The 57,101-nt window shown below is 35.4% G+C and overlaps 7 protein-coding genes and 2 non-coding genes across 14 annotated transcripts; 4 read left to right on the top strand and 5 right to left on the bottom strand.

Annotated features, from left to right (window-relative positions):
* The first annotated feature begins 5,138 nt into the window (after positions 1 to 5,138).
* On the top strand, positions 5,139 to 28,973 carry LOC120127362 (ABC transporter B family member 4-like). 5 transcript variants are annotated; one of them, XM_039145276.1, is made up of 13 exons: positions 5,139 to 5,751; positions 5,843 to 5,897; positions 5,979 to 6,154; positions 6,237 to 6,458; positions 6,551 to 6,789; positions 6,876 to 7,401; positions 7,492 to 7,765; positions 7,870 to 8,747; positions 8,838 to 9,078; positions 16,833 to 16,858; positions 16,928 to 17,191; positions 17,276 to 17,569; positions 17,648 to 18,019. In XM_039145276.1, exons 1-13 carry the CDS (start codon positions 5,422 to 5,424, stop codon positions 18,002 to 18,004), a joined length of 3,882 nt encoding a protein of 1,293 aa, XP_039001207.1. In that variant the 5' UTR covers positions 5,139 to 5,421; the 3' UTR covers positions 18,005 to 18,019. The 5 variants fall into 5 exon arrangements, with proteins under 5 accessions (XP_039001207.1, XP_039001206.1, XP_039001204.1 ...); XM_039145273.1 differs by lacking the exons at positions 16,833 to 16,858; positions 16,928 to 17,191; positions 17,276 to 17,569; positions 17,648 to 18,019 and adding exons at positions 9,176 to 9,439; positions 9,524 to 9,818; positions 9,897 to 10,270; positions 28,957 to 28,973 and having other exon boundaries at positions 5,242 to 5,751; positions 8,838 to 9,104; XM_039145274.1 differs by lacking the exons at positions 16,833 to 16,858; positions 16,928 to 17,191; positions 17,276 to 17,569; positions 17,648 to 18,019 and adding exons at positions 9,176 to 9,439; positions 9,524 to 9,818; positions 9,897 to 10,263; positions 28,950 to 28,970 and having other exon boundaries at positions 5,243 to 5,751; positions 8,838 to 9,104.
* Positions 11,597 to 13,068, top strand: LOC120127367. The gene is made up of 2 exons (XM_039145282.1): positions 11,597 to 12,168; positions 12,989 to 13,068. Exons 1-2 carry the CDS (start codon positions 11,851 to 11,853, stop codon positions 13,043 to 13,045), a joined length of 375 nt encoding a protein of 124 aa, XP_039001213.1. The 5' UTR covers positions 11,597 to 11,850; the 3' UTR covers positions 13,046 to 13,068.
* LOC120127365 (U3 small nucleolar RNA-associated protein 14-like) lies at positions 19,870 to 21,390 on the top strand. The gene is made up of 5 exons (XM_039145280.1): positions 19,870 to 20,068; positions 20,155 to 20,238; positions 20,330 to 20,700; positions 20,899 to 21,030; positions 21,262 to 21,390. The coding sequence occupies exons 1-4, from the start codon at positions 19,994 to 19,996 to the stop codon at positions 21,017 to 21,019; spliced, it is 651 nt and encodes a 216-aa protein (XP_039001211.1). The 5' UTR covers positions 19,870 to 19,993; the 3' UTR covers positions 21,020 to 21,030; positions 21,262 to 21,390.
* On the bottom strand, positions 22,421 to 24,427 carry LOC120127363 (putative S-adenosyl-L-methionine-dependent methyltransferase MMAR_0539). Of its 2 annotated transcripts, none has more exons than XM_039145278.1 (7): positions 24,094 to 24,427; positions 23,857 to 24,008; positions 23,662 to 23,782; positions 23,335 to 23,459; positions 23,112 to 23,240; positions 22,852 to 23,016; positions 22,421 to 22,676 (listed from the first exon to the last, which is right to left on the bottom strand). In XM_039145278.1, exons 1-7 carry the CDS (start codon positions 24,293 to 24,295, stop codon positions 22,566 to 22,568), a joined length of 1,005 nt encoding a protein of 334 aa, XP_039001209.1. In that variant the 5' UTR covers positions 24,296 to 24,427; the 3' UTR covers positions 22,421 to 22,565. The 2 variants fall into 2 exon arrangements, with proteins under 2 accessions (XP_039001209.1, XP_039001210.1); XM_039145279.1 differs by having other exon boundaries at positions 22,421 to 22,637; positions 24,094 to 24,425.
* LOC120127366 (60S ribosomal protein L22-2-like) lies at positions 25,485 to 26,936 on the bottom strand. Its single transcript, XM_039145281.1, has 3 exons — positions 26,822 to 26,936; positions 26,502 to 26,746; positions 25,485 to 25,825 (listed from the first exon to the last, which is right to left on the bottom strand). Exons 2-3 carry the CDS (start codon positions 26,729 to 26,731, stop codon positions 25,681 to 25,683), a joined length of 375 nt encoding a protein of 124 aa, XP_039001212.1. The 5' UTR covers positions 26,732 to 26,746; positions 26,822 to 26,936; the 3' UTR covers positions 25,485 to 25,680.
* LOC120127479 lies at positions 25,922 to 26,045 on the bottom strand. The gene has a single exon (XR_005516543.1). It is a non-coding gene; the product is annotated as a small nucleolar RNA SNORD14 (small nucleolar RNA).
* LOC120127488 lies at positions 26,241 to 26,364 on the bottom strand. The gene has a single exon (XR_005516551.1). It is a non-coding gene; the product is annotated as a small nucleolar RNA SNORD14 (small nucleolar RNA).
* Positions 28,974 to 52,229: 23,256 nt separating the features above from the next.
* LOC120127450 (outer envelope pore protein 16-4, chloroplastic-like) lies at positions 52,230 to 53,703 on the top strand. Its single transcript, XM_039145367.1, has 6 exons — positions 52,230 to 52,428; positions 52,569 to 52,620; positions 52,707 to 52,738; positions 52,890 to 52,923; positions 53,014 to 53,078; positions 53,394 to 53,703. Exons 1-6 carry the CDS (start codon positions 52,363 to 52,365, stop codon positions 53,514 to 53,516), a joined length of 372 nt encoding a protein of 123 aa, XP_039001298.1. The 5' UTR covers positions 52,230 to 52,362; the 3' UTR covers positions 53,517 to 53,703.
* Positions 53,652 to 56,469, bottom strand: LOC120127449 (UDP-glucuronic acid decarboxylase 2-like). Its single transcript, XM_039145366.1, has 7 exons — positions 55,712 to 56,469; positions 55,479 to 55,626; positions 54,895 to 54,974; positions 54,727 to 54,810; positions 54,572 to 54,646; positions 54,134 to 54,226; positions 53,652 to 54,020 (listed from the first exon to the last, which is right to left on the bottom strand). Exons 1-7 carry the CDS (start codon positions 56,324 to 56,326, stop codon positions 53,790 to 53,792), a joined length of 1,326 nt encoding a protein of 441 aa, XP_039001297.1. The 5' UTR covers positions 56,327 to 56,469; the 3' UTR covers positions 53,652 to 53,789.
* Between the last annotated feature and the right edge of the window lie 632 nt (positions 56,470 to 57,101).

Raw genomic sequence — 57,101 nt, 5'->3', positions numbered from 1 at the left:
AGGCTTTAAAATATTAATAGGTTTAAGGTTAAAGTTTATCATGTCATAATATTTTAAAAAGATTTAAAGATTGTGTTGAATATAAACAAACAAATATATATAAATATATTATCTAACGTTCACGAACGTAAATGAATAAACATAAATAAATGAACGAGATTTTTATTTAAATTAATTTATTTAATAAATAAACAAACATAAAATAATTTCTCGTTGCACAATTATCAAACGATTCATTTACAGGCCTATTGATTTACGCCCCCATGCACCTACACACATTCAATAACCACCAAATTGATTCATGATTATAAAATACCTTTCAAACTCTCCTAAGTTTTCCATACAGGGTGAAAGTGTATTAAGCGCTAAAATTTCCTCAACTTTGATTATCAATTTCTAATTCATCTCTTAACCGTTTCGAGCATATTATATATTATTTTAAAGGTTTTATGGAATAAAATATAAATCAATAATTTAAATATATAATTTTATTAATAAAATAATATACTTCAAAATTCAAAAATTTCAATTATTTTCCAATAGTTTTAACAATCTTCCTATAATATTATCATCATATCTATGATTTTGTTTGTCAAAAAATTTTGGAGCTAGATTTGTATGTCTATTTTCCTTTTCTTTTAATTTACTATTGATTAATTGTCTTATCAAAGTTAATTAAATTTCAATCTTTCTTAAGTTTTTTTTATAATTTAATTAATTTTAAAACTTAATGAGTTTTAAAATTAATTAAATTAGAAAAACTTAAATATGAGTTTTAAAATTAATAATGATCTTAATTTTTTTTAATTTAATTATTTTTAAGATCTTTCAATTTCAAAATTAGTGAAATTAAGTTACCAACTCTTTTAGTTTTCATGGTTTAGTTATGTCTTAAGACCCAAATAATTTGTTTCAATACTGAGCAACTTAGCCCCTCATAATTCAATATTACCTTTGTCCTTATTAGACATATGCGACTAACGAAACGCATCTTTCTTGAGTTTTAAGCCATACACGATTCGTCAAAAACCAAAATAAAGAAAAGGGTTAGTAATGAAGATGAAATGAACAAATTTTTTCTTGAATCTGTGAGTACAGATTCTCCATGCGTGGTAAGCTAATCTAAAGCAGGTTGATATGTGTACATATGTATACATAGTTATCTGATTGTATATATCTTGTTTAGCAACATTCGCACTTCTTTAAAGATTTTAGGTTCAAATAATTATTTTTATATGATATATGCATATTCATTATCAATTAACTAAAAAACATGAATAAATATTATCTTATAATTAAGGCGAAAGATATTAAAACCATGGGAATTTGGGGCAAAGGTCTCCACTGTGACTGGCATTGCCAAAATACCTAACCGATGAAATGAAATTCCCAAGCACCGTGAAGCGTTAATAGGATCAATTAACATGCTTTACACAAAGTCTAAATGTGGAGCGTTGCTGGGAAACATGATGATTGTATCCTTTGGAAGTTTGGGATATAGCACACAATTTGCTTTCCGGGTATCATTCATTCAACAGTTTGTTTTTCCTCCACTCCTGATAACAGATGATTTTCACGAACATGCTTTGTCATTGGATATTAGATTTGACTATTGTGAAATTTACTTACACCCGCTCCAAACACTCATCCATTACCAAATGTCGAAAGAAATTTAGTTAGCGCTTCTCCATTTATTTACTTTTTTTTCTTTTTTTACCTAAGAAAAAAGAGAGAGAATATTTCGATTTTATCCGAAAATGATTAAAATAAATATTATAGGTGTTTATAAGTCATGTCAAATTTGATTGAATTTACATACGACACTAAAGATATATATAATTGTCTCCAGGGGTGAATCTACATTGTAGTTGGGATGGACAATTACCCCTTCCAAACTTTGAAGGTTTATTTAGTTTTAGATCACTAATATTTTTGAAATCATACAATTAAGTCTTTGTTCCCCTTAAAATTTGTTGGTTAACTATTTTTAAGACCTTTTCAGTTTTAAAATAAAATTATGTCTTAGACTTCTAATTTTTCTGGTTTAATTTTTAATTTTAAAATTATTGAAAATAAACCATATTTTCTTTAATTTTTATGATTTATTTCATTTTACATACCTTATTTGTTTCATAATTAAACAACTTATCCCCTCATAGTTCAATCTTAACTCTATCCCTGAGTGTCATAATCTAAATCGACTCTAATACGAATTTCAGATATAGTTTAAGTCGGTCTATGTTTATAAATGAATCATTTTTAAATATTTTGACAGGGGTTATAATAATAATGTTCCAAGTTGTTTGGTTCCGTTGTTGCTTTTATTGATTATCACGGATTACCATATGTACAACTTTGAAATCTCAGGACATTATATAACTAAATAAAAGGGAAAATGTAGCCATTAGTTTAGGGTCAAAGCTCAAACAAGTTGGTTTGAATTTCGTTAAAGCAGAAATCGTGGAAAAAAGGCGAGGAATATATGTGTTATCGCTTTAAAGAATTGGAGTTTGTGTTTGAGTTTCATATGCAATGACATAATATCATGAAGTCAACGAATATGGCATGAATGCTTGTGTTTAGTTCAACAACATATGTGTGTAAATATATATATATATATGCTATGTTCATTCTACTGTTTGTCTTTTGATGCGTAATTGTTTCTTTTAAGAATGTTATTTCTATGTTTAAATTTATTTTTTTATTGAAATATAAGATTAAGAATGGATATTGGATTTGCATAAGATGGATTCTGACCCCACTTGATTTTAAACAGCTGATTTTTTTTTAAAAAAATATTATTTCAAGTTGAGTTTGAGTTTAGAGTGAAAAATACATCATCTAGTTTGATCTATAAATAATATTACAATCAACCTTCATATTTTTAAATTAGGTTCGTATTTTACCTAATAAAAATGAAAAATATATATATATATATTTGTGTATGTGTGCATGTGCGTGTGTAGGGGGCAAGTGTTGCTCTAAAAGTTCGGTCGAGTGAAATCCTTCTAAATTCGAATGGAGTCAGGTGATAGGTGGAGGGGTATAATACTCGACTCAGATTCGCGTTGATCAAATTTTAGTTCAATCCGATCCATACCCATCTCTATATAAGACACCTATATTTAGTTAATGATTTATAATATAATATCAATTATTATTTGATCTATCGAAATGAAATATTAAATACCTTGATTAAGATTAAATGTTTAAATCTCAACATTATAAATAGATAAAAATAAATTGAAAGAGTCATTATCTTTATAATAAAATTTATAATATTCAGATTATTCGATCTATAAATTAAATATTAACAATTATCTATATTACGGATATATGAGTTTGAATTTACTACTAAAAAAGGGAAATTAAAGAAAGGCGTCTAGAAGTGCATCAAATGGGAAGCATCACGTGAATATAATATTGAATATGGTGGAAAAAGTTGGCCAATCCAGAAGGAGACTAAAGAAAAGTCAAAGACGTGAAAATTTGACATTTACGGTCCAATAATTTTTCAACGAATAATCCTAAGATATTGCTATTATTCTTAATTTCTTATTAGTTTTAACTTTAGCAATGTGTAGTTGATATATTTTATTATTTAATATATTGTTTGTAAAAAGAATGTATTTACAAGTGATCTTACAAGAATGGTAAGTGTTAAATTTACTTTAGCTTGGTCCAAGGCTTCGAGCGAATCTTGGTTCAAACTGATAACAGCGAAGGGTATCATCTCCTGCTCCATGCTTCGGTGGACTCTCCCTTTGGACAAGCTCGTCAGGTGTCGTCTTTGTTATACCCGTCTTGACATGTTAATTTTAGTCTGATCAAGCGATAGCCTAACCGTGCAGCAGACTTCATGGCAAAGTTCACTGTTAGACTTTGGCTCTCTTCAGTACCCCTCCGGACAGGGTCGATTCCATCCTTCGTCAGGACATTCATGGTCCTTTATTAAAGACTTCATTGATATATTTTTTCTTTAGCTTTTACTTCATTCAAAAAAATATTAATACACAATTCTTTTAAAAGGAATTATTATACACTTAAAACACATATTAAAAAATACAAATTTATATTACCTTCGACTGAATTACTAATAACTAATTTAAGCGTAATATCAATCAATAATACAATATAAATTTTTAACCTAATTTTTATAATTAAAAAAATATTATTATCCTCAACTGAGTTATAGCTAAAATGATACTATAGTGATTGTATTAAATAATTATATAGTGGGAGATTATCCTTCAAATAATAAATAAATAAAGTAGGAGCTTTCATCATGGCTAAGTGTCTCGATGAACTACCATGGGAGTTCTTTATGTGTTACACGTTACTTTTTTTGACTGGATTAATATTATTAATTTGGTTTAATGATATTGTTGATCCTTAAACTTTTTGAAAAAAATATTTTTAGCCCTTAATTATTTTTCCCATTTTAATTTTTTAATATTTACGTTTTTTTTAAAGTTAAAGCAATTGACGGAAAAAAAACTCAAATGAACAAAACATAGAGGTTAAAGGGTTAATATCCGAGGTTGTAATTTTCCAGTATATAGCGTAGGCCATAATAAATGAAAATATATACGTACGTATGAATAGAATATATATAATATTATTGCTTCGGCAGAGGGAATAGAATAACTGAGATATTGTTTTCAGATTTGAAAAGCTCGCAAAAAACAATTTGACTCTGTTTCCTGGGTTGCCAAACAGGGTTTATAAATTGCAAAAATATTGAAAGACTTTTTTTACAAGGCGAGATACTTGCTGTTCAAGAAACAGCTCTAACTTAAACAGGCCACCCGGCAACAAAGTTGGAGAAATAAGTGGATAAAAACACTGAGAGTTTTTCATCTCAACTACCCTTTTGAAAATTTGGTAGGTATATGCTTCTCAATGACTCTTTTTTCATTAATCTGTTCTTATATGTGTGTATATAGATATATGCATACTTTTGTTTTTTGTGTGATTTCTGGGTATTTGAGATTTGAGTTTTGCTCAGATGATGGCGAAGCGCCGTTTGAAGAACTTCAGCTTCTACAAAATTTATGTATTCCAGGGATTTAAACAACGATATTGATGGTGTATATGCCTGGTTTTCCAGGACCTTTTAAAAAATTATTCCTTTATTTTAATCCTGATGTTGATGTTGGAACAATGATCTTGATGTTTGTTGAGATCACATGATCTCTAATTCTTTTGAGTTGCTTATAGAATCAGAAATCTACTTGAATCACCAAATGTTTACCTTAAACAATTACTTTCCAAGTTGATTTCAGATCCTTGGACAAACTTTTCGTAGCATTCAAATTGTTGTGTTTCTTTTTCTGGTTTCACATACGATTGGTTTGACCAACTTGGATTTATTGCTGCAGTTGCAGTATAAATTCTGAAGTTGTTGAGGGAACCACAACAATGGCGGATGAGAATGGCTTGAATGGTGATACCAACACGCATGAGGTCAGCACATCTAAAAGCCAGGAAGAACCGGAGAAAATCTCTAGCGTGAATGGAGAAAATCAAGGCTCCGAAAGCAGCAAAGGAGATGAGAAAACCAACTCTGTTCCTCTTTACAAGCTGTTTGCATTTGCCGATTCAAGGGATACGGTTTTAATGATCGTCGGCACGATCGGTGCTGTCGGGAACGGTTTATGTATGCCCCTAATGACAATCCTGTTCGGAGATCTTATCAATGCTTTCGGACAAAACCAGAGCGACGACAGAGTGGTTGACGTGGTCTCCAAGGTAAGAGTTATAACTTATTAACAACCTGTATTTGTTTTTGAGATTCTGAAATGAAGGCAGAATTAACTAGATTTTTGTTACAAAATCTCAGGTTGCTTTGAGATTCGTCTACCTCGCGGCCGGGGCCGGGGTGGCGGCGTTTCTACGTAAGTAAAGTTCTCATTTTAGGTACTTTATGTCTCATTTTAACCAGAGACTGACGAAGTTTGGATTTGTTATTGTTTCAGAGGTGAGTTGCTGGATGGTCACAGGTGAGCGACAAGCTGCAAGAATAAGAGGCTTGTACTTGAAAACCATATTAAGACAAGATGTTGCTTTCTTCGATGTCGAAACCAGCACGGGAGAGGTCGTTGGACGAATGTCTGGTGACACAGTTCTCATACAGGATGCCATGGGCGAGAAGGTATGTATCAAATCGACTAAAAAGTCTGATGGGAATCGTCATATAGACGAAATCATCGAAATATTAACCTATTTTTTTGCAGGTCGGGAAGTTTATACAGTTGGTGTCCACATTCCTTGGAGGTTTCGTTATAGCATTTATCCGAGGATGGCTTCTTACCCTTGTCATGTTGTCTGCAATCCCTCTCCTTGTGATATCTGGTGGAACAATGGCTATGATTATATCTAAGATGGCATCTCGTGGACAATCCGCTTATGCTAAAGCTGCCACTGTCGTCGAACAGACAATCGGTTCGATTAGAACAGTATGTTCTACGTAAACATAGTTGTTGTTGTTGTTGTCGTCGTTATTTTCTTTATGTGAAAATATATGACCGATAATATACTCTGATTACAGGTTGCATCATTTACTGGTGAGAAGCAAGCCGTAAGCAATTACAACAAATTTCTTGTTACTGCTTACAAATCAGGTGTTAATGAGGGCACGGCTGCTGGACTCGGTCTCGGCGTTCTCATGATGATCATATTCTGCAGTTATGCTTTGGCCGTATGGTTTGGTGGGAGGATGATTTTGGAGAGAGGGTACTCCGGCGGTCAAGTAATTAATGTGATTATGGCTGTATTGACCGGTTCCATGTAAGTTAAAATTCGAGTTTTAACTTAATCAAGATGCATTCTTCATAGCTCACAGACTGAATTTGTGGTGGTTACGGATGTTTTAGGTCCCTAGGGCAGGCATCGCCATGCATGAGTGCATTCGCAGCCGGTCAAGCTGCAGCGTTTAAGATGTTTGAGACTATCAAAAGGAAGCCGGAGATTGACCCGTATGACATGAGGGGGAAAGCATTGGAGGACATTCGCGGGGATATTGAGCTGAAGGATGTGTATTTCAGTTACCCTGCAAGACAAGAAGAGCAAATTTTCAGTGGATTCTCTCTTTTGATTTCGAGTGGCACAACAGTTGCTTTGGTTGGACAAAGTGGAAGCGGGAAATCAACTGTAATAAGTCTGATAGAGAGGTTTTATGATCCACAAGCTGGTGAAGTCCTTATCGATGGCATCAATCTCAAAGAGTTTCAACTTAGATGGATCAGAGGAAAGATTGGTCTTGTTAGCCAAGAACCGGTGTTGTTTACATCAAGCATTAGGGATAATATTGCATACGGAAAGGAAGATTCAACCATCGAAGAGATACGTGCCGCTGCTGAACTTGCAAATGCTTCTAAGTTCATCGACAAATTACCTCAGGTTCGAATCTCGCCCCCGAAAACATGTTTAATTATCGTTTTGTATCACAAATTTGATAAAAGATATGAAAGCTTGGAACTTCATATGTAGGGGCTAGATACCATGGTTGGAGAGCATGGAACTCAGCTTTCTGGTGGACAAAAGCAAAGAGTGGCAATAGCAAGAGCAATTCTAAAGGACCCCCGGATTTTGCTTTTAGATGAAGCTACAAGTGCGTTAGATGCCGAATCGGAAAGAGTAGTGCAAGAGGCGTTGGACCGAATAATGGGAAATAGGACTACGGTTGTCGTTGCTCATCGTTTGAGTACAGTGAGAAATGCAGATACAATTGCCGTCATTCATCGAGGAAAGATGGTTGAAAAAGGTAGGTTAAAAGTATTGTTAGTAGAGCTTTATTCTTTTGTGCATTTGCCTAAGCACATTATCATATATTTTGTCATTGTTGACAATGTTTTGTGTATCGAGCAGGGTCACATTCAGAACTACTCAAGGATCCCGAGGGAGCGTACTCTCAGCTTATTCGACTACAAGAAATAAGCAGAGGGTCGGAAAAGGTTACGGATGTATCAGACATTACTCTGGAATCGTTTAGACAATCAAGCCTGAAAAGATCGTTGAAGCGATCGATCAGTAGGGGATCATCTATGGGAAATAGTGGCCATCATTCTTTCTCTGTATCCTTTGGTTTGCCTATTGGAATGAATGTCAATGATTCAACAATGGTAGATACCGAAGACCACCATTCCGAACGACCATTGAAGCAGCCTCCAGAGGTGTCCATTCGTCGACTTGCTTACCTCAACAAGCCAGAGCTTCCTGTGATTGTACTCGGAACTATAGCTGCGGCAGCCAATGGTGTCATACTTCCAACTTATGGTATCCTAATCTCTCGTGTGATCAATACGTTCTTTAAACCACCCGATCAATTGAGAGATGATTCGAGATTTTGGTCACTGATATTTATGACCCTTGGCCTGGCATCATTATTGACAAGTCCAGCACGAACATACTTCTTTTCCATCGCTGGGTGTAAACTGATACAACGAATCAGATCGATGTGTTTTGAGAAAGTGGTCCGAATGGAAGTTGGTTGGTTTGATGAACCAGATAATTCAAGTGGTTCAATTGGTGCAAGGCTATCAGCCGATGCAGCCACAATACGCGGCCTGGTTGGAGATGCACTTTCTCAAATGGTCTCAAACCTTGCATCAGCCATTGCTGGTTTGGTCATTGCTTTTGTCGCAAGTTGGCAGTTGGCATTTATAATCGTTGGACTAATACCTCTGATAGGGGTCAATGGATATGTTCAAGTAAGATTCATGAGGGGGTTTAGTGCTGATGCAAAGGTATGTTCAAAACTTACGACTTCGATATCTTAAAAAGAAGTATGTTTTTTACACATATAATTCATTTATGTGTTATATAAATGGTTACAGATGATGTATGAAGAAGCAAGCCAAGTCGCTAACGATGCCGTCGGGAGCATACGAACAGTGGCTTCATTTTGTGCTGAGGAAAAAGTGATGCAGCTCTATAGAAAGAAATGTGAGGGTCCATTGCGAACAGGGATAAGGCAAGGTTTGATTAGTGGAGCAGGATTTGGAATTTCATTCTTCTTGCTGTTTAATGTTTATGCAACCACTTTCTATGTCGGATCTCAGCTTGTCGAGCACGGTGATGCAACATTCACTGATGTTTTTCAGGTGAGTCCAATTATAAGACCTCCTTTTCGCTATATGTCTATATGATACTGAGACCGAAATTGATTCCTCAGGTTTTCTTTGCTTTGACAATGGCAACTGTTGGAATTTCTCAATCAAGCTCCTTAGCTCCTGATACTAGCAAAGCCAAGTCAGCTGCTGCCTCCATATTCGCAATTATTGACCGCGAGTCTAAGATAGACCCGAGCGACGAATCTGGGACAACACTAGAAAACGTTAAGGGAGATATCGAGCTTCGTCACGTCAGTTTCAAGTATCCGTTAAGGCCAGACATTCAAATTTTCCGAGACTTGAGTTTGTCCATCCATGCTGGCAAGGTAACAACATTACCATTTCAAACTCATTTATTAGCAGAAGACTGAATCATATGTAGTACTAATGTGTCAACCTTTTTCTTTCAGACTGTTGCCTTGGTTGGGGAAAGTGGGAGTGGCAAATCCACAGTGATTTCGTTATTGCAAAGATTTTACGATCCCGATTCGGGACTTATCACTCTCGACGGAGTCGAAATCAAAACGCTCCAACTGAAGTGGTTGAGGCAACAGATGGGTCTAGTGAGCCAAGAACCTGTTTTGTTCAATGACACAATCCGTGCCAACATTGCATACGGAAAAGGAGGAAATGCAACCGAGGCCGAAATTTTAGCTGCATCAGAGTTGGCCAATGCTCACAAGTTCATCAGCTCATTACAAAAGGTTAGGCATAACTGATTAAATCCGGGTTTAATTCAGTTCGTTCATACAGTCATTCTTAATCGAACTTTATTTCATTCAGGGTACGATACCGTAGTAGGCGAGCGAGGGGTTCAATTGTCAGGAGGACAAAAGCAAAGGGTAGCCATTGCAAGAGCCATAGTCAAAAGTCCGAAGATACTACTATTAGACGAGGCAACGAGTGCATTGGACGCAGAATCGGAGAGGGTGGTTCAGGATGCACTGGATAGAGTCATGGTGAACCGCACGACAGTGGTGGTGGCTCACAGGCTGTCGACGATAAAGAATGCAGATGTTATTGCGGTGGTTAAAAATGGTGTCATCGTAGAGAAAGGGAAACACGACACCCTGATAAACATCAAAGATGGTTTCTATGCTTCTTTGGTTGCACTTCACATGAGTGCTTCCACTGCTTAATTTTGTTTTTGTAGTAATAAATATTTTTTCTTTGATAGGAAGTATTTTATTATAAATTTATATGATAGAATCTGGATTTAATATTCATATTTAAAGTTCAACCCAACAGACAACACGATCTATCTGTTGTCGGGTAAAACGTCATGGATGATGACACAAATGAAATCCATGTTCCTTTGTTTAATAGAAAGACAGACTTATTATATACTAATATTTATCATAATAAAGAATTAGCATCTTCTAGAAAAGGAATAACTTGGAAACAAATTAGCATCTTCAACCACATATTTAATTAGCATCTCTCACCTTAAAATCTCGTTCCGCTCGACCAATCTCTCCATACATTTTGCCTTCACCTCAAAACCAAAATAAATTTGATCGAAATCCTTAAAAGTGTCACCGACAACCCTTTTCAACGGCCACCGATTTTACTCCACAAAATCTTGCACATAACATCTGTCTCGACTACGTACTGAAAATCAACTACAACGGGACCCTCACAATGAACTAATAGCCATGAATGGCAATAGACTACAGTTCTACATAGTTTTCCAACAAAGCACGATCCTAGAGACACATATATTTAGAAAGTTATCTCTTAAACGATGATGATCGAGTATTCTTTTTGATGATCTGAACAATAAAACAGTAAAAACCGACACAAGGGACATCTTACTCGAAGGCCACCCATATCGACCGATAGGAGGTGGCCAAACAAAGGTAGGGGACCAAAGAGTTCAAATCTAGATGTACATTGTTATGACATTTTTGTGACGAAGCTGATTTCGAATTCAAAATCAAAAAGTGAAGGAGTCATTTGATAAAATTTGGACATGAACGACAATCGTCGACGACAAACAAATATGATTTTGATCCTAATGTTAAATGCAAATCAAGTTTGAAGATACTCAGTTGTACTTAACTTAAAATATTTAATGATTATGATAATTTTTTTAAAGAATAATTATATTCAGATTAACATAAAATAATTTTGAAAAAAATATGAAAATGAAATGAAAGCGAATATTTGTTTAATTTGCTCGAAATAAAAATTAAAAATGATAACATTAATGATTAATTTATGATTTTTATTTAATTAATAATTAAAATGTAAATTTATTAATAGTTGAGTGATCCGATTTAGACAAAACGGGTGGGTACCAAAGGAACACTGGGCTAATGAGCTTCGTCTTTGGGACTTGCTTTGCCAAACATAGAGCAACGAACAGTGAGTTCGATTAAAAATAGTGGAAAGATTATTCTGGTTCCAAGTCTATGATAACTCAAACAAAAGATTCTCCTGTCTTCCTCATTTCTCATATATCTGGTTTGAAATTTCCTTAATTTATTTATGTTATATGCATAACGACCCTGGATTTAATTCATGGTTTTTAATAGATTTTAGAAGAAGGGGTTGTATTGAAGATTGAATTGAGGTGAAGTAGAGAGCTAAGTGATTGAAGTGTGGTGACCTTACGTGTGGGGATTCTTAAATATTGATTGATTTCTTCCATTTGCTTTGAATTGCGTTACTTGTTTTGGTCCCATCGTTTCACTGTTATCGTTATTCAATCAAGGAAAGCTTTGGATTCATTGCAATGGCTACTCCACCACAAGCTTCTCCTTCACCTAATCCTGCTAAACGTCCAATTACCGCTGCTCCGACAACCTCACCTGGATATGAGCGCTACCCCGGCCCTCCTGTATTTCTATCGACAATCCGGCCTGCTGCCATGCCTTTCCGAGCCTCTCATTCAGCTCCTCAGCCACTGGCTTTCTCATCAGGTTCGTGTTTGCCCACATCCTCCCCCCCCGGTTTTTCAAATGGATCAGTTGAACTTCACCAGCAACTTTCCAGTGCAATGGACGAATCGATGCCCGCTGGAGTCACCATGCGTTTATTCTCAGTTCATAAGGTATCTTTTTTATTCTGTTCTTATCCTTTTTTATTTTCTCCTTTTTTTGGGTGATTTAGGGGTATTTGGAATTTGGGTTTGCTCAAATATGTTTTCCCATGTTATAGTGAAGACGAAGCTTCATTTTAAGGAATTCAGCTTCTGCAAATTTTGTTTTGTTTTGTTTAAGTTTTGCAGTCAAAAACAGGGGATGCGTCTTATGTCATTTTGTTACTCTTCCATCTTTTAATATATGAATCAATACTACCCCAGCTGAGATTTTCAATTTTGCGGCATTTCAGTAATAAATAAACCATCTTCTCTTTTCTCTTCATCTTCCTTGGGATCTTTGTTGTCTGTTTTTTGGCTCATGGAAAAACTTAATCAAGGTGCTAAATTTATTCGTCCTCATCAGTTTTTTTCTAAAATATTATTACTGTGCATTGATGTCTTACAAGAGTAGACCTGTCCAAGATGGCAGAGTTTTTTTTCATTAAAACAATGATCTTGATTGTGTATCTGCCTTGTTTTCATGGACGTTGTAAAAAATTACTCTATGTTCTTTTTAATATGCTTCCACTTTCTTTTCTGTACTCATTCACACCTTTGCATGTTGAAATCTAAATCTGTGGAATTGGAAAACTGAGGTTTTGAGTTACATCAAACGGTCTCAAATTCTTTTTAGTTGCTTATAGAATTAGAAATCTCATTGAATCCTCAAATGTACCATAAACAATTATTTTCCCTACGGATTTCAGATCCTTAGACAAACTTTTCGTAGCAATTAAGGTTATGTTTATTCTGGTTTCACATACAGTTTGTTTGACCATTTTGGATTCAGTGCTGCTGTCGCAGTATAAATTCTGAAGCTGTTGGAGCAGTAATCAAACTTTTATAGCTCGAGGAACTTTAACAATGGCCAATGAGAATGGCTTTAATGATGATACCGACTTGCATGGGGCCAGCTCATCGAAAAGCCAGGAAGAACCAGAGAAAATATCTGGCGTGAGTGGAGAAAATCAATATTCAGAAAACAGCAAAGGAGATAAGAAAACCAACTCTGTTCCGTTATACAAGCTGTTTGCATTTTCTGATTCGAGGGATATCATGTTAATGATCATTGGCACCATCAGTGCCATCGGGAATGGTTTATGTATGCCCATTGTGACAATCCTGTTCGGTGATCTTGCTGACGCATTTGGAAAAAACCAGAGTAACAACAAAGTGGTTGATGTGGTCTCCAAGGTAGAGTTTTAACTTATTAATAATCTATATTTGTTTTTGAGTTTCTGAAATGAAGCCTTCGTTAACTAGATTCTTGCAAAATCTTAGGTTGCTTTGAGATTAGTCTACCTCGCTGTGGGAGCTGGGGTGGCAGCATTTCTACGTAAGTAATTCTCTCATTTTAAATATTTTTGTCTTATTTTAAGCAGAGACTGAGAAAGCTAGGATTTGTTATTTTTTCAGAGGTCAGTTGCGGATGGTCACTGGTGAGAGACAAGCTGCAAGAATAAGGGGCTTGTACTTGGAAACCATATTGAGACAAGATATTGCTTTCTTTGATATTGAAACCAACACAGGAGCGGTCATTGGACGAATGTCCGGTGACACAGTTCTCATACAAGATGCCATGGGAGAGAAGGTATACATCAAATTGATTAGAAAGTCCAACAGAAATCATCATATAGATGCAATCATCAAAATATCTGCCTACTTTTTTCTCAGGTCGGGAAGGTGTTACAGTTGGTGTCCACATTTTTGGTGGTTTTATTGTAGCATTCATCCGAGGATGGCTTCTTACTCTTGTTATGTTGTCCACAATCCCTCTACTTGTAATATCTGGTGGAACAATGGCTGTGATAATATCTAAGATGGCATCTCGTGGACAATCTGCTTATGCTAAAGCTGCCACTGTTGTGGAACAGACAATTCATTCAATTAGAACTGTATGTTCTACATAAAACATAGTTATTGTTTTCTTTAAGTGAAATGACATGACCAATTATTTGATCTGATTCCAGGTTGCATCATTTACTGGAGAGAAGCAAGCCATAAGCAATTACAACAAATTTCTTGTAGCTGCATATAAATCAGGCGTTAATGAGGGTACTGTTGCTGGACTCGGTCTCGGTGTAGTTATGTTGATCATGTTCTGCAGTTATGCTCTGGCTGTATGGTTTGGCGGGAGGATGATTTTGGAGAGAGGGTATACTGGTGGTGAAGTACTTAATGTGATTCTCGCTGTAATGACGGGGTCCATGTAAGTGAGAACTTGAGTTTTTGTTTTGACTTGATTATGCTGAAGTACTTAATGTGATTCTCGCTTTAATGACGGGGTCCATGGATGTTTAAGGTCCCTGGGGCAGGCATCACCATGCTTAAGTGCATTTGCCGCTGGTCAAGCTGCAGCATATAAGATGTTTGAGACCATCAAAAGGAAGCCAGCGATTGATCCGTACGACACAAAGGGGAAAGTATTGGAGGACATTCGTGGGGATATCGAGCTGAGGGATGTTTGTTTCAGTTACCCTGCCAGACCAGAAGAGCAAATTTTCAGTGGATTCTCTCTTTCTATTTCAAGTGGCACAACAACTGCTTTGGTTGGACAGAGTGGAAGTGGGAAATCAACTGTAATTAGTCTTATAGAGAGGTTTTATGATCCACAAGTTGGCGAAGTCCTTATTGATGGCATCAGTCTCAAAGATTTCCAACTTAGATGGATCAGAGGAAAGATTGGTCTTGTTAGCCAAGAACCTGTGCTGTTTACGTCAAGCATTAGGGATAATATTGCATATGGAAAGGAAGATGCGACCTTAGAAGAGATACATGTCGCTGCTGAACTTGCAAATGCTTCTAAGTTCATCGACAAACTACCTCAGGTTCTAATCCCTTGTCCGAAAAATATGATTATTTCTTGTTTTGCATCACAGATCATATAAAAGATGTGAAAACTTTGATTTTCATATGTAGGGACTAGATACCATGGTAGGAGAGCTTGGAACTCAGCTTTCTGGTGGACAAAAGCAAAGAGTGGCAATAGCAAGAGCAATTCTAAAGGACCCCCGGATTTTACTTTTAGACGAAGCTACAAGTGCATTAGATGCAGAATCAGAAAGAGTAGTGCAAGAGGCGTTGGACCAGATAATGGGCAATAGGACTATGATCATTGTTGCTCATCGTTTGAGTACCGTGAGAAATGCAGATATGATTGCTGTCATTCTTGGGGGAAAGATGGTTGAAAAAGGTGGGTTAAAAGCAAGTTTGTAAAACACTGAACTTATTGTTAATAGCGCTTTATGATCTCACGCATTTGCATAAGCACTGTCATATACCTTCTCATTGTCAATAACATTTTGTGCATCAAGCAGGGTCACATTCAAAACTAGTCGAGTATTGTTAGTAGTGCTTTATTCTTTTGTACATTTGCCTAACCATTATCATATACTTTCTCGTTGTTGACAATATTTGCGTATCAAGCAGGGTCACATTCAGAACTACTCAAGGATCCCGAGGGAGCGTACTCTCAGCTTATTCGACTACAAGAAATAAACAAAGGTTCGGAAAAGGTAGCAGATGTATCAGACATTACTCCAGAACTGTTTAGACAATCAAGCCTGAAAAGATCATTGAAGCGATCTATCAGTAGGGAATCATCTATGGGAAATAGTGGCCATCATTCTTTCTCTGTATCCTTTGGTTTGCCTGCTGGAATGAATGTCAATGATTCAGCAATGGTCGATACCAAAGACCATTCTGAACAACCATTGAAGCAGCCTCCAGATGTTTCCATCCTCCGGCTTGCTTACCTCAACAAGCCAGAGATTCCTGTGATCCTATTCGGAATTATATCCGCTGCTGCCAATGGTGTCATACTTCCAATTTTTGGTATCCTAATTTCCCGTATGATCAATATGTTTTATAAACCGCCTAATGTATTGAAAAAGGATTCAAGATTCTGGGCACTGATATTTATGACCCTTGGCCTGGCATCATTTTTGTCAATTCTAGCACGAACATACTTCTTTTCCGTCGCTGGATGTAAACTTATCCAACGAATTAGATCGATTTGTTTTGAGAAAGTAGTTCACATGGAAGTTGGCTGGTTTGATGAACCAGATAATTCAAGTGGTGCAATTGGTGCGAGGCTATCGACCGATGCAGCCACAATACGTGGTCTTGTTGGAGATGCACTAGCTCAGATGGTCTCTAACATTGCATCAGCAATTGCTGGTTTGGTCATAGCTTATGTTGCATGTTGGCAGTTAGCATTTATAGTCCTAGGACTAATCCCTCTGATAGGGGTCAGTGGATATGTTGAAGTAAAATCCATGAAGGGATTCAGTGCAGATGCAAAGGTATGCTCGAAACTAATGACTTTGATAGCTTAAAAACCAATATGTTTTTAATCATGTAATTCATTTTGATGTTATTTAAATGGTTGCAGATGATGTATGAGGAAGCAAGCCAAGTTGCTAATGATGCAGTTGGGAGCATAAGAACAGTGGCTTCATTTTGTGCAGAGGAAAAAGTGATGCAGATCTATAGCAAGAAATGTGAGGGTCCATTGAAAGCGGGTTTAAGGCAAGGGTTAATTAGTGGAGTAGGATTTGGACTTTCATTCTTCTTTATGTTTAATGTTTATGCAACCAGTTTCTATGCTGGAGCTCAGCTTGTCAAGCGTGGCAACGCGACATTCTCCGATGTTTTACAAGTGAGTCCATTTTTAAGACCTTTCGCATTGTATGTCTCTATGATACTGAGACAAATATCGATTCCTCAGGTTTTCTTCGCTTTGACAATGGCAACTATTGGAATTTCTCAATCAAGCTCCTTAGCTCCTGATACTAGCAAAGCCAAATCAGCTGCTGCCTCCATATTCACAATTATTGACCGCGAGTCTAAGATAGATCCAAGCGACGAATACGGGACAACACTAGAAAACGTTAAGGGAGATATCGAGCTTCGTCACGTCAGTTTCAAGTATCCGTTAAGGCCGGACATTCAAATTTTCCGAGACTTGAGTTTATCCATCCATGCTGGCAAGGTAACAGCATGACCATTTCAAACTCTTTTATCAGCAGAAGACTGAATCATATGTAGTACTAATGTGTCAACCTTTGTCTTTCAGATTGTTGCCTTGGTTGGAGAAAGTGGGAGTGGCAAATCCACGGTGATTTCATTATTGCAAAGATTTTACGATCCCGATTTGGGACTTATCACTCTCGACGGAGTCGAAATCAAAAAGCTCCAATTGAAGTGGTTGAGGCAACAGATTGGTCTAGTGAGCCAAGAACCTGTTTTGTTCAATGAGACAATCCGTGCCAACATTGCATATGGAAAAGGAGGAAATGCAACTGAGGCCGAAATTTTAGCTGCATCTGAGTTGGCCAATGCTCACAAGTTCATCAGCTCATTACAACAGGTTAGGCATCACTGATCAAATCCGGTTTAATTCAGTTCGTTCATACAATCATTTTTAATCGAACTTTGATTCATTCAGGGTTACGACACCGTAGTAGGTGAGCGAGGGGTTCAATTGTCAGGAGGACAAAAGCAAAGGGTAGCCATTGCACGAGCCATAGTCAAAAGTCCGAAGATACTGCTGTTAGATGAGGCAACGAGCGCATTGGATGCTGAATCAGAGAGGGTGGTTCAGGATGCACTCGATAGAGTCATAGTAAACCGCACGACTGTGATGGTGGCTCATAGGCTGTCAACGATAAAGAATGCCAATGTTATTGCGGTGGTTAAAAATGGTGTCATCGTAGAGAAAGGGAAACACGACACTCTGATAAACATCGAAGATGGTTTCTATGCTTCTTTGGTTGCACTTCACATGAGTGCTTCCACTGCATAAAATACTTTCTTAATTCTTTTTCTGTATATATATAAACAGAAAAGAACATGATAGGCATTACTTATTTTATTTCTGTAGTTAGAAATAAAGAATATGGAGATTTGGTTCTTGGCATGGAACAAGAGTAAAACTAAAATCAATTATAGCCTGTATATTTAATAATAATGTCACACGTCAACCAGTTTGTTCTGTAGCTGTTCGTCTGTTTAAGCAAGTCAAATATATGCATCGATGCATGGTGGACTTTGTAGGCTTTTAACTTGTTCGAGCTTGAAACCATCATTAAGTTTGAAAACAATGGATGAAAGAACCCAACTTTAAAAATCTTAAAGATTTTGAGTTCCAACAACTGCATTTATAGGATGTGTTTATGTTTTTAGAATCTAAGAAACAATTTGAACTATTTAATAATTTAACAATGTTAGACGTATGTTTATAACAATAATGTTGTTATCCCTAAAATTGTTCTTATAACAAACCATATTAGACGTATGTTTTTTATTTTAATGAGAAAAATGATTTTTTATAATAATATTTTCATTAATTAAATTATAATTTTTAGAAACTATTAGCCGTTCGTAACCGAACTGATAATTAAAAATTTTAGTGTACTTCATTAAAAAGAACGAATGTTGAAGGGAATGATTCCAGGGTAACTGCTGAACAGATAGGAAAATCACGGTTTGATATCCTCAATACACTGGGAAATGAGGAAGTGGCTGTGGATGAGAATCAAACTAGTGGGGAATTAGAGTCGGTGCTTCCTACTGGTTCTATGGATGTAAACCGAAACAAAGGCAAGTCAGTGGCAACTATGGAGGGAGCTCCGACAGGTACTGGCAAACAACGTGAAACTCATAAAAAAGGTGGTCTGACCATTAATGAACCAAGGCCTAGCTGATAATTAAAAAAGGTGCTCCTCACGGAACACTTCATGTTCCATCTATACCTATAGGTAATCACGCAGCTGTTTCAATATTGAACCAGGGAAAGGGAAGCAAAATTCAATTCGGAACCGAACTGACTCCGGAAAATTGGGTCAACGCAAAGGGAGTCGGGAAGATGCCGTGAAAGGATTACGTGTTAAAAAACAGATTAACTATAAAACTCCAGGTCGACCATTTTTGAATGATTGGGTTCAATCAGCAACAGCCAAAATAGATTCTCAAATGCGAGACTCTATGATTGGAGAACAAAGTGGATATAACCGTATAGCAGATTCTCAATTGGAAGGCGTTGGTGCTCGATTAAATAGCGCTTCACAGGCCGAGGATGGCCAACAAGCTAAAGTTTGTCTTAATGATTGATTGCTTGTTTTGGAACAGTCAGGGTGTTGTTAGCCCGTCTTATCGTCGAGATTTCAAGAGATTAATGCAGAAGTATAGTCCAAATTTTGTGGCATTGATGGAAACTCGAGTGAGTGGGATTCGAGTTGATGGAGTGATACGACGGCTTGGTTTTTCAAGCTCTTTTCGGGACGAAGCGCAAGGATTTAGCGGAGGGATTTGGCTTCTTTGGAATAATGAGGTCAATGTTACTGTTCTTTATACCTCGAATTTATCCATTCTATGGTGCAGGTTGTGGGGGATGACAGACCAGTTTTTATCACTGCTGTTTATGCAAGTACTAACATTTCGATCCGGAATTATCTTTGGGAAAGGTTGGAAAAGCTGAATCCGGTTGATGATAAACCATGGTTAAATGGTGGGGATTTTAATGCTATTTTGAGATCAAATGAAAGGCAAGGAGGTGCTACTAACCGGGATGGGGTGAGTAGGGGTTTCTCAAATTTCGTCTTTGATGCTGCGTCGATGGAAGTTACTTTTCAAGGTCCAAAATTTACTTGGGCGCGTGGTTCAAAAGAAGCAGCCGATGTTTCTGTATTCAAGGTAATAGTGATTCTGATATTCTTGCAGCCTTCTCTTTTTCTTTTCTTTTAGTCTGCAAGGGTAATAGAATATTGTACTGTTTTTGGATCACAGAATTTTGATGATGTTGTTGGAGAACCCGATTCAAAAAACAACATATGAAGCTGCTATTTTTGCTTCTGACTCGTGGAGAAAGGTTATTATCCCTTTCTATCACTTCAAATATTCTTTAATCCAGAGTAAGCTGGGTTTCCATCCTAACTGGTCTGTATGCAATCACAGACGAAAAGTGGGAATGGAATTGATCCAAATGTCAAAAAGTTGCAAGAAGTCAGTGAACCCACTGCGCATAATCAAGACATTGAGGTTCGATCTCTCTGATACTTTAAATTTTGCTCTACTTTGTGTGTTCTGGCAGCTCCTTATTGTTCTGTTCCTTTTCTTGGAAACTCTGAAGGAGGGAGAAGAGGAAAGTGATTCAGATAGCCGACAACAAATGGTGGATGGTATTTTTTCCTCCGGCCCTAAGGAATCATATGAGCTCCCTTCTCCAGTAGAGCTCATTCAACTTGCTTTTGCTGGGGATGATGTAGCAGAAGAATTTGAAAAGGATAAACAGGAGATCTTGAATGAGGGAAACCCCGAACCAGATAAACCTGTTTTGCTCCCTGGTTGGGGCCAATGGACTGATGTACAGGAAAAAAAAAAAGATTTGCCTTCATGGATGCTTAAAGAACATGAAGATGCTAAGCGGAAGAGGGAAGAAATACTTAAAAGAAGGATGCACATCTTAATCATGTCATTATCTCCGAAAAGGTGGATAAAAAGGTAAGTGGTCTAGTTTTGTTCTTCCATTTTTCATTTAAAATACATATTTGGTTGTGTCAAATGAGCCAATTCTTTATCTATCTGTGTTCATTAATATTCGTCACAAGATCTGCAAATTTCATTCATACTGATAGGATGGTTTAATTGCACTCTTTGCGGTTGTAAAATGGTCGAGTTCTCTAAATTTATATTTTGCAGGCTGAGAAGTTGCAAACAAAAACTTTGCCCTACCCCTTCACATCCAAGGAACTTTTTGAACAAAGTACGCGCATGCCAGTTGGATCTGAATGAAACCCAGAGACTGCAGTTAGAAGTCTGAATAGTCCTGAAGTAAGTTCATTTTTTTCAGAACTGTAATCCTCGGAACTTAATATATTTCGTTGGAGAATTGGAGTGCTTGTTCAGTTATTTTACGCGGTGGACATAGAAGATATTTGTAAACTATGGAGTCGACTTAGGAAGCTATTTCTGATATTCCTCTTTTTCCCATTTAAATCTCCTATATGTTCATTTCATGCAGTATTAATTGTATCTACCCGCCTGCTTGTTTTTCATACACAGGTGGTGAAGAAACCTGGGGTAATTATAAAACCGATCAAGTTCGAGGAGGTGCATCGTCACGAGAATTCCGAGGATAACAAGCGGAGAGGGCAAAGACAGAAGAAAAATAGTAGCAAAGGTGCTACTGGCAAGAAATAGAAGACACACACGGCAACTGGATCTCATCTGGTCCACACACACTTTGAATTATTAAGGCTGAAGAGTTATGTCTTTAGGTAAAGCTAAGATCGTCAAGTGATTTAAGATGCGCGGGAGAATGATTATATATTAATTTGAGAGTTTCATTTATTATTCTCTGAAAATTTTGTAGTATTAATTATTTCTTAATCTACACCAATTAAGAAAGGCTCAATCGCTTTTAGATTTGATGTTACAAGTTTGAATATTCGTGTCATTATCCATAATTTAGCACATGAATTACATCTATGTTCTTTTTTTCTTTTTCTTTTTTTTAAATTTATCTTCTTTGATATTGAAATTATCATTGTCTTAAAAAGTTGATTCACTCGTCTAATTAAATTAGTGCAATGTTCTGATCGGGAGAGATTATTCAACGAAATTAAGGGAAAGAATTTGAGTTTACAGATATAGTTTTATCATTTAAGTTTTATTTATTTATTTTAATTAAGTTTGTAAAATTTGAGTTTAGTTAAATTGAATATATTTGTTGAGATGTTATTTAAATCTGAGTGTAATAATTAAATATAATGTTATGATATTGATTGTTTTCAACTTAAAAATAATAATTTAAAAGAATTATAGTAAGAAGATCAAATTAAATTAAAGAAAAAAAACCTTTGTTGTGAGAAAAATTGAAGTAACACGTTAATATTATAAAGGGGTTGAAGACGTGCAGTTTAAATTTAGTAATAATGGACTTAAAATTAATGAGAAATTGAAAAAATAATGAAATAAAAGATTACATAATAACCAAATTAATTAAAGATTAAAGCAATGTTATTTTAATTTTCAACTCAAAATTCAAAAAATCAAGTAAAAATGTAAATTAACTCAAGTAATTCAATAATTTATCTCTAATAATTCAACATTGTAAAAAAAAATACTTTCTAAGTCGAATCAATACATATGCACACACAAACTGCTAACAAAAATTAATTTCCAGATGGTGGAGACTGAGAACAGAAGACTTTTATGTATTCCAAAAAGAAAAAATATATATATTCTCAAGACTTCTTATGTACATGTAAATGGGAAAATTAGCAAGAAATAACAGAACAGAAAGGAGAATTTCATTGCAGGCTCTAACCAGAAAACAAACCCCCCAAAAAAAAACATATTTACATTTAGAGCTCCTCAAACCCTTCCTCATCGCCATCTTCCTCCACCCTTTGAAGCTCTCTCCTCCAAGTTTCCATCTTTTCCAAAAATGCAAATACGTCATTAGTTACACGCCACTTAAACTCACACCATCAACGAATGAGACGGTTATTATGTACAACACAAAAGCAAGCAACAAAAGGAAATGTGAGAAACAATATGAGCTGAATTAGTTGTAATGACACCTTCATCTGTAACTTAATGCACTCTCGTGCTTCACAATTTGAACAGGAAAAAAAGAATCAATTGTACCTGATCATCCGAACACCGCAATTGCTCTGCAACAAATAGTATGTTCTCAGAATCACCCGGTTTCACTACCTTACCTAAACGTTTAGCTACTTCATCGTAGCTAATCATTTCCACCTTGAAACCGTTGCTCATGAAAAGATTGTCCATCCATTTCTGGGTACTGGACTGCAACAACACAAAAACCAGACATGGGAGTGTGTTTCCTAAATAAAAGCAATATAAGTAAAGAACAGATACAAGCTATGAAAAACACAACAGACCTTGTTACCAAATTCGGTCTCTGCCAACCATGCAGGCAACTCTCCCAAGAAGAGGCAACCCTTCATGGCCATTCCACTGGCTGTTAATAATATCTCTTCAAAACTTGCCAAAGTCATCACAGGCAGTCCCTACAAAGTCAAAAAATGAAAAAAAAAAAGTTTTTCTAGGTAAAGTTAATCCTTAGAAGTTTCGGCTGCCAAGCATTGTAGAAGCCATTTTCACCTGTATAGCCCATATGCTCGGACGGTTACCATTAAACCCTTTCATAACCAAAGTTTCTTGAATATTAGGTGATTCCAATGGAACATGAAGAAGCAAACATCTTCTCGGGATCTTCGCACCGATACCTAATTTTGTTCAAGAACATTCTCTCAGAACATGAACTACTTATCCAACCCAAAAACCAACCATATATGCAATAAAAATATCAGATTGTCATAATTCCCGACATACACAGAAAACATACTAAAGGAATTGCTTGTTTCTCTAAAATATATATCATACCATAAATAAACTAAGCAGAATTAAGTTCAAGAGTCAGGCACCCACCATTCAGCTTTTCAGTGGCCTTTTGGAATACCCTTTTAGGGGATATATCGAATATGATGGTTGAGCTTGGCCAGTTAAGCCTGTATGGCCGAGTATCCATTCCATCTGATAAAAGAACAACCTGCAATTTTCACAGTGAAAAGTTAAATTTCTACTGCAAAGAGTTCGATTCAAGCTCGAGCTTAGTCAAATCACCTGTTTAAGCCCATCTATGTGGTTTACAGTACGAAGCAGTTTGTCATCTATGAATTTGGTCGCAATGCAATACTGTTTCGATTTGTTTTCCAAATCCATCCTAGTGTGGGGCAAAACAAAACACCCGGCATATGGGTCAACAAAAAGAGGGTCTGCATGTAAAATACATATTATTCTTAACCTTAGTCGAAAAGAAGGTAATACGTTGAGTGAATTGGGGGGATTTTTTTTGCTTGCCTGGTCGTCGGGTCTCCTGAAAACGAAGAGAAGCTGAATTGATGGCCGACTGGAGCAATGGGTCATTGTCATCGCTGAGTTGAGCTCTGATTGAGCATGCATTTCTCTGCTTCTTCTTCCTCTGGGTGTTGGAGAGGAATAGTACTGCGACTGAAGTCGATGGCCGTGACGCCGTCGCGCACGCAAATCGGAGTAATTCCATATTGTCTTTGGATGGATGTGATTCGTTTCACTTTATGGATTTGGAGTTTGAACGGCAGAGTTTTGATGAATTTTTCATCATATTTGGTGGTGAGCGTATCGTAAGGAGCGTAAAACGGGGGCAGTTGCAGAGCATCTCTTTACTCACTATCATATTATTTTAGGGTAAATTACTTATCTAATCATCTGACTATTAGTAATATTTTAATTGGGTCAAACGATTATAAAATTCATAATTCCTTCACTCAAATACAAAAAGTTAAAATGATCCATTTCCCCCTGAAATTTCATTAACAGATAGCTATAGTTAGGGATGCAAGCCATATATATATTATGTACACTTACAAGTCATTAAAGTTTAATTTAATTTTTAATAAAATTCAATATAATAACACCACCATTAAATTAAATACTATTATATAAGCTTAATAATTTTAATCTATTGCAAAAGTATATTTAAATTAATAAAGATTAATAATTATGTAATAAAAAAACATATTCAAAAGATACATATCGAATTATCAGTCGATCTACGTCGATTTCATATACAAAATTTATAAAATGATATGCACATAAGTTAAAATTATTAACTTCCACCCACTCATCAGCCACCACTTTCTTCTTTCCCTGAATCTTCCTCTCTTTCTGTATTTTATTTTTATTTCCTTAATTCTAGGTTTGAAACGATTAAGTAAATAAACCAATTACCACTAGAAGGGGGGGAAACAATGTGTTAAATATTTTTATTATTTGAGTATTTAAATTTTTAATCAAAATAAATAATTAACATTTTATTCTATAATCTTTTTCAAATTATCCGTTAAAAAATATTATTCTTCACCGATGAATTCTTCAATTCTTACCACTTCAGTTACTCAACTAAGTGGTCCGACATTTACTCCAACTACGTATTCTGCAACTGACCATTTAGAATTGAAATTCTGATTTCGCTTTCGAATAAATGAGATTTTAAAAACAAAGTAATTTTTAACAAACTTTTAGGGCGTATGGCATTTGATTTTGCAAAACGAAGTATAGATCGAAGTTGATATAGTGGGAGTAAAGGAGTTCTCAACATACTGATTCGATCCGATTTCAACCACAGCAGTTACATGAAAGATGCTGGCACAAATTGGCAGCCATCAAAACGTATTTACTACCAAGCTGCTGGAAAGTAGAAATAGGTTAGGTTGAAGATCAATTACGAGCTTACTAATTAACTCATTAAAGAAAACTGCATGGTTTTGCTATCGGCAACCAAAATTTCTTTGAAAATTGTGTAAGGTTTGAAGAACAACAAGATGACACCTGAAACAGATATAAAGGAGGTCCCTAAGCAAAATAATAAACATTAAGGTGGCTGGAGAAAACACTAGATCGATTTTTTCATTCTTCCTCTTCCCCTTCGTTCTCGGCAATATTGAAGTAGCGGAGTTCATAAACGGAACGATCCTTGTTGGAGGCAATCACCCGAAGCCAATCACGAACATTGTGCTTCTTCAAATACTTCTTAGTCAAGTACTTGAGGTACCTTGAAACCAAACAGAAATCTCAGAGATCAGTCAACTGAAACTCATATGTCAAAAATAAAAAGCTGGTTCTTTTCTTTCACAAACAACCCAATAAAGGTCTCAGACATCCAAGGAAGGATTAAAGCAGCAGTAGCTCTCAAGCCTGGCGAAGGCGAAAGCTCTCAGGCGGCCACTGCGAATGTTTTGAGAAACAAGCCTTAAGGATTGTCATCATCGACCTTAACATTAATCCTATTCTATCCGTAACAATAAGCAGCTAAAGTTATCTAAAATATTAACATGATATACAAAATCTTACCTTAAAAACTCAAATTCAAGTTACGTAGCAAACAAAAACCCATTTTGTAACAAGGTTCAATTCAATTTCTAAGCAAAAATGCAACCAAAAAGGGAAATTCAAGGCAATAGTGTCAAGGTCTCAGACATCCAAGGAAGGATTAAAACAGCAGTAGCTCTCAAGCCCGGCGAAGGCGAAAGCTCTCAGGCGGCCACTGCGAATGTTTTGAGAAACAAGCCTTCAGGATTGTCATCATTGACTTAATCATGAATCAAAAAGAGTTAAACCATCTCTGTCTAAGATTCAAAGCCATTTTCAAAATTTAAAATTCAGAGATGCGGCACACGTGCTTTATCCATATTACATCTAAAGGATGAAAAGAGAAATGGGGAAAGTACCGCTTGGAAAAGTTGGAATCCGACACGATGGCAATTCTGGTCTTTTCGCTGGTGATAGTGACGGTATCACCGAGTGCACCGGCTTTGCCACCGACCTTGATCCGATCCTGGAGGAACTTCTCGAGTGAGGCAATGTCCATGATCTTATCTTCAACCGGCTTAGAACAGTCGATGGTGAAGGTCGCTCCCTTCCTCTTCCCCTTGGGTCCGGCTGCTGCCCCACGACTCATCTTTGCACCAACTCACTGCATTTCGATTGAGTCAAATCAATTAAAAAGGAAGATAAACAATAAAGAGGAAGGAAGGTTTAGAGAGAATACCGTAGCTGCCACTGCGTATTCTGAAGATAAAACGGCGGCGAAGTTGCAAATGCCGGTAGCAGAGTGTATATATGGATTTTCGAGTCTAGGGTATAGCAGGATTCTCATTTTGTTTCTAATTTTTGGGCTGGAAATGCTAAATGGAATCAAATGAACAACAAAAAATCATATGTTGTTTGATCCAACCCAATTTAATTTTAGCACAGCCCAAATTTTATGTTGGTATATTAGGATTCATTATTAATTCTTATATTATATATAAATTAAGGATTTAATTTTGTATTTTAAATTTTCAAACATTTAAAATTTTAATCACAGTCCATAAGATAACTGTTAAATAAAATTTTGTTATTAATTATATCATTATGCATCACATAATTTAATTTAATACGTATTAATAAATTCAAAACATAAGTGATTGAAATTTTATGTCAGTATATTGAGTTTATGATCAGTTTTGATAGTATACATAAATTACAAATTTAATCAATATATTTTATTTTAATTTTTATTCTTAGAGATCTCAAGTTCAAGCATCAGAGATTGTAAGGGTGTTTGAACTTTTCATTATCAAATGATTGTGAATCTTTAGAACATATGCTACCTTATAATCACTTATATTAATAAAAAAATTAATTATTATCTAAACAACAATAATTAAGTAAAACTATTCTATTAATCATGTCATGTATTTATATAAATTATATAATTAAATTTTATTTTTCAATTTACTTATTTTCTTAATTTAATTATATTATTAAATTAAGAATTAAAAAAATACAAGTAATCAAATGGATTAGATTAAAATATAGGATAAACTATTTGAATAATTCCCTTTATTTTTAGTCTGACCGACTTTGATCACATGTAATCACCATTTTTACCTCTCCATTCCAACAGCCCCTCCACGTTGCACATTCCAGCACCTTCCAGCAGCAGCCACGAAGCTACCCTCTTCGAAGACTCCAGAAACACCACGCCGGCCGTCCACGTCGCAGCTATGGGGTGAGTCACCACATAGTTTGGTGACTCACCAGATAAAACCCTTTGGACTGGTCCGATGAGAGACTCGTCGAGGCTTATAAAAGCCATGGAGAACCTGCAAAAGAAAAAGGGAGGAGACAGAGAGGGCACCCAAAAAAAAACAGAAACGAAGAACCCGAGAGAAAGGGGACACCAACAGAGGGGAAAAAGAGGAGACCAACAACCAGCAAACCAAGAAACGGAAAATAAACGAGAGAACGAGAAGAGACTTACCAACATCGTCGAAGCCTCCACTCGCCACCATACGCCTCTAAAGCACTCGAAAACCGGAGGTATAAACTGTAGATTTGCTCCGATTAGGAGCTTTTTAAAGAAAACAGAGATTGTATTCGGCCTTAGGAGGTCGAGATTTGTAATCTAGGATAATTTGGGAATTTTCGGCCACCGGCGGTGGAGCTCGTGGCAGCGTATGGCTGCCGGCGGCTCCCAGAATTCCCTCAGACGAGGGAAATATAGAGAGAGATGAGAGAATTCTCTCATAAGAGAGAGAATTAGAAAGAAAGAAAAAGAGAGAAATGGCATTTGAAGGTCGGTTTTAGGAAAGGCTGGTTTTAGGGTATTTGTACCCTCATCGAAATGACACCGTTTTGATGAGGGGCCTGGGCGTAATTTCACTAATGGCTAAACCACACGCGCAGTCATCCTAGTTTGTAATCTTTTCAATTTAGTCACCAGAATCATTCTTCTGAACATTTTAATTTGGGCTTCTAATTTTATTCTATTATATTTTAGTCATTACCAGCTTATATTTATATTTAAGGTAAAATAACCTTTTTAGCCCATATTAATTTTAAATTTTAATTTTTATCCATTATAATTAAATAGGTTAAATTATACTATTATACATAGTAGTTTATTAATTCGAATTATGCCCTTTAATTTTGATATTTTATTTTATTTAGTCACCAATTTTTTGTTTCTTTTCATTTTGATCCTGATTGTTTTTATACATTTTGCAATTTAATATTATTACTTTTAAATTTATTTTAAATATTATTTATTTATAATATTAATTTGTTATTACTTTTATATTATTATTTTTTTCATATTAATCACATAAATAAATATATAAATATATATATATATATATTTATATATATATTTTTTAAATAATAATGTTTATTTATTTTCAATATCAAAGAAAAAGGCAGTCTTAATATAACTGGATGTCCTATTCTGGTATTTTAAAATTAAATATTATAAAAAAAATTAATTATTATAATATATATCGAAGAAAAGAGCTGTCTTAAGGTACCTAGAAGTCCTTTACTGATATATTTTTAAATAAATAAATATTTTATTTATAAATATATAAATTAATATTTTTTTATAATTATAATTTCGAAATAATAAGATTATAAATTAAATATATTTTGAATTTTTAAATTTATAATAATAGAGACAATTTATAATTAAAAAGTATCAATTTTGGGCGTTGTAGGGGTGCTAATCATTCTCTAAACGTAACCGACCACAAATCCCTTTTTATTATTAAAAAGAAAGAATTTTTGGTTATAAACGCAGATCAGTTCATCTTTTAACTGATGTTTTCTTAAAAACTTTGTTAAAAGATAATTTTTAGGTATTCGACCTACCTGACCCAAAAGGCCGATGGTGACTCCCAAATTATTTTTCAAAACCATTTATTCACATCAATTTTCCCGTAAAGTAAAAAAATTCATGCCCGGACGAAAACCGGTTACGACAGCTTGGCGACTCCGCTGGGTACGATGTCAAACTTTAAAATTAATTATAAATTGTCTCTATTAATTAGAAATTAAAAATTTATTTATTTAATTTTTAATTCTTTTCTTTCAAATTCTTTATTACTTATTATTTTTATATATTATTATTTTTTATTTTATTATATTCAAGAATTAATTATTTTATTTTTTTTGTTAGAGGTTTTAACATTTCTCCTCACACATAACACTTGCATTGCATAACATAAAGCTCTATAATTGAGTTTGTCCCTTTTAAGTGGGAGTGAAAGCGACGTCTTCGTGAGAATTTATTCTCCGTGTCAGACCTAGCAAGTAACTTTCGGGATTCATATGCTCTATGTCTTCGTGAGAATTTATTCTCCGTGTTAGTCATAGAGAAATGTGTCCCCTCGAATTGAACTCGATCCGCTTAAGTCTGTAATGGACCAGGATTGAGGGTTTGACAGCCCAAGGGGGCATCAACAAGGACAATTCGAGTACCTTTACTCCTAGAACTGAAACTCTGCATATAATAAACCCTAGAAACTCTCTCGATCTGAAACCATGCCAGTAGGTATACACAAAGGAGAAATAAGCTCTAGCTTTTAATTTATTTTATTTTATTTCCTTTTCTTTTTCCTGAATAAATGTATGCGAACTAGAAATCATGCGGTTAGGTTAAATTTTCCAAACAAACCATGGAACTAGAAAGCATGAGGTTAAGATTTATACCTTGATAGATATATTTTTCATTAGTTAGGTACTAATTATTCTATTTTTGTTTTCTTATTTTTCCATGCATGTTACATTGCTCTAATTTGTTTATATTCTTTTGTCTGCATTACATGATCATGGCATAACCAAAAGGTGTTGACTTGAAAGACTGTTCATCAAATTGGAAAGAAATCGTAAATGGACAAAAAGTCTTATGATCAAACAAAATATGATGCGGCCAAGGAAAAACATCCTGAAGAAACTACGAGGATCGAGGGAAGTTCTGCACACAGAGATCCAGTTATATTAATACCAAAAGTATTACACAAAGATACTACCAGATTGATACCAAAAGCAGTCTACAGTAAGAGTATCAGTCGGGATATTCAGAGTAGTGGAGGTTCTTATGAAGCTCAAGCATGTTATTTGAAGGACTTGAATGACCAAAACAAGAAATTGAGCACAGAAATGAAAACCATGCATGAAGATTTTCAGAAGATCAGTCAAACCTTTCAAAACGCTGGCCTAGGAAGTACCCCAGAAGAGTGGATCACAGGGGTCACCAAGCTAAAAAAGAGCTGCAACATATATGAAGATCTTGTTCAAGAACTTCTAGGACAGAAAGGTTCTCTTACAAGGGAAAATGAGCAACTCCGAGAAGTGACACAGAAGATAAAGGAGAATGTCATGGAAGAAGTTGCAGTCCAGACAAGCAATATGTCCCTTAAGCTGATAGACTAATTTGGCTTTGGAGAAATTAGGAATAAAATATATCCCTATATGTAAAGTTTTGTTTGATGTACCGAAACTTTTGCGTTCAATGAAATTTGTTCTAAGATGATCACTCTTGAGTAACACCTTTTCATACATGCATTTGTATTTTTCATTTGTACATTTTTACGTTTGTATTTACATTTACATTTTTAAATTTACATCATGCATTAAAACATATTTAATTAAATAATAATGTTTATTTATTTTCAATATCAAAGAAAAGGGCAGTCTTAATATAACTGGATGTCCTATTCTGGTATTTTAAATAATTTACATTTACATTTTTACAATTGCATATTTACATTTGGCATATTTGCATTTGTATTTTTATGTTTGCTTTTGTATTGCACAATTTGTATTCTTATTATTACATTCACATATTTACATTTGCCTTTGGAATCTTTGCATTTTTTTATGTCATAATACATTAAAACATTCATTAAAATAAGGATTTCAAATGAAGTGATCTTGGTTTTTCCTTGAAGCAAGAACGCTTAGCACGACACAAGAAAAATGTCTAAAGAAACTGAGGATAGGCTATCCAAATTAAAGATAGAGCAAAAAGAGATACAGGAAGAATTGAGGAGCAAGTAGGCACAAATCGAAGCTAATTCTCAGATCGATCTACTGAACAATATGAAAGAAATGATTGAGAAGCATTTGACTGCTAGAAAGAATCTTGTTGAAAACTCCACAAATCCTCTGGGTATTACGCCTGCTCATATTCCTGAGCACACCTCTGTACGTCAGGAAATCCAATCACCAGTTCACTTCACTATTAAGAAACAACAATATCAGGCTGGAGTTTCGTTCCCCACTGACTGTCTTACTGCTTCTGGGTTAAAGCCAAATGAATTCTGTAATACTTCTAGAGAGACGATTGAGTCATTTTATGAGTTTGACGCCAAAGAACTGAACTTGGTCCCCGACTTAATTCTCCCACCAAATTTTCAAATTCCAGATTTTGAGAAGTATAATGGGACCACATATCCTAAATATCATATCACTATGTACTGTCGTCGTATGACTGGCTATGTAGAGAATGGAAAATTGTTGATCCACTGTTTCCAAGACAGTTTATCCGGGTCTGCATCCAAATGGTATAATCAGCTAAAACGTACTCAAATACGTTCTTGGAGGGATTTAGCTCAAGCTTTTTTGGGTCAATACAAGCACATGACTGATATGGCCCCTGATCGAACAATGTTGCAAAGCATGAATATGAAGTACAATGAAAGCTTTCGACAATATTCACAACGATGGAAAGACGTTGCTTCTCAAGTACATCCACCATTGACTGAAAAAGAGTTCACTACTTTGTTCATCAGCACATTAAAATTTCCTTATGTTAATCACATGATAGGGGTTGTCCCTAATAATTTCTATGAAATCATCATAAGTGGAGAAATCATCGAAATGGCTATCAAGAATGGCAAGATAAGAGGCTTTGACAATACTAAAGTTAAGAAAGAAGTTGGGGTTAAAACAGTGAGGTCTTATTCAGTTAAACATGGTGCCAAACCTTATAGAGTGATCAAGAAGAAAAAGAATGTGCAGGGATTTCAATTTCCTCCCTTCCACTGTTCGAGTGAAAAATTGCATCCAAATATGCTCTCAGCCAGATCAATTACTCCATAACTTGATCAATCACAGTGGCCTCCAAATGAGAATTGGACCTATAAGGAAGTTCCTTGGATAAATCAGACTGGAATTCCAAATTGTTCAGCTAAGGTTCCTGGTAACCTTAAGGGAAATTTCCAAGACCCTTTAGAGCAAGCGATTCAAAAATACAAGATAAAAGAAGGGTTTAAGGTTCAATGTTCAAAAACCGTTGTTGCAACAGAAACTAATGTAACCAAATCCTACGAAGAATATTGGGCACAAGAAAATGGGAAAAGAAATCAAAAGGCTCCCATGGATGTAAATCGAGATTGGCCTATAGGTCTAAGAAAGAATGAGGCAGATATAACCCAGAAGACACCTCAGATACATGTATCAGATTTTCTGAAAACCAGTAAGGCAAAGGACAACTTAAGAAATCTGGTTAATATTACCCCAGTTATAGCTGAAATGAGCATTCAGAACCCCCTCGATAACATGAGAGCATTCATTCGTTCAGAACGATCAGAGAAAGTGATAGCCTCGCGAGCGAGAAAAACTCTGAAGGTGTTTCAAGAATCTATCTCAGACCTGTACCCTCATTTGGTTAAAGGTCAATACATTACACCAAGATTGGTGAAGCTGTCACCAAAGCCTTATGCCCATTGCTATGATCAAAATAGCTTCTGTAATTTTCACTTGGGAGTATCTGGACATTCAACAGGGAATTGTTGGTCACTGTTAAAGGAAATAGAGACACTCGTTAACAAGGGAGTCTTGACATAAGAAACGATCAAGAAATGGGGGGCAAATAAGGATAAAAATCCTGGGCCAAGTACACACCCAACATTAGAGGAGTAATGATGCAGAAACAAGTGGAAGTGTTATCTACCACTGTAGTACTCTCTATTTTCAGCATCTTGTTTGAATATGTTTTTTGTTCATTTCTCCGCCTTTTGGGCAATAAATAAATATGTGTTTCTTTTATGGTTATGAGCAATGAGTCAAATTTTAATCTTGAGATTATTAAGTATCAAGTAGATTAAATATTCTTTTAATTTTTCAAGAGTTATAGATCTATTGGCAAGTGGTAAAATTATATCTTCAATTTCCCATCCAATGCCAATTACTCGACCCTTACCAAAACCAAATCCTGACACTACATTTATATGAGATTCTGAAGAAATATCTCTACTTGTTTTTGAGACATCAACTCTAGATGTTTACCTTCTCGGATAGAGTTGGTTGGTTTATGATATTATCCCTTCCACCATATACATGACTTTAAAAGTCACACATTTGTCCTTCCAAACACAAAACCATCATAAACCAAAAGACCTCAAAAGAACCAAACTTTCAATTATTCGTGAATTTTACTGCAAGAAGAGACAAGATGAGGCATCATTGTAACATCCCAAAATACGGGTTAGTGACCAAAATTGTAAAATTTCATAATATGGTGATTAAATTATAATAGTTTAATAGTTTAATGATTTGTTCGGAAATATTTCCTAAAAGTTTATAGTAATTATCTAAGGAATTAAAGGGCAAAATAGTCATTAGACTTGAAAATTATAATTAAATGATATATATATATGGATAAGGATGGGAGATTTTCCAGAAATCTCTTCTCTCTTTTCTTCTTCATTTCCTCTTCTTCACGTGTGAAGCCAAGCAAAGGTGAGTTTTCTCTTGAGCTGATTATGTGCTGAAATTTAAGTTTAGTTTTGATTATTAGATGCTAAGTAAGATTAAGGAAAGATTAATTTGCTTTAAAACAACAAAATGAAGAGTTTATGAGGATTTAAAGATTTGAAGTTTTTGAATGAAATATCGAAATAAAGTTTATATTGAGAATTGGAAGTTGAATTTGACTTGTCATCAAGTCAATTAAAGGATAGGAAGTGTTAGAATAGGAATTTGAACATGTTGCAAAACTAGTATAATTTTTGCAATTACATAGGAATGACTAGATTTGAAGTTAAAGAAGTGATTAGGGAATAGGAATAAGTTTAAGTATGTGTATTAAAGTTAGGAGTATTAAAGGAAGTGAAATAGGAAGGTTTGAGCTGAAATAAGGTGATTTTCGAGCTCAAAATGAGATTTCTGGGCTAGGGGAATCGGTACCCATTCAAGGGGAATCGATTCCCCCTCAAACGAGTATGAATTCCAGAATGCTAGAGAGGAATCGATACCCCCAGGGGGGGAACCGATTCCCCCATAATGAAAAAAAAAAGAAGAAAGAAGAGAGACTAAACTATTAATCCCTTAAATTGGTAGGATATTAGAGGTTAATTTCAAGACTTGGGCATCTGATAATCATCTTGAAAATTATGCTTATGTAGATATTGAACGTGACTTTGCTTCAAAGTAAACGAAGGGTTAGAATTGATTCAATTCAAACAAGGCTAAGGTGAGTGCATATGCATATCATGATTATGTTAGTATATCCAGTTCTAGACTTGCGATAAGTCTAGATTTAATATCTTGATACATGATTCATTCAATATTATTAAATATGATATGAATTCATACCATATACATTATGGGATATACTATGCAGATTGTGGTAAGTCTATGTTCCAGATTAGAGCTTATATATGAATGAGTTACGAGATATCTATATTAGGTATATGAAGTGTGTGTGCTGTGTTTGTTATGGTTTATATGTATGAATGAGCATATGTATTGACATGTTACAATATATATATATATATATATATTATATGAGTTGTGTAAATATGTAGATAAATGTGTTAAATATGTGAAATAGTTAAAATGATCAATATGATTTCATAAGAATATGAAATAAGAAGTATGAAAAGGACATAAGAAAGAATATGAAATATACAGAATATGAATATGAAATCATATGAGGGATGACATGTATGTATGTATGTATGTATGTAATGGTTATATGAAAAGGTATAGGTAATAAGATGATCATATGAACATGTGATAAAGAGCTATAGAAAAAGAAAAATGTGATATGATGTATGAATATGTAATAAGGTAAAAGACAATGCCATGATATGAGTTATGAGAACTGTAAGTATAGTTGGTATGCCAAGAGTCAAAGAACTACCTATGTCTTTCGAGACATATGGACAATATACCTATGTTCTAAGGAACATATGGATAGTTTACCTAGGTTCTTCGGGACCTATGGACAGTTACCGAGGATCTTTATGACCTCTGGACAGTTACCGAGGATCTTTATGACCTCTGGACAGTTACCGAGGATCTTTATGACCTCTGGATAGGTCCTTCGGAAAATTCATGGAGCTGTGGGGACAGCATACGTGTGCACATTCTCATAATACTCGTATACCTTGGGTTCTCAATAGTGTATATGGGCTTAAATAAGACATAACGAGGATGTATATAGTTGTATCTTAATATGGTATTATTACGATTTATATTGGCTCATATGTGGTATAATAAATGATGGTATGATAGTATAATTGTGTTTGGATAGTAGACGACATGTTTATATTTTAATAATTCTTTATTATGTAATTATGCCTCACTAAGTCTATGACTTAGCGTGTAAGTGTTTTTATACGTAGGTTTCGAAGAGCAGGAGAATCAAGAATAGGAATTTGCAGATCAACCTATCTCTACTCAGCGATCAGATCAGAAGTAAAGTCACAGTAGGTATTTTGTTGTATGTAGTGTGTTGGCATGTAAGAACAGTGTTAGTTCAAATGCTCTGATTAGTTTTGTCTTATTTTGGTTAACTCGTGTGCAGTGACAATGTTATTTTAATCAAAGTTTTAAATTTCATTGGTTTTCGTTAAAAGATTAAAGTTTGAAAAGTCAATGTGACACCTCAGACTTGTATCCGGGTCGGATACGGGTTGAGAGTGTTACATTTAATGGTATCAGAGCTACGGTTTAGTCGATTCTCGACATAAACCGGAGTCCATAGTGTCTTAAAAAGTGTTCATGCCAACACAGTAGTAAGAACTTCTGATCTGATACGAATAATGAGTATGTTATTTAGCTGATAGAAATATTTGGTTATCTCTTATTAGATGTCCGGACAAGATAGCTCTCGGGGTGAAGCGAGAGATGATAGATTAGCTGAAAGTAGTAATTCACCTGCCCTGGCCAGGCAAGGTGAAGGACAGGCACCCTCTGGAGTGCCTGTACAAGATCAAAATGTATTTTTCAGGACGTTGGGCACTATTTTGACACGTTTCCAAACTCCTGCATCCTCAACACAGAGGATTAATATAGCCAAAGAGTTAAAAGGATTAGGAGCTCCAGAGTTCAAAGGTGAAGCCGAAGAAGGTCCTGTTGTTGCGGACCTTTGGCTTAATGATGTAAAGATCATGTTAGAGGGACTCCACTGCTCTGATATGGAGAAACTAGATGGGATGGTCTCTTTGCTCCGTGGGCAAGCAAGAATCTGGTGGACGAATGTTATTCATAGGATGCCAAATGATCAGAAAACATGGTATTTATTTTTAGAAGAGTTTAAGCACAAGTATATAGGAGATCAGTTCATCAGGGAAATGAAGCAAGAATTCTTGAATTTGAAACAGCTGAATTGCACAGTGTATGAATATGAGTGTGAATTCAACAAGTTAAGTCGATTTACGGCCGAATTGATTCGGACAGAGAAATAAGCATGTGAGTGGTTTATTGAAGGACTACGACCAAGGCTAAAAGAGATGTTGATTGTTTTGAACTTGTCCTCATTTCAGGAAGTAGTAAATCGTGCTAAAGCTCTAGAAAGAGCTCAAAACAAGCGGTTTGGGGATCAGAAAGCTCAACCTTCCAAAAGAATGGGGGATTCGTCGAGCTCTGTACCACCCAAAAGAGGTAGAGATTCTGGGTTCCAATACCAAGTAAGGTCTGAATCAGTGGTATCCTCTGCTAGAGGATCAAATCAGATGAGAGCTAGACAGACTCAATTAGGAAAGTCTGGTGATGGAAGAGCACAACAGAGACACTGTCAGATTTGTGAGAGATATCATGGTGGGGCATGTAGAGTTGAATCTGGAGCTTGTTTTCGATGTGGGGAAATAGGACATTTCATGAGAGATTGTCCACTGGGGACAGGAAAGCCTGTGCAGTCGGAGCGATCTGCTTCGATATCCCAGAGAGGACGGGGTAGAGGTAGAGGAAGAAGTCAGACAGAATTTTCTACTCAACAGGAAATGCGCTCTACGGCTAGAGTATATAATCTCAATATCAGTGAAGACAATGAGGATCCAGAGATAAATAGCAGGTATCTCCTATTGTACAGTAAATGCTTTATGATATTAGTTGATATGAGCTTGTATAACCATATAAGAGTAGAGAATGGGTAAGAGAATTAAGAATTTAGTTAGAAGTCATTTTTTTTGAAATAGTGTAGTGACAATTCCATTAAGGTACAGTGTTAAAGTAAACAAGATATGTTAGAAGTGTTACATTCGAATTCAGGGAATTTAATTCTCTGTTAATCTAATGGAGATATTTCTCAAGGGATAAGTAAGGAGATAGTGATTTATAAAGGAATATATATATAGGGAATTAAATGAAAAAGGGGTTTAAAGTGTGAATTATAAGTTGATATGGGGTACGACAATGGTGGATAATGTTATGAAAAGATTGATTGATTTCGTAAAGTATACGTTTAATAACATTTGAAGAGGTTTAGAGTTGTATTCTGAGTTATAGAATGATGGAATAAGAGATTGGGTATGGTTATAAGGTAATTAGAGAGTTATGAAGAAATAGATGGATTTCTGATATAGAGTGATGAGATGGATGTTACTGTCAACGTGATGAGTGACATTATATGGAATTTTAGAAAGGTCAAAGGAAAAATGCATAATCGAATGAGAGAAAAGACAACAATGGATTGATATTATTGGTTATTGTTTATATGATAAGCAACAGAAGATGAATGTATAAACGAAAAAGATAGTTGGAAAATTAAAGGATTGAAAAGTAAGTTTCTGATGATGACAAGAAAGAATAAGTCAGGGAAGCAACATAAAAACATTAGAAGATATGTTCTTATTAAGATGTTCAGTGAAAATTCGAGGGCGAATTTTCTTAAAAGGAGGGGAGATTTGTAACATCCCAAAATACGGGTTAGTGACCAAAATTGTAAAATTTCATAATATGGTGATTAAAGTATAATAGTTTAATAGTTTAATGATTTGTTCGGAAATATTTCCTAAAAGTTTATAGTAATTATCCAAGGAATTAAAGGGCAAAATAGTCATTAGACTTGAAAATTATAATTAAATGATATATATATATATATGGATAAGGATGGGAGATTTTCCAGAAATCTATTCTCTCTTTTCTTCTTCATTTCCTCTTCTTCACGTGTGAAGCCAAGCAAAGGTGAGTTTTCTCTTGAGCTGATTATGTGCTGAAATTTAAGTTTAGTTTTGATTATTAGATGCTAAGTAAGATTAAGGAAAGATTAATTTGCTTTAAAACAACAAAATGAAGAGTTTATGAGGATTTAAAGATTTGAAGTTTTTGAATGAAATATCGAAATAAAGTTTATATTGAGAATTGGAAGTTGAATTTGACTTGTCATCAAGTCAATTAAGGGATATGAAGTGTTAGAATAGGAATTTGAACATGTTGCAAAACTAGTATAATTTTTGCAATTACATAGGAATGACTAGATTTGAAGTTAAAGAAGTGATTAGGGAATAGGAATAAGTGTAAGTATGTGTATTAAAGTTAGGAGTATTAAAGGAAGTGAAATAGGAAGGTTTGAGCTGAAATAAGGTGATTTTCGAGCTCAAAATGAGATTTCTGGGCTAGGGGAATCGGTACCCATTCAAGGGGAATCGATTCCCCCTCAAACGAGTATGAATTCCAGAATGCTAGAGGGGAATCGATACCCCCAGGGGGGAACCGATTCCCCCATAATGAAAAAAAAAGAAGAAAGAAGAGAGACTAAACTATTAATCCCTTAAATTGGTAGGATATTAGAGGTTAATTTCAAGACTTGGGCATCTGATAATCATCTTGAAAATTATGCTTATGTAGATATTGAACGTGACTTTGCTTCAAAGTAAACGAAGGGTTAGAATTGATTCAATTCAAACAAGGCTAAGGTGAGTGCATATGCATAACATGATTATGTTAGTATATTCAGTTCTAGACTTGCGATAAGTCTAGATTTAATATCTTGATACATGATTCATTCAATATTATTAAATATGATATGAATTCATACCATATACATTATGGGATATACTATGCAGATTGTGGTAAGTCTATGTTCCAGATTAGAGCTTATATATGAATGAGTTACGAGATATCTATATTAGGTATATGAAGTGTGTGTGTTGTGTTTGTTATGGTTTATATGTATGAATGAGCATATGTATTGACATGTTACAATATATATATATATATATATATATATATATATTATATGAGTTGTGTAAATATGTAGATAAATGTGTTAAATATGTGAAATAGTTAAAATGATCAATATGATTTCATAAGAATATGAAATAAGAAGTATGAAAAGGACATAAGAAAGAATATGAAATATACAGAATATGAATATGAAATCATATGAGGGATGACATGTATGTATGTATGTATGCAATGGTTATATGAAAAGGTATATGTAATAAGATGATCATATGAACATGTGATAAAGAGCTATAGAAAAAGAAAAATGTGATATGATGTATGAATATGTAATAGGTAAAAGACAATGCCATGATATGAGTTATGAGAACTGTAAGTATAGTTGGTATGCCAAGAGTCAAAGAACTACCTATGTCTTTCGAGACATATGGACAGTATACCTATGTTCTAAGGAACATATGGATAGTTTACCTAGGTTCTTCGGGACCTATGGACAGTTACCGAGGATCTTTATGACCTCTGGATAGTTACCGAGGATCTTTATGACCTCTGGACAGTTACCGAGGATCTTTATGACCTCTGGACAGTTACCGAGGATCTTTATGACCTCTGGACAGTTACCGAGGATCTTTATGACCTCTGGACAGTTACCGAGGATCTTTATGACCTCTGGACAGTTACCGAGGATCTTTATGACCTCTGGACAGTTACCGAGGATCTTTATGACCTCTGGATAGGTCCTTCGGAAAATTCATGGAGCTGTGGGGACAGCATACGTGTGCACATTCTCATAATACTCGTATACCTTGGGTTCTCAATAGTGTATATGGGCTTAAATAAGACATAACGAGGATGTATATAGTTGTATCTTAATATGGTATTATTACGATTTATATTGGCTCATAAGTGGTATAATAAATGATGGTATGATAGTATAATTGTGTTTGGATAGTATACGACATGTTTATATTTTAATAATTCTTTATTATGTAATTATGCCTCACTAAGTCTATGACTTAGCGTGTAAGTATTTTTACACGTAGGTTTCGAAGAGCAGGAGAATCAAGAATAGGAATTTGCATATCAACCTATCTCTACTCAGCGATCAGATCAGAAGTAAAGTCACAGTAGGTATTTTGTTGTATGTAGTGTGTTGGCATGTAAGAACAGTGTTAGTTCAAATGCTCTGATTAGTTTTGTCTTATTTTGGTTAACTCGTGTGCAGTGACAATGTTATTTTAATCAAAGTTTTAAATTTCATTGGTTTTCGTTAAAATATTAAAGTTTGAAAAGTCAATGTGACACCTCAGACTTATATCCGGGTCGGATACGGGTTGAGGGTGTTACAATCATGGACCAACTCATTGATGATAATTTCGAGTGATTAGGGCATACTCAAAGAAGAAGGGGAAAGTGATTGATTGAAATAAATATATCATGCATTAATTACATTTTTTCATGTAAATAAAATTAATCTTGAATATTCATCCCCCTGGATACCTCTTTTTACAAAGGTTTCTGTGTATGAGATGATGAACGGCATTGTTTCATTTATCCTTTAATATATATATATATATATATCCTTTGTTGTCCCCATTTGAGCCTGAATAAATTTTCTTTTAATTCAACCCTAACTAAGGATCACCCTCTAAATGGGAGGGCAAGGTAAAGGATATTGGCTCACAAGAATAAAGATTGTCAATACAGTTTTATTACGAAGACAAGTTTCCATGAAGTCATGAAAGTTTTGAACTACAAAGTATGTCAAATACAGAGTGCTTGAAGATCAATCCAATCAAGAATAATGGAAAACCTCCAAAATGCAAAAGGAAAAGGAGGTGCTCAAAGCAATTGAAGTATTATACTCATCCAACAAACAAAAAGGAAAAAAAAAGAAGGAAAATTGAATCAAGATGGGTGACTTATTGAGCCTCAAGTTACAAGGTTGATCAAGTACAAACAAGAAAAGCAAGAAAAGCTGAAGATATGAGAAAATGGAAATGAATCCAAAATTTGGCAGTCTAGAGGGATCCAGATGATGGAAAAATCCCCAGCAAGGCAGATCTAAGTCAAACAAAACAAGATTGATGGCATCAGAATGAATTGATTCTTGGTTTGATTATCCTTAAACACTTATTTGGGCCTTTTTATCCCTCTCTTTCGTAACCATAAGCCATGACCTACGTTACGTACCTGAAAAGTCCATTTTAATCATACATGGATTTCTAAGTAAAAGAGAATATCTTTAGAATTCATTCCGCCTCTCAAGATTGATTTTTATTTGCAAAAATTGGTTTTTAAAATCTTTAATGCATGATATGAAAAATGATAAAAGGGGGGTTCAAGATGTAAATTTTTAAATAACATCTTAGAACCAAAGGAGGATTCGAGTTGAAAACCTGAAAAGGCGGCTCGAATATTGAATGGTGCAACAACGACATAAGAGACGATCTTAAACTCTTAATGAAGCACCGCACATCCTAAAGACGTTCCTGAGATTCTAGAATCAAGAAGAATCTCTACAAGATGAGCATAACAACCATTTCTTTAAGTTAGTGGAAGCCCGAAGTGACATACTGAACCAACTTGAAAGAATCTACTTTACCAAAATCAACCTACACCTCAAATCAGTCAATAATTTTGACACTTGCCATAGGACTATGATTTTTGAATGATTTAAAAGTATAGTTGATTTATTTGATATTCATTAAACTCATTGTTTATGATTTGATTATATTGTGAACCTGAAAGGGGAAATGCTTTGCAAAATTCTTTCATTCTTCAATAAAGAAAGGAGAAAAAATATTTTCAAACAGGACAGTCTCAAATAGAGAAGGTCCTTGAAGCAAATTGTTGCTTATTCTACCTTGGTTGAAGAAAAAGAATGAACGATGCCAGAATAATGAAGCACTTCACATTTTTGAAGGCAAGTGGTCCAAGAAGCCAGAAAGTCTGGAGAATTGAAATTGTGACACTCCCCTATGACATTATTAGCAATTCATCAAGAAAGATTATCGTTTATCTCATGCTGAGGGCGATAAGCATCACCAGACAGATTATTTTCCCCAACCATCAATTCATGTTCTCTAGAAGATTACATCATAAAGCCATGAACAAGTCACTACCTGCACTTTGGTTATACCGTGATGTTGGCTCAAGTCTTGATACATCATTGCTACTTCTTCTATGCCAATCATTTTCTTTATCCATTATGTCCTTCAGAAGATTGCTGAATTTGAATTTGAGAACTTATGTCACAAAACAAGACATGGGAACATAATTTACCCTTATAGGCCTTTTATATTGGGTAACATTGGTTACATGATTCCAAAAGATAAGATAACCAGTTTTACTATCAGCCAAACCTTTCCATGGTTCGGGAAGAGTGGGATATATTGAAACAATAGAAGAGACAGTCACTATAGCAATCATTGTAAGGAAATGCACCAACAAAAATCGTCTAGCTCATCCTGATGATGTTTATTTCTTCCAGTAAGGTTGTTACACTGGATGCCATCGACAACAAGGTTGAATCTGCCAAATCTACTCATCAATTGCTCCAACCAATCATCATTCAGTTCTTGCACATCTATTTTCAAAGATATACCAAGACAGTAAAAGACGGCCTCTGCATCACTGATTCCAGAGAAAAGAGACAGGACATTGATACCACCGGGGAACATGCCTCTAGCAGATCCTTCTCCTCGTGTATAGTTTTTAGGGAAACCTAGAAGAATTTCCACCTCATCAGGTTCAAGTGGAGCAACTTTATTCCTTCCAACCCATACTAGATTCCATTTTCGGCATTCATTAAGAATATACTTATGGACACTCGAAGATGGCTCATCATCACAAGCTTCAAGAACTTTGTGGATCCTTTATGTCAATTTGGCACTTCCTGTACATGTTTGTAAACAGTTCAACTTTATTCTTGGATCCTAGGAAGGCCATCATTTCTTTGTCAATGGAAAAATATCATGTATAGTGCGTGGAGAAAACAAGATAAGAGAAAATTTGTTCTCAATTGACAGATTATGAATATAGCCCTTTTCAGTGTAGCAGTATGAAAATGCTTTGAATCTACAATTTCTGGCTATACATCGAATAAGTACTGTGATATTTCAGTCCAAACCAACTGGAGCAAGTGCCACGTTCTCATAAGTAGAAATAAGGAGACCCAATAGCATCTTCTGGAAGTGTTCTTTGAGTTATCTGATTTGGTTTGGTATGAACCCCAAAACCAATCATTAGATTTAAAAGATGAATTTGCTCATAGTAGAAATAAGGAGACCCAATAGCATCTTCTGGAAGTGTTCTTTGAGTTATCTGATCTGGTTCGGTAGGAGTCCCAGAACCAATCATTGGAATTGAAAGATGAACTGCATGATCGTCTTCATTAAGAAGCTTCTTTTCAAGCTTCCTCTGCTTCTTCCTTTTCAAAAATCATAGCCCAAGTTTCGCCTTTGCTTGTAATTGGGATCATTGCATAATGACTTCCTATCTTCTACCATAAGAAGTGCGTCAGTAGCCTTAGCCAGTTGATCAGCACATATAAAATCTGTCAATTCTGCAATTGATGAATCCGGACCACATCTCTCCATGGTTATTGAAGTCTCAGCCTCTGAGAATCCCATTTTTGTCAAGTATAACAGTTTATTCTCCTCATCAGAATCAGAATTCATGATTTCCTCGATATCAGAAGAACTATCAATATCTGTGAAATCATCCTGAAAGATCACTTCATAATCAGATGAGTTGTTATCAGAATCAACATGTTGCATGGATGCAGATTTTTCAAAAGCATGTACTACTGTATATGTAGTCTTGCTGCTGTATCAGATTACTGTTCACATAAATTGGTTTCTCGACCTCAGAAAAGTATATTCTAGAAATAGCCTTCATTGAAAACAAGGTTCACTATGTCAGCCTGGAACGGATTACCAAGCTATTTATACTACTATATCCGATTAAGATCTCTCCAGATTCAAAAATGGGCACCTCATTTATAAGAGGTACATATCTCAGACGTTTCTGTCAGAATGATTGAGTACTTCTTAAGTTTGTGACAATATGAAGAGAATTCTTCCAGTTACCGGACAACACTGCTGTTTAGTGACACCAGAATGAGAGTATTCAAGATAAACAAATTTGGGGCATGAATAAAGCTACAAGTACCTACAACAGTTCATTGTCAAAATTGGACCTCGTGGGGATCATGACATTTTAGTCAAACAGACATTGAGAGTGAATCAGACAAATCTAGAGGGACATCTTGAGGGCCCATTTCAATCAGAAATAGAATATTGGAGCATTTTGAAGGCTCACAACAATATGAATATTTGGGGCATTCTTAGAGGCTCATCTCAACAAGAAGTAATGTTGAGCACACTTTTAACATCTGTATCAGCAAATGTTGGGGCATTTTAAAGGTTCTTTCAGACAGATCCATGTGGGGTATTTTGAAGGCTCGGATTAACAAGAAGCAAATATCGGGGCATGCTGAAAGCCCATTTCAATCAGAATTAGGACTGTTGATGCATTTTTGAACGATCGTATCAGCAAATGCTGGGGCATGCTGAAGGCCCACATCATCATGTGTTAAAAATCATTGACTTGAGTAGATATTTCCAATAAGACAGAAAAATATGAAGAATGAAAATGGTGAAACAATAACAGTCAATCTGACTACACATAATTGCTTCGTTCATCAGGTAGTTGCATTAGGGTCCTGTTGTTGAACAAATATTTATTCAGCAAGTATGATTTCAAATACCCAATCTTCTTAAACCATGTGTCACATGATAGTGTTTTCTTTGTTAAGCTACATCATGGTTACATGAATAAAGATGGTCAATTTGTAAACTATTCGATCCAAGGATCAGTTCCTCGAGACCTCGAAATCTGAATTTAGCCTTTTGTGTGTCGGTGATAATTAAAAATATTTCTTTGAGATTTCTGTCAGTTAGTTTCAACCATACTGTTGAGGTTACGAAGCTGTTTTTCATATCAGTTTTGTTTACTTGATGACATTGAAGAGAGAAGCTCATGTATATTGCTATTTCCCGATGTTACTGGGGTTATCATTGCCAACTAGACTGAACCGAGTTTTCATCTATTTGGTTTATCATGTGAGTTTCATCCCCAGCATCAAGAATTCTACGGATATCTTTCCATACATGGCTCTTATAGTGGGTGTGTTTCTAATTCCTACAACGCTCATTACAGAAGAAAACGTGATCAATATCACACTTACCCTTGCCTGAGACAATATCAAGATCAATTGGTATCTCTTATTCAATTCATCACTAGCATATCTTGAGAATTTGATCAACTTTTTGGTCATACCAGCATCTCATTTGTATTCCTATTAAGTTTTGTTCTCAAGTGGTCTTGTTACGTCATTCAAAAGCTTTGAACACTAGGCAAAGAGATTCAATGATTGAGAACATCTGAGCAGAAACCACAGGAAAGAATGAATGTGTTGTCAAATGTTTTACGAACATCTGAGCAGAAACTACAGGAAAGGATGAATGTGTTGTCAAATGTTTTACGAACATCTGAGCAGAAGCCACAGGAAAGGATGAATGCGCCGTCAAATGTTTTACGAACCTGCTATTCTGATGTTGAACCTATGTTATGATCATATGGTTTCCATTTATTGATCAAGTCTGTCTTCTTCCACCCCAAGATTAGAAGTGAGATATAATGAAGATTTCTTTCCACAGAAGGGAAGCAGAAATTTTAACAACAAGAAACTAGTGGCACCAACTAAGGTTGAACGACAGGTTGTTGTTAAACATCTCGACATGATATGGTCCAAGTTACCGTATTAGAGATTGGATTAGATGTGGAGATATGAAAGGAATTAAGATAAATCCTCCTTGTGATATGTTTCAAGAGTCAAATCAGAACAGACTCTACTCTCCTAATTAATCCCTGCTGAGTCAAGCATATCTACATTTACACTCTTCAAAGATGATAGAATCCCTTTTTAAAGATGACATATTCTCTTTTCAAAGATGAAAGTTTTATCGGATTTCAGCACTACTCCAAGCAAAAAGAGTTGGTGTTATCAGACAAAATAGGCATCAAGGTCATAGTTCTGACTACGACAAGAGTTCCACAAATGAAACAATTCTTCTGAGACTTTCATGAAGAAGACATAAAGATACAAGTTGATCAGATGGTTCTTCAGAAATGCAAGCTTGATAGCATAAGTTGCTACACTAATATCCAGAGGTGACCCTGGCAATAAATGATGAAGTGGAGGAAAACCGAGTTCACCATTTTGAAGTCAAATGAAAATTGCATAATCATTCATGCATCATATTAAGACATTTGCAAAAATATATGCATTTTCATTCATTTTATCCATGTTGAATTCTGACAGGAATTTCAAAGATTTTAGCAAAGATTTAAATCCATAATTCAATGGATCAACAATGTCAGTTAGAGTTCATAATGAGAAGAACTCATCTGAAGAAAGAAGAAGAAGTTCATAATAAGAAGAACTTGTTCAACTTTTTACTTGAATTCATCATTCGATGGATCAGCTTTGCCAGAGAAAGTTCATAATGAGAAGAACTCATCTGAAGAAGGAAGAAGAAATTCATAATGAGAAGAATTTGTTCAACCTTTTGCTCAAATCCATCACTTGATGGATCAGCTTTTCCAGAAAAAGTTCATAATGAGAAGAACTCATCTGAAGAAGGAAGAAGAAATTCATAATGAGAAGAATTTGTTCAACCTTTTGCTCAAATCCATCACTTGATGGATCAGCTTTTCCAGAAAAAGTTCATAATGAGAAGAACTCATCTGAAGAAGGAAGAAGAAATTCATAATGAGAAGAATTTGTTCAACCTTTTGCTCAAATCTATCACTTGATGGATCAGCTTTTCCAGAAAAAGTTCATAATGAGAAGAACTCATCTGAAGAAGGAAGAAGAAATTCATAATGAGAAGAATTTTTTCAACCTTTTGCTCAAATCCATCACTTGATGGATCAGCTTTTCCAGAAAAAGTTCATAATGAAAAGAACTCATCTGAAGAAGGAAGAAGAAATTCATAATGAGAAGAATTTGTTCAACCTTTTGCTCAAATCCATCATTTGATGGATCAGCTTTTCCAGAAAAAGTTCATAATGAGAAGAACTCATCTGAAGAAAGAAGAAGAAGTTCAGAATGAGAAGAACTTGTTCAACTTTTTGCTTAAATTCATCATTTGATGGATCAGCTTTTCCAGAAAAAGTTCATAATGAGAAGAACTCATCTGAAGAAAGAAGAAGAAGTTCAGAATGAGAAGAATTTGTTTAACCTTTTGCTTGAATTCATCACTCGATGGATCAACTTTTCCAGAGATTTCATAATGAGAAGAACTCATCTGAAGAGGAAGAAGAAGTTCATAATGAGAAGAACTTGTTCAACCTTTTGCATGACTCTATTACGGAAAGAGATAGATCAACATCAACTTTTCCAGAGAAAGTTCATAATGAAAAGAACTTATCTGAAGAGGAAAAAGAAGTTCATCCGAGAAGAACTTGTTCAGCCTTTGCATGATTACATCATATAAGGAGATAAATTATCATCACAGTGGAAAAGTTCATAATGAGAAGAACTTATAGCTAAGAACTTTAAACATTTCAAGCTAAAAATGGTGCTTTATGTCTTTGCTCCATTCCTGTTCCACAGCAACGAGCAAAGAGGGGCAGCTGTAATCACCATTTTTACCTCTCCATTCCAACAGCCCCTCCACGTTGCACATTCCAGCACCTTCCAGCAGCAGCCACGAAGCTACCCTCTTCGAAGACTCCAGAAACACCACGCCGGTCGTCCACGTCGTAGCTATGGGGTGAGTCACCACATAGTTTGGTGACTCACCAGATAAAACCCTTTGGACTGGTCCGATGAGAGACTCGTCGAGGCTTATAAAAGCCATGGAGAACCTGCAAAAGAAAAAGGGGAGGAGACAGAGAGGGCACCAAAAAAAAAAAAGAAACGAAGAACCCGAGAGAAAGGGGACACCAACAGAGGGGAAAAAGAGGAGACCAACAACCAGCAAACCAAGAAACAAAAATTAAACGAGAGAACGGGAAGAGACTTACCAACATCGTCGAAGCCTCCACTCGCCACCATACGCCTCTAAAGCACTCGAAAACCATAGGTATAAACTGTAGATTTGCTCCGATTATGAACTTTTTAAAGAAAACAGAGACTGTATTCGGCCTTAGGAGGTCGAGATTTGTAATCTAGGATAATTTGGGAATTTCCGGCCACCGGTTGTGGTGGCCGGCGGTGGAGCTCGTGGCGGCGTATGGCTGCCGGCAGCTCCCAGAATTCCCTCAGACGAGGGAAATATAGAGAGAGATGAGAGAATTCTCTCATAAGAGAGAGAATTAGAAAGAAAGAAAAAGAGAGAAATGGCCTTTGAAGGCCGGTTTTAGGGTATTTGTACCCTCATCGAAACGACACCGCTTTGATGAGGGGCCTGGGCGTAATTTCACTAATGGCTAAACCACACGCGCAGTCATCCTAGTTTGTAATCTTTTCAATTTAGTCACCAGAATCATTCTTCTGAACATTTTAATTTGGGCTTCTAATTTTATTCTATTATATTTTAGTCATTACCAAATTATATTTATATTTAAGGTAAAATAACCTTTTTAGCCCATATTAATTTTAAATTTTATTTTTATCCATTATAATTAAATAGGTTAAATTATACTATTATACATAGTAGTTTATTAATTCGAATTATGCCCTTTAATTTTGATATTTTATTTTATTTAGTCACCAATTTTTTGTTTCTTTTCATTTTGATCCTGATTGTTTTTATATATTTTGCAATTTAATATTATTACTTTTAAATTTATTTTAAATATTATTTATTTATAATATTAATTTGTTATTACTTTTATATTATTATTATTTTCATATTAATCACATAAATAAATATATAAATAAATATATATATATATATATATATATTTATTTATATATATATATATATATATATTTTAAATAATAATGTTTATTTATTTTCAATATCAAAGAAAAAGGCAGTCTTAATATAACTGGATGTCCTATTCTGGTATTTTAAAATTAAATATTATAAAAATTTTTAATTATTATAATATATATCGAAGAAAAGAGCTGTCTTAAGGTACATAGAAGTCCTTTTTTGATATATTTTTAAATAAATAAATATTTTATTTATAAATATATAAATTAATATTTTTTTATAATTATAATTTCGAAATAATAAGATTATAAATTAAATATATTTTGAATTTTTAAATTTCTAATAATAGAGACAATTTATAATTAAAAAGTACCAATTTTGGGCGTTGTAGGGGTGCTAATCCTTCCGTAAACGTAACCGACCACGAATCCCTTTTTATTATTAAAAAGAAAGAATTTTTTGTTATAAACGCAGATCAGTTCATCTTTTAACTGATGTTTTCTTAAAAACTCTGTTAAAAGATAATTTTTAGGTATTCGACCTACCTGACCCAAAAGGCCGATGACGACTTCCAAATTATTTTCAAAACCATTTATTCACATCAATTTTCCCGTTAAGTAAAAAAATTCATGCCCGGACGAAAACCGATTACGACAGCGATTTAAAAACTAACATGATTGATCCGTCCCGTTAAGTAAAAAAATTCATGCCCGGACGAAAACCGATTACGACAACGATTTAAAAACTAACATGATTGATCCGTTACGTTATCGATGATTTCGATTTTAATTTATTGTCTTTAACTTTCGTTAAAACATTAACGGAAGTTTTAGTTGATAACTAAAAAAAATATGGGGAAAAAACCCACTTGTAAAGCTGACGAGTCTTCTTCCTCTTTTTCTTTAAATCCAAAACAGAAAAAGTTATTTCCATCTTATTCTCGCACTCTTAATAACCTCGCATGCAACCCACCGTTAAACTCAATTTAAATCGATAGCGCGTAAATATTATAAAAATATCAGCATAAAATTGCAACATTTTTTATTCTGCTCATCAACGACATCTTAATTTTATTATTGATTTTTCTCCTTATTAGCCTTTTTACGAATAGCTTTTATTGAATTTTATTCATTGTTCTATTAACACATATCAAGAATCAAGTCATGTTCTGTTTAATATTCTTGCTATACCATAGGTGCTTCTTTTACCCCCCCCCCCCCTTAATTTTCAATCATCTGTACATGAATGTCATCCTGCCCCATATCCAGTTCACGAGAATCAGTCCAATGTCATGAAGCCATTGGAGGATGGCAAGGAGATAGATGTTATTCCGAATAAGAAGGATGTTTTCTGGCCATCTTTACTTGATATGGAAACTGCTAAGTACCGCTGGTGTGATGAAGAACGAGAGGCCCATTTATCTGTTCGCAAAGATCAATGGAGGGATGGAGATAATGATCTGACACCAGTAAGATAAACCGTTGGGCAGAGAACTTGCCTTCAAGGCAATTTGGAGAAGCATGCAGCGCACCCTCTAAGCGGTGAACTGCTTCAGATAACAAGGTTTCAAAGTTATGATCAACAGTGTGAAAGCAAATGGAACACACAGTGGGGGCTCGGCGATAAGAAGGCTGAAAGCTTAGGTGACAAGTGGGCAGACTCCGAAAGAGATGCTGATATGCTTCTTGAGAAAGGGTTGTCTCATCTTATGGTGATATTTTTATAATATATACATGCTTTTAGAAGAAGAAGCTACAATTTTATGATAATATTTTTATGATATCTACGAGTTTGAGAAAATTCGATTTATGAATGAGTATAACGGTGGGTTGCACGCGAGGTTATTAAGAGAGAATGAGATGGAAATTGTTTTATTTGTTTTGGATTTAAAGAAGGAGAAGAAGAAGATACATACGATTTTTAGGAATTTTAGATTTTTTTATTCTCATTGTCACTTACACTTCATGAGTCGTGACTTGTGGATTTGTTTATAATTTTTAAATTACCACTTAATGATTTCATTAATATATTAATAAAAATTAACGATTAAAAGATTTAAATCGAATAGATCAATAATATAAAGGATCAAATACATTTAATTTTCAAAACGATGATCAAAATTCGTAGGACAAAAAAATGAAAGGTACTATCCATATAGTTTACCCATATAATGATTAAATCTACAAATTGATACGGACAAAATTCAACCAATAGGGTTCTGTGTTCCTAACAAGGGGGAGAAAACCAGTAAAGGGTTTTGTATGATTTCATTTCATCGTTGAAAAAGTAAGGTTTAGCAAGTGATTTACAAGAACGGAAATACATTAGAGGAACTACGTCGTTCCGATGCTCGTGCCATCGTGCGTGGGAAAATCAAAAGCTTAAACATTGCAAATGAGAGATGGAAGACGAGCTAATCGTTCCTTGCTCTTCCCTTGCTGTTGATTCCTTCATCAGATTCACAACGGTAAACACGTCTTAGTTCTATGTACTGATGTAATTTGTTTTCGTTTCTTTTCTTGCCAAAGCCAAAGAACAAAGAGAGAGAGAGAGAGAGAGAGAGAGAGAGAGAGAGAGAGAGAGAGAGGAATTGAAATATATTTTCAGGCAGGTGGACTCTGGGGATTTTGTTCAGCCCCATATGATGCTCGTAAAAGAGGTATTGATCTTAAATTTACGATCAATTATTGAAGTCTCAGCTCTCAGCGTTATTATTGTTTTAAATTTTGTTGATTTGGTGTGCAGGTTTAACTGGTATTGCTCAAGCTTCGTTTGTGGTAAAGAAAACTTGCAAATTTTGGTTGATTATTTCATAATATTAAGGCTTTCTTTTGTCTTTAATTTCGATTTGATCGGCTTATTCAAAAAGAGATTTAGGTTTTTTTTCCCTCAATGTTGATTTCTTTCATCTCTTAAACTCAATTGCAGGCAAAATCTGTCGGAAAATTCGGATTCCAATGCGGTAATTGAACATCTCTCTCGGTTTTGGGCTAACTTTGGATAGTATTTTGGTGTTATATTATCTAAATTCGGATTTCATATTTATATTCAGGACTTGTTGCCGGTGTATTCTCCACCACTCGCTGTGGCCTTCAGAGATACCGGAAGCAGAACGACCATAATATTAGTTAGTTAAAGGCAGTTCCCGAGCACATTTTTCGTTTGGTTTGCCTCCAGTAAAGGGGTAAACAGTACTCGTTATTTGGTGAAAACATGAACATTTTGTTTTGCAAAACAATGAACACTTAATTGCGTTTGTCTTCAGAATTAAGGTTCCTGAAAATGTACTATGCTTATAGAAGATATCAAGATTCAGGTTCATAAGAGTGTTTTTGCCATTATTGCATATAAAAGGGAACCAAAATTCTGTTGTCATGGAAAAATTGCTCAAGGATGAGGTTACAATGATCATCAAGCTTGTTTTCTTCATTTCAGATAAACACTTTAATTGCGGGTGCTGTTGCTGCGAGGACCAGGAGCTGGAAAAATGTGATTGCGGTGGCATGCCTTGTTTCAGCCTTCAGTGTTGCTGCTGAAGTTTCCAGAACAAATTGAAAATCTAGTCGCTTAATCTATGTCGATCAGTGGTAATCAGAGAGTAACCAAAGGAGTTCGGCATTTGTAAGAGTAAACCTCATATGTAATATAGATTTGAATTGGGAAATAAATGCACAAGGTAGTCACTATTGCTGCAAACACAAGCTATTGCATTTATAAAAATAGGGTTAAATGTTATTGATTAGATTTGCAAAGTTCACAAGGATGGCAAACGCATGTCAAAAAGTGAAACCTCCAAAATTATATGTATATATGCATGGCATCGCCACACTAAGATGATGATTCATTGTTGTTGGTATTGCTTCCCTCCTTGTGATTGCCGAAGATACGTTCCCGGAAATTCGAAACCATTAGAGGGAGACCCTTTTGGAGAGAGACCTTGGGTTCCCAGCCAAGTAGCTCTTTGGCTCTTGAGATATCGGGTTTCCTCTTGTGTGGATCATCTTCGGTGTTGGGTCTAAACTCTATCTTTGCATTTGGATCTATAGTTTCTTGAACAACCTGTAGATAGGTAACGATCTTGAATTTCAATTTTAAAGTTTAAAATCGAAAGATATTTCGCATTTAAGAACATTTCAACCAACAGCTTTCAAATTGCTGCAAATAATACGTACCTCGGCAAGCTCGAGCATGGTGAATTCACCCGGATTTCCGATATTAAAAGGTCCAACATGTTCTCCTTCCATCAACCGCATGAGCCCCTCTACCTGTTCAAAGACATTGTTTTTACAAACACCATTGGTCCCATGAATTAATTGTTAAAGTCTACCCCAAATAATAAAAGAGACCCAAAAGCCTACCCCAGAGAAGAAAGATATGGAAGTTCAATCATATATTAAATAACGCAATCACTATGTGCAAAGTACACTCCATTGACGGCGAAATAACACTGATGTATGCTTCAGACCAAACTATGAGGCAATTGAAATTTGATGGTCCCCTTTGGAGCATTCATTTGGTACAAGTCACATGGTGTATGTTTCACCAGAGAGAACAAAGTTCCACAAGACATTTAACATTCCCTATGTTGAAATTACCACAAGATGACATACCAGATCAGAAACATATTGGAAACTCCTTGTCTGCTTCCCATCGCCGTACACAGTCAAAGGCTCCTTCCTTAAAGCCTGCATTCATTCAGTCAATTATCGACATTAGCACCAATGCTGGCACACTACTGAACTAGTTACTGAAAATAAATGAGAACCTGAGCAACAAAGTTGCTAACAACACGACCGTCATCGATGCACATACGAGGCCCATAAGTATTGAAAATTCTGGCAATCCTAACCTGAAAGAGCAAATAGTCGTTACATTTTAGATCCTCGTTTTAAAAGTTTGGTGTTTTGAAATGAAAATAGTTAGTTCATGTAACCTCAACTCCAGCTCCTCTGTGATAGTCCATTGTCAGTGTTTCAGCAGTTCGTTTTCCCTCATCATAACAACTTCGGACACCTGCAGGCACACATTCAAAATCATCCTCGTATGTTGAGGACTTTGGCAAAGTGTAAAACCCTAATGTGACATTATCGTAGAGAACATCCAAATCCCTAAAAGAGATTGTAGAACCCCGTTTTCCTGGTTTCATTTTTAAAATACTATTCATCTAAACAAGCCCCCTACTGTCATTTCCATTTCTCACAGTTACAAAAACCCAAACCAAAAATTAAAATTTCTGCACAATAACCTGTCTTGTTCTGAACATGTAATAAACATGTGCTACGTGTTAGACTGTCAGTATGTGTCAAGTAAAATTTCTGCTTACCGTACGATTTCGAGTGACCGCTAATCACGGATTACTTCTGAAAAAGTTCAAAAAAAAATCGACCAGATCCAAAAAAATTCTAGACTGCCATTTCTGCAAATATTGTCTGCCAACTTCCACAACACGACAACTTCCGAAATTTTCCGGTGACCGGAAAAAAATAAAAGAACGAAAGTAGATAAAGGGTGGTTTACCAATTGGATTAACGTTGCCCCAATAAGTTTCCTTTTGAGGATGCTGAAGAGGGTCGCCGTAGACTTCACTGGTACTGGTTAACAAGAACCTCGCACCTACTCTTTTCGCCAGTCCTAACATGTTCAATGTCCCCACCACATTTGTCTTGTAAGAGAAACACATTCATTAAGGAAACAATAACAGACAGACAAAAACAGAGAAATCAAAAGCTATGGTGATTCGAAAAGGATATGATAGTTTTGACTGGGTTGAATTTGTAATGAACTGGAGACGCGGGGCAAGCGAGATGGTAGATCTGGTCAACTTCCAGCAGCAGAGGCTCCACGACGTCGTGTCGGATGAGCTCGAAGTTCGGGTTACCAAAATGGTGCATGACGTTTTCTTTTCTTCCGGTGAAGAAGTTATCGACGACGATCACACTGTCTCTTCTTTCTATCAACCGGTCGACGAGGTGAGAGCCGACGAACCCGGCTCCACCCGTCACGACAATTCTCAAACCTTTCCGTTTTAGCCCCAACGGAATCTTACCCGCCGGGTTGGAAGACCGGAAACCGAGTCGGTGCGAGTGGGAGAACTTGCTCTGGGTTTCGACGGGGAAGTAGGAGATGGAATCAGGGATCGGGTCGACAAAGTGGTGGTGAGGAACGTGGGGAGCACGTGAGGTTGGGAAGACAGTGAAAACCAGAGTGGCAATAGCAATGCCGACGAGGACGAAGACAAGGCGTTGCTCCCGTAGCATGTAACGAATTGGATGGATGACGGAAACCCATGGTTTAATGGGTTTTGGCGAATACGAGTCCGAAACAGGCTGAGACTCGTGGCCCCTGTATATCAGCTCCGATCCCATCGCTCTTCCAACTTCCAGAACTCGAAACTCAGATTTTGAGTTCAAAAGATAACAAATTCAAAAGAATTTGTGAAGACCGAGTCGCCAGCGAGTTGAGGCGGGCCGGAGGAATATGTATGAAGGAAAGAGGAGATTCTTAAATATAAATAAGTGTTGAGAGAGAGGAGGAGGTATTTCAGAAATATCCGGGGCGGTGGCTTTTGGGGTGATTAGACAGAGGTCTTGTAATTTGAAAAGTAAACGATTGGGTTTAATTTAATTAACTTTAATTACATTTCCAGTATTTTCATGTAATAAACTTCAATTAAATTTCTATTCTTTTCATGTTTTAATTGGGCTTTACTTTTTTAGGCTTATTTACTTATAAAGCTGCTTTACCAAATGAAGTGGGATTTTAAGTTTACCTTTTTTTTAATGGTAAAAAGGTAACTTTTGGTAACTTTTGCATCAATTCAAATTATTTAGTATATTTGATTTATTATTTTTATTATATTTTTTATATTAATTTAACATTTGAAGTCGTTCGATTGTATCATTTTATATCCTATTTTTTTATTTAAAATTTTAAATTGAGGGTTTTAAGTCAAGTGTTAAAATTTAGGGTTTAGATATTATGAGATTATGATTTAGGGCTTAGAGTTATCAATTTAGGTGTTTAAGTTAGGGGTACAGTATAGAATGATGTAATTAAGTAACTTTGAGGGTTAAATTTATGCAAACATATGATAAAGAAAAAAATGATAAATTTGGTCTTCTACATAGGTAATTTAAACCC

Source organism: Hibiscus syriacus, unplaced genomic scaffold, assembly GCF_006381635.1.
Source record: "Hibiscus syriacus cultivar Baekdansim isolate YM2019G1 unplaced genomic scaffold, ASM638163v2 tig00110467_pilon, whole genome shotgun sequence".
In the NCBI taxonomy this organism is placed as follows: domain Eukaryota; kingdom Viridiplantae; phylum Streptophyta; class Magnoliopsida; order Malvales; family Malvaceae; genus Hibiscus; species Hibiscus syriacus.
The sequence above is the reverse complement of the archived record's forward strand: the minus strand, read 5'-3'. Positions and strand labels throughout refer to the sequence as shown.

Bases quoted from the DNA above. Each gene is read 5' to 3' on its own strand.
- LOC120127362 (XM_039145273.1), top strand. From the start codon at position 5,422: ATGGCGGATGAGAATGGCTTGAATGGTGATACCAACACGCATGAGGTC. The intron at 6,790-6,875 runs GTAAGTTAAAAT...CGGATGTTTTAG, and splicing joins GCTGTATTGACCGGTTCCAT to GTCCCTAGGGCAGGCATCGC. The intron at 9,819-9,896 runs TTAGGCATAACT...TATTTCATTCAG, and splicing joins CATCAGCTCATTACAAAAGG to GGTACGATACCGTAGTAGGC.
- LOC120127449 (XM_039145366.1), bottom strand. From the start codon at position 56,326: ATGGGATCGGAGCTGATATACAGGGGCCACGAGTCTCAGCCTGTTTCG. The intron at 54,647-54,726 runs GTTCTCATTTAT...GAATGAATGCAG, and splicing joins TTAGCAACTTTGTTGCTCAG to GCTTTAAGGAAGGAGCCTTT. The intron at 54,021-54,133 runs GTACGTATTATT...ACCTATCTACAG, and splicing joins CCATGCTCGAGCTTGCCGAG to GTTGTTCAAGAAACTATAGA.
- LOC120127366 (XM_039145281.1), bottom strand. From the start codon at position 26,731: ATGAGTCGTGGGGCAGCAGCCGGACCCAAGGGGAAGAGGAAGGGAGCG. The intron at 25,826-26,501 runs GTACTTTCCCCA...TTTGGTTTCAAG, and splicing joins GATTCCAACTTTTCCAAGCG to GTACCTCAAGTACTTGACTA.
- LOC120127450 (XM_039145367.1), top strand. From the start codon at position 52,363: ATGGAAGACGAGCTAATCGTTCCTTGCTCTTCCCTTGCTGTTGATTCC. The intron at 52,429-52,568 runs GTAAACACGTCT...ATATATTTTCAG, and splicing joins CCTTCATCAGATTCACAACG to GCAGGTGGACTCTGGGGATT. The intron at 52,621-52,706 runs GTATTGATCTTA...TTTGGTGTGCAG, and splicing joins ATATGATGCTCGTAAAAGAG to GTTTAACTGGTATTGCTCAA.
- LOC120127365 (XM_039145280.1), top strand. From the start codon at position 19,994: ATGATGTTGTTGGAGAACCCGATTCAAAAAACAACATATGAAGCTGCT. The intron at 20,239-20,329 runs GTTCGATCTCTC...GAAACTCTGAAG, and splicing joins CGCATAATCAAGACATTGAG to GAGGGAGAAGAGGAAAGTGA. The intron at 20,701-20,898 runs GTAAGTGGTCTA...TATATTTTGCAG, and splicing joins CCGAAAAGGTGGATAAAAAG to GCTGAGAAGTTGCAAACAAA.
- LOC120127367 (XM_039145282.1), top strand. From the start codon at position 11,851: ATGGCTACTCCACCACAAGCTTCTCCTTCACCTAATCCTGCTAAACGT. The intron at 12,169-12,988 runs GTATCTTTTTTA...TTTTGGATTCAG, and splicing joins GTTTATTCTCAGTTCATAAG to TGCTGCTGTCGCAGTATAAA.
- LOC120127363 (XM_039145278.1), bottom strand. From the start codon at position 24,295: ATGGAATTACTCCGATTTGCGTGCGCGACGGCGTCACGGCCATCGACT. The intron at 23,783-23,856 runs GTGATTTGACTA...TGAAAATTGCAG, and splicing joins ACATAGATGGGCTTAAACAG to GTTGTTCTTTTATCAGATGG. The intron at 23,241-23,334 runs GTGAAAATGGCT...TTGACTTTGTAG, and splicing joins CGAGCATATGGGCTATACAG to GGACTGCCTGTGATGACTTT.